At 43.6% G+C, this 71464-nt stretch overlaps 2 protein-coding genes across 3 annotated transcripts; both read left to right on the top strand.

The window, feature by feature from the left end:
• The first annotated feature begins 20095 nt into the window (after positions 1-20095).
• On the top strand, positions 20096-34459 carry SLC25A48 (solute carrier family 25 member 48). Its single transcript, XM_059860317.1, has 8 exons — positions 20096-20229; positions 22113-22156; positions 25854-25925; positions 26582-26834; positions 28004-28252; positions 29455-29588; positions 31918-32047; positions 32628-34459. The coding sequence occupies exons 1-7, from the start codon at positions 20184-20186 to the stop codon at positions 32038-32040; spliced, it is 921 nt and encodes a 306-aa protein (XP_059716300.1). The 5' UTR covers positions 20096-20183; the 3' UTR covers positions 32041-32047; positions 32628-34459.
• Positions 34460-59756: 25297 nt separating this feature from the next.
• On the top strand, positions 59757-71078 carry LOC132334162 (F-box/LRR-repeat protein 21-like). 2 transcript variants are annotated; one of them, XM_059860000.1, is made up of 7 exons: positions 59757-59883; positions 63116-63237; positions 64659-64799; positions 67291-67740; positions 68441-68563; positions 69047-69218; positions 70356-71078. In XM_059860000.1, exons 4-7 carry the CDS (start codon positions 67369-67371, stop codon positions 70997-70999), a joined length of 1311 nt encoding a protein of 436 aa, XP_059715983.1. In that variant the 5' UTR covers positions 59757-59883; positions 63116-63237; positions 64659-64799; positions 67291-67368; the 3' UTR covers positions 71000-71078. The 2 variants fall into 2 exon arrangements, with proteins under 2 accessions (XP_059715983.1, XP_059715984.1); XM_059860001.1 differs by having other exon boundaries at positions 59764-59883; positions 63142-63237.
• The last annotated feature ends 386 nt before the right edge of the window (positions 71079-71464 follow it).

Genomic DNA, 71464 nt, shown 5'->3' with positions numbered 1-71464 from the left:
TAATGAATTTCAATGATGGTGGGGTTTTGGGTGCCTGAGCACTTCATCAGCTGCTGGTATATCAGACTGTTGCAGCTGAGAAATCACATTATAATAAACCACTTTTTACTGCAGGCACCAACCAGGATAATATATGGGATGAATAATAATAGTCCATTCAAAATCATTCCTGTGCTTTAGAGCTTTGGATTTTCAGTAAATAGATCAAATACTATGCAGAAATGAATCTTATTCAGAATTTCTCCATTACCCAGCTATTTATGAGCATTTTTTAATGTATTGTCAGAGAAGTTGCTCCACTCTATTACACTTGCCAGCTAAGCTCTGAAATACATACATGTTGATGCAGTAATAAGAAAAATAATCTCTAATGTAGCAAAATGTATTTTAAGTTTAAATGGAAGAAAAAACACGATAACTATTTCGGTGTGAAATATCATCAAGTCTTTCTCTTTCTTTTTATTTACAGCAAAAATTCTTCTTTTAAAGTATGGAGATACATCACTTAGAAATACCTTAACAGCCACAATTGAGGCATTCTCATGCTTTCTTTTATGTTCATAAACCAGAAATGCATTATTATGAGGGCAGATACTGGGAGAGCAGCTTTGTGCACAGGCTAATAGTGATAGGGCAAGGGGAAAAGGTTTTTTAACTAAAAAATGAGAAGGTTAGAAGTTAGGAACAAGTTCTTTACACAGAGGGTGGTGAGATCCTGGCACAGGCTGCCCAGAGAAACTGGCTGCCTTATCCCTGGGAATGTTCACAACCAGTTTGGATGGGGCTTGGAGTGACCTGGGATAGTGGGAGGTGTCCCTGCCCATGGCAGGGAGTTGGAAGATGAGAGTTAAGGTCCCTTTGAACCAAAACCATTCTGTGATTCTGTGCTAATGTTGCAATAGAATGGAATGTTACTGACCACTGTCTTGACAATAATTAGCATGACAATGAAAAAACCCCTGCATTAATCTGAAGCTATTTCTATTACAATTTATCCTTTTGAATATGTCACTTTGGCTTCTGGTCACATGGTTGGAAGTCCATCAAACATTCTCTCCTACACCAGAGAAGAAGGAGGTGAAGGAAGGTGAAGGAAGGTGATGTCTGCTTTACCAGGGCTTGTCTCAGGAGCTCATTACCTCACTGGCAGAGATAAAAGCAACTGATGCCTCTCTAGAAAGTATCCAGGCCATCTGCAAGCATCCCAGCAAAGCCAGGATGCCCACAGCACTGTGCTGGGGAGGAGGAGGAAAGGAACCCCTCTGCCAGCAGGGAGCTGGTCTGGGTGGGGTGCTCTCCCTCTATGATGCTCCCCTGGAACCCCATCACCATGACAGCCAGAGATGCAGGATGAAGATTCTCTCCCTGCTGGCTTTCCCCTTCCTGGACTCTTCTTGAGCACGTGGTAGCCATAAAAATATCCTTTGTGTCACCCTGGTGAACAGGTTCTTGGCAGTTACATTACCCAGTGGGTAGGTCAGGCCCGTTTCAATGAGATATTTTTAAAGTATCCTTAAAGTGCAATAAACCTTGGAGACAGGGCTTTAGGAAAAAAAAGGCAAGAGAAAGTCAGTGTGGATGGGGAAATAACAGCACCAGAGTAGCAAATAGCCAAGAAGCAGACAAATTTTCTAGTGCAAAAATATTTGTCTGTGTTTACCTGTAACAGCAAGATGACCATTTTTTCCCCCCCAGTAAAATAGTGCCTTATATAGCAATGATATGTTAATTTATCTTTCCAAATAAAGACAGAGATAGAAGAAGAATTTATTTGAAACTTCAAGTTCAAACTCTTTTGAAGACCTGAATTGCAAATGCCCATTTTGGTTGTACAGAAAACTCTAAAAGAATATATCTGGAGGAGAGGAGGATTCTACAATATTTTTTTTCAGGCTCTACCCAAATTTCAATGTTCTTCCATTTTCAGAATGCTCATAATCTCTGCTGATCTACAAAGATTTTCAGGAGACCATAAATCACCCTAAATAGTCTAAGGCTGTGGGAGTTTTTTTCTTTGGCTTGGAATCTTCCAAAGCAGCTCACGAAATCTGAAGTTTAACCTCAAACGAGGCAAAAGCACTCTCTCTGCTAAGGTTCCACACAGTGCTGAACAGCAGCCTGTGAAAAATCAGGTAGTGAGACTGGGGGTTGTTTTTTGAGTTTTGTTATTGCTGTTCTTAATTAACAAGGAGAAAACATCAAATCACATTTTTTTCCTGTGTGAGCTACTAAAGACTGATTGAGAGCATAGGAACTAACTTGGTATTTAGATTTAATTGAAAACCCTACATGAGAAAACATTTCAAGACTCAAGAAGAAAGAGCTGAAAGACGATGTGAAATCCTTACAATCCTTGGTCTTTAACTGGTGCCGTGGCCTGGGATCAACATCAGGGACTTTGCTTGTGGCCCTTGCCCACTGGTGGCACAAATTCATCATGTTCAATCAATTATAACTTTATTTCAGGATGTGGAGACAGAACAACACCACAGCCCTGTCATCCTGCTCAGGAGGCTTGGAAAACATCCTGCTGACCAGAGACAGTCCTGAAGACTTCAGTCCCAACCTCCTACTTTGCAATGAGCAGCCTGGCCCAGATTCCCGGGTGCTGGACCTTGAGTACCTGCCCTACTTCAGAACATCCCACATCTGTGTCTGCCCAGCACCTCACATCTGCACAGAAAGAGAGAAATGCTCCAATGAAGGCAAGGCTCACACTAAGCAGGATAAGAAAGTGAGTTATTCAGCCACTCCACAGGATATCTTCCATGATGTGGGACATCTGAAGAGCTTCTTGGACAACCACTCATACAGATAACATATATGGTTAAATTGGGTTAAATAACTGCAAATTAGGTTCAGGTGAACTCACCTTGAATGTTTCTAAAAGGGGTAGGAAGGGAATAAGAGAGGCAGGCCCATCTGACATCAAAGTGTTACTCAAAATTTGCCCCTTAGGAACAAGATGATGACTTGTGCCCTGAAAACACAAAGCAGGAGCAGAGCTATCTGCAAGGATGAGATACAGCAGCCCTTGCAAGGTCCCTCTCCCTTGAAACAGCCTGTAGACCCAGACTGCTGCTGTGTGGGGCATTGCTGGCTCTGGGTGGGACCTGTCCCCCTGCTGCAGGGGCCTGTGTTTGCTGTGTTCCCAAAGGCAGCGTTGTTCCCAACACCCCTTCATCTGACACCTCAGCTCTTGGTCCTGTACGTGTTTTTTTCAGAGCATCCCGCCAAGTTTGGAGCTGAGCAAGAGGACAATTTCTCCTACAAGCAAGGAAGAGCCCCCAGCCCAGGAGCTCCTGGGAGCCAGCAGCTCTGCACTCTGCCTGCCCATGCCCTCCTTCCCCAGTGGGCTCCCACTCCTGAACCAGCTCCCTCCCTGCAGTGGGTACTTCCCCTACTACAGGACTGAGGCAGGGATTTGCACTGGCCCACTTGAAAGAACAGAGTCCTTCACCAGGATAGAAATTCTGGAGACCAAAGAAGGAGGACAACGGGCAGGATCAAGTGTTTGGAATCTCCGTGGCAGCTGCTTGGTGTCCTGAGAAGAAAGAAGGGGTTTTGTGGATGTAGATGTGAAGGAGAAACTCTTGAAACCTATGGCAACATGAAAATCTGCATGAATTTGAATAAAATGAAAATATTCCTTCTCTCAAAAAAAACCCCAACAAGTGATATCCCAGACTGTGTAATGGAAGCAGAAAGAAGAAGAGCAGGAGCTTGGGAAATCCAATAAAATTTCTCTAGATGTGAGGAAGAGAACTGTGTGTCTCTGTAGCTAATCCCAAAGGCAAGCTGCTCACTCAAGGGATGTACAGCTATGGGAAATGGCCAATGGGAAAAAATTAAGAATTATTTAAATCTAAGTTGCTTGGAGGAATTAAAAAGAGACATAATTTCCAGTTGGGATTGGGAAATACATTTCCTTTCCCCCTCACTACAATCCTTCCATTGTATTACTGGCATCTGTTAGACCTGTGCACAACAGCCATACACAGGAGAAAAAACCCATTTTTATTTAAATTCTTTGTCAATATGATTTTTTGAACACATTTCCATTATGTCTGTCTTCATTTCACTTGCACAGTCAGTAATGAAAATACTCTTGATTACTTTAATATGTGGAACTAGGAGCTTCTATGAACATCAGTTTTGATGCTGGAAAACTGGGAAACAGCATCCAGAAACATTTTGGCATTGGTGAATCTTGACTGATTTACTCCAGATGAGAATCTAACCAAAAAAGGTTAGCTCAGTATTTTCTTTGCAGTTGTGAAATCTTGCAACATCCTCTCCTTTCTGCCAACTATGTCACCTCCTCGAGACACCACACGAGGTGATGAAACACGGCTATTTCCCATCCCTGCACTGTGCACAGACAGAACTTCTGCTCAAAATAGGTGAGTTCACTCCAACCAGTTAGTGAAGCTGCAAGTGTTTCTGTAATGATTGCACACTGCTATAACAGTGTATTCACAGGCTGTGTCTAAATGTACCAATGTTACCTATTTTAAGGCTCGAAGAAGAAAAGCACATCACATTTCACTATTCACATCTCTATAGGTAAACCAGTTTTCCCTGTGCTAAGTGTGGCTCTGAGACCAGCCATGCAAGGCACATGATGGTTTTAATAATAATTTCTGCTTACACTGCACTTCAGGGGTTTTTGACCAGTTGGGAAGGGGTTTTGGTTAGGTGATGGAAACCAGCAGAGCTCCCAGACAGGAGCTTTGATCCCAGTCTTTCTTCTAGGCACTGCTCAGGATAAAGTGGTGCCTCACCCCCAGGTTTTTAAAAAATGTTGAAAAACCTAGTGTCATCCAGACTGGTGAAAATTCATCCCAGTGTCCTCACACAGGTGCCCCAGCTGGAATCAGGAATGCAGCTAGAGCACCAAGCATGCCTTCTGCACCTCTGCATTCCCAGGGGCACCCAGTGCCACCTTCCTGCTGAAAAACAAGATAAATCAGATTCCAGATGAACTAAGTCAGAGTGAAACAGCTTCTGGTTTTAAGCACAAAGAAGGCTGATGTCTTGGGAGCCTTGAAAGAAAGCCATACGAAATAGAGTGAGATTATCCAACTCGAGGGATCAGGCAGAGGAGGGAGGAATTCTGTCTGAAAAGCAGGTGTGCGTTGTTCTGCGAATATTAAATTCAGCATTTCCATAAATTTGGCATATTAAAATACTTTGAATGATGTAGTATCAAATCCACAAATCTGCCTGATTTTTACAAGACAGAAATTAGCTGCTTTCTATTGGCTGTACTTGATAATTAATGGGAGGAGTGAACATCAAAAATCAAGGATTTGGGAGATGAGAATATTACAAGCTTTATGCTCATGGGTCAGAGAATCCTAATTTTAATCAAAAGCTGGCAAATATCATATCATATGTTGCCATCTTGAACTGGAAGCTGAGCAAAACTCATGATTTTAATGTATTTTCCATACAATCTTGCTCAGAGGTAAAAAGGAAAGGATGGAGGGCAGTGCTGGAAGTGTCTGTGTTTCTCTCTAAGGTTTATGCTACTTTATTAGTTTTCCACACAGTTAACATCCTGTACACAGGCAGCAAACCATTTTTCTCAAACTGCTCCATGGATCAGATGCCTGCCTTGGTGAGGACTTCATGTGCCTTCACCCCAAAGTGGACCTACTCACACAGTGTGGGTCATCCTTGTGTACTGATAATGTATTTCCTTTCATCTCTCTAGTTGAAAAATTCATAATTACTGCCCTAAACCTTCAGTTCTTCAACACTAGCAATCCTCTGAAGTTTGAAAAACAATCTGTAATTACTTTGATGCATGCTGTGCAGATTTCATTAATCCCGTTTAAGCTTTTAATCTCATGAATTCATAAAGTTAATTCATAAAACAAACCAAACAAACCACGACAAAGTATGCCCTTTAATAGCAAAAGTGGTGATCATTATAGATGTCTTTGGGGATTTCTGATAATGCAGGTTCTTCTTTCTCAACAGTTGATGTCAGATTTCATTTGGAAAGAGGGGACAAGACTCTAGCCACAGTATTTGTTAGTCTCTGTACTCCTTGGGAAAAACCTACTTCAAAGTCAATAAAAAGACTCACAGAGACATGTCAGGTCATGGAATTTGTCTCTGAAGTCAGGTACAAGAGACTTGTTTTAGTAAAACACTTCAGGCCTCAAGATCTAGACCCAAAGATTCCTAAAATCAATGAACTTCATCAGCCTCAGCAAGGTGGAGCTTGGGCCTCCAGTCTCCCCATGTGGAACAGAACAGCACATTCCTTATATAAACCTGAACCCCACTCAATGTTGTTTAAGCAGAAAATTAGCTCCCCAACATTTAAATGTATTGGTGTGCCCCCTGCCCCAGGGACTGGCATTAGCAGAGCTCCCCTTTCTCTCCCAAATCTAGATGGTGTCAATGGATATGATTTAATAACTTTATTTTGAACTCTGCTAGAAAGGAAGATTTGGCAAGTAGCATTTATCACAGAAGAGCAGAACTCAGCATGCAACAAAGAAGCTTAAACAGGTCCCTGCCCAGCAACACGATGGGAAGGAATGGAAGTGAGTCATTAATAGGAAACAACTTGGCTTCCTTTCAGAGCTGTATTTATGGTGAGTGACTAGAGAATACCTTGAATATACACCTCCATGCAAATACCAGAACATGCACATCACTGGGCAAGCCCAGGGCTGGGGGAACAGCACAGCTCTCCTGCTGGGACAGCCTAATCCACGATTCGGTGCTTTGCCAATGCAATTTAGGAACCACATCAGAGATGAGGAGGAACTGTGCTCTGCAGGAAGGTTGAAGGCAGTGCCTGAGGGCTGTGCTGAATGCTGATCAGCAGCAGGAACACGTGGAAACATGAAGGAATGAAGAAGCAAGGGTTGCAAGGTCTGGTTATCCACAGGGAAGCTGATGCAACAGGAGGGGAAGCAGCTGTGCTTCTGTCACACCTGGACCTGGAATAGATCCCATGTCTGTCCTGACACACAGTCATGTTTCTGTTCATACCTAGAGCTATATCCTAAATCTCACCAGATCAAACGTGTTTGGACCCAAGTGAGGTACTGCTCAAAATAAAACCGTTCCTTAAAATATGAAAAGGTGGGCTGGGGTGAAGGCACAGGCTAGCCCAGCCTGTAACCCTTTCTCAGTTAATGATGCAGGTGGGAAGGGATGGTGAAAAAACAAACAGCCTGCTGACCTACATAATCCCCCATAAATCTACCTGTCCCTACCCCAGTGCCACCAGCTCCCATTCACTCCTCCCAGGCTCCTGGGGGCACTTTTGCCTTTCCCAGGAACACAAGCTGATGGGATTTGCAGGCGTTGGGCAATGCAGAAATGCCAGCACCTGATCCAAATTATGTAGTCCTTGGCTTCGGCAGCAATCATTAGAGTTTCACAGGTGGAAAAATGCATGTGCTATGTATTTCAGTTTGCAGCCTTTTCTCAAGGCTGGTGTCCTTGGGCTAATTTTTGCTACTGGCAAATATAAATGGAGAAATGCATCCCCAAGGACAGCTGAACATCAGGATCACCTGAGCTGTGGATTCCTCCAAACTCGTGTTTGAAATATATCCACTGTGCAGGAGAATGTGCTCTGCTCTTCTGAGCACCCACTTCTGCACTGGGAGGATGACTGAGCACTGGGACAGAGAGGCTCTGGAGCCTCCTTCCCTGGAGATACCAAAAGCCATCTGGACACAACGCTGAGTAACGTGGTCTAGGGGATCCTGCTTGAGCAGGGAGGTTGGACTAGATGAGTTCCAGTTGTCCCTTCAATGTGAACCCCTCCCTGACTCCTGTGCATCCGTAACTGGATGGGGCACAGCCACCTGCCTGTTTGAGGAGAGACTGGGCCAACTTCTCATGTTTTCAGCTGAAAAAAAAAATAATGCCAAAGCCTAGAGGTGGCACAGAGCTCCTTCTGTTGCAATTACACCAAAGAGTAAGTATACTCCATGGTGGCTTGTACTGAGCAAAATTATCAAAGGCAAACAGAAAAATTGGAAATTCTTGCAGGAGCAAGACCTGAAGGAAACCGGCAACACAAGAAATGCAATGGGAGTGTGGTGGAGAGTGAGGGGTTAATCTTGCCTGGCTGGCCAGAGCTGTGAAAATCGATACCAACCTGCCTGGGAGGAGGCAGTGAACTCATTCCAACTCCAAAGCTCTGCAATGGCTGAGACATCAAAACCCCAACACAATGTAAAGCTAACAATAGGGTCTGACAGCTGCACAGTGTTTGAACAACGCCTCGGATGGGGAAGCTTGTGAAATCTTCTGCATCCCACCAGAGCATGGGAGCTGCAGCTTTTCCTGGCTTCTCTGGCTGTAGTTTCCCTTAAACCAGAGACTGTACCCCTGGTCTCACCACATCCTTTCAGGGACCCAACTCACACCCACAGCCACCAAACTTTGGATTTACTCCCTAAATGCATTTCCTGTGGCAGCAGAGTGCTGATCCCTTCCTTTGAAGGGCTCACTCTCTTATGGCATCCTCATGAATGGGTGCTCTGGGTAAACTTGAGGGCTTCTCACCCCAAGCAGCTGCCCTGTTAGCATCTGATGATGGCTAATAATATTGATTAATGAATCTTAATCTTCTTGCCACAATCCTCTTTCATTAATATTTATATTGGGCAGATGTACCCCCAAGGGATAACTTGAGCTGCTAAGTATTATTCTGCTATGTACAGCTGGTATTTTCTCCAGAAACTTTGAGGACATTCTTTGAAAGAGCATATTATGTGCAATTTTATTTTCAATTGTTAATGTCACCTGTCAGCATAGAGAAGAATGTTTATTTTAGGTCTCCTCATCTGATGAAGTAAAAGAACTCCCTTAGATACCAATATTTTCATGAAAATAAAGGATCTGATGTGTCACCAACATGTTTTAGGAAAAATCCTTTCCTTAGGATATTTCCCTCCTGAGAAGCTGAGAGGCCTCAGGAACAAACTGTAAACAATTCTTATCTGCTGCTGTGGAATGCAACAGGGGGAATCTGTGATTGGTCTCATCTGGTTGTTTGGAATTAACGCCCAATCACAGTTCACCTGTCCAGACTGTCTCCGTCCGAGACAAACCTTTGTTATTCATTCCTTTTCTATTCTTAGCTTAGCCTTCTGATGAAATCCCTTCTTCTGTTCTTTTAGTATAGTTTTAATATGTTTTCTATGATAAAATAATAAACCTAGCTTGCTGATACATGGAGTCAACTTTCTCGTCTCTTCCCTCATCCTGGGACCCTTGTGGACAATACTACACTGATGTAAAGGAATGATTACACACTTAAACAACTGGCATTATCACAGAGGTCAAGCTCAGTTATGGATACACCACTAAGCCTCCTAATTACAACAGGGTGTAATTTAAGGCATCTTAGCTGTCAGTGATTAAATGTGTGCCATTTTCCAGTTAGATGTATGTGTTCAGCTTCTAAAAAAAGTCTTGTGAAGCCTTTTTGGAAGCATAAACATTCAATTAAATGATCTAGTTGAGTCCTCATAATTGGGCTGAAGTCTGTTTATAACTAATTCATGACACAACATAATTCACCAAAATGATTAATTGGTAATTATTCTACGAAAACAAATTAATCATTGTGTTTCCCAAATCAAGATCCTCTCTCTACACCACTGCAAGACACTTGGCTCTGGTCTGTGGCTGTCTTGATTTATTTCTAGTTATCCATCTATGTCCTGGCTACAAAATTTGGAGGAATCTCCTCCCGGCTCTCAGCAATGCACTCACAGCTGTAGCAACAGGCAGCATCAAAAAAATTTTCCATTTTTTTAGCATTTTATTACCCTCCCCAGACATGCCTGAACCTGCTGGCTGGATATTGTTTTTCTTTGATGGTGCTCTCACTTGAAAGTAGGAAGGATAATCTTGCAATTATGTTCATATAAAGACAAAGAAAATGAGCAGATGAGGATGTGAAATACAGTCAGCCTTTGTATCTGAAACACTCCTCAGCCCACAAGGCCTTCAACCTTACAGTTTCCAAAATGAATTGTTAAACCATGTTGGCACAAGGAAAGCACCAACAGGTTGTATAGAAAACAAAAAGCTGCTGGCACAGTTGTGAGTTTTCTCCAGGAACTGTTGGGAATGCTCTAGCCTTTGGGAAATGTGGCTCACCATGTCCAACACAGGGAGGGACAGCTGAGCTCACCCATCAGTGGGGTCTGGGGACAGCAATGGGCATGAAGGAGCTTCACAGTCAGAACAGCCTCAAAATAGTCACAGAGCAATTTAGGTTGGAAAGCCCTCTGAGATTGAGTCCAACCATTCACCCAGCACTGCCAAGTCCACCACTAACCCATGTTTCTAAGTGCCACATCCACATGACTTCTAAATCCCTGCAGGGATGATGACCCCATCACTTCCCTAGGAATCCTATTCCAATACTTGGCAACCCTTCTGGTGAAGAAATCTTCCTTAGCAGCCAACCTAAACCTCCCCTGTGCAACCTGAGGCTGTTTCCTCTTGTCCTAGAAGATTACAAAAATGGAAAAATAAATCTTTAAGTGGCTGATAAACACTTTATCTTTGTTTGTTCTCAGAAAGAAAAGGAAAATCTGGAATGCTTTAAGAGGAGGGACACTGGCAGAAAGGGAAGGTGAGCTCTCAGGGAATGTGCTGGTCATCTGGAGAGAGAAGACACCATCCTTTAGCAGCAAGCACAAAAATTCTAAAACAGACCAAAATTGAAGGTTGTTCAGAATTTCCTGAGGAAAGATTTCAAAGGACATGCTTAAACAAGCAGGGCAGGCAGATGGGATGTAAAACCACCCATGGGAGGTGGTTGGATTAGTGACTCGAGTGTGATGGAGCCGTATCCTGCTGGTCCCACACCAAGCTGGCAGCCCCTGCAAGGCTCTGTGCTGACTTCAGATGTACAGCCAAGGTTAACCACAAAGTCCCTGCTGTCTGATGGGCCACTTGCCAAATAGTCCCTGAGTAACCAAAATCAGATCTACCTGAAGCCCCTTGAGAAGAAGTCAGACTTCCAGTCTCAGCTTGTTCCAGCTTTTCAGGAGCTATGGAGTGAAGCTGATTTCTGTAGCAGCCAGAAATTGGGTATGGTGGTGGCTGGGTGGTGACTCCATGACAGAACTCCACCAAGTAATCTGTATATAAAGGAAGCTGGCATTGCTAGGTGACATAGAAGCATGAGCTTCTTCATGCTCCAGGTATGATTCATAGCAGTTTGAGTGTTTTAGCAGGGTAAGTAGCTTCAGTGATGTACTAGAAATGAGGGTTGAGCTGTTTTTCTGCTCGGGTGCCCCAGGGACCCTGTGCCGATTGCCAGATTGCTTCCTGGATGAGAGAGTAACCCAGCCATCAAACATTTTTTTACCCTTTGCATTCAGCTTTATGTACCCAAAGCTGTTCCTAATGGGGTGCAGATGTTTCTCAGATTGAGCTGTTACACAGAATGGGCAGGGGAAGGAACTACTGAAAACTTCAGAAGACATGAAGTGAAATCACGGCACTCGTGAATCACCAGCAATGAAAGAGTTGGGGAGAAAAAACACAAAAAACCTTTTTTGTTTTTTCACCAATCATTGCTGCTGTCTCATGAGGGAAAAATGGGAGAGACAAGGACAATTGGAACTCTAAAAGCTCATAAACATAAAAACTCACAGAAGGAAAAGAAAAGGAGAAAGCAGAGGCTGTGAGTCTGTGCTGCGGTGAGCTGCAGTGACAGCAGTAGCTTGGGTAGCTCAATCCTGGCCCCAGCACTGCTAATTGCATTAATTGCACTGACTGTGTGACTTTGGGGATAGCAGCACACAGCCTCAGCACTACCTGCTGCAGTTATTTCCCTATTTCCCTGGGATCTGCTGCTGAAGAACAGGATACCTGAGAAAGGACAGGGATGAAGTCACAGCACATCCAGGCAGGGTGCCCACAGCTTTGAGATTTGGTTCACACCAACTGAAGAAAAATCCATGCAGAAGCAAACAGCTGTGGGGTAATAAAACAAGCTGGAAGTTTCTGCTTGCCTTCATGTACAGCAGGTCTGGACTAGTTTTATTTATGTGACTTTTCCACTGAGCAGCAGCAAAGATGGATGGAATGGAATAATCTTGGGATAATTTGAGAACAAGTCTCCTGATGCTTCTTCTAGTCCGTCACTGAGAACATTTTTCTCCCTTCTGTCTTTCTTTTTTCTGTCTTTTTGCAAGCAAAATGCTGTGGTTTGAGAGGCAGGGCTGATGGGCTGGATTCCACATGCCCTGTTGAGGGGGATGCTGAGGCTGGGAACAGGAGCTTTCTGCCTGCTCCCTGCACAGTCCCAGCCTGTCCCTGGGAGGACCCTCAGTGACCAGTGCCTACTCCTCACCACATGCTCACACAGCAGTAGTAACAAAAATTCAACCAGCTTTGGACTGACTCTGACATTACTTCTCCTGATAGGGATAGGCAGAAAGCTAGAAAAATGATGTTGAAACTATAATTTAAAAAAAAAAAGTCACAAATAAAAACAAACCGAGAAAACCTGAGCAGATAAAAATATTCCATCTGTAAAAATGTCACAGCCACCACTTGAAAGGTCACCATTACCTTTGGCCCATTCAGACCACTCTGTTGGCTGCATCTGTTAGCTGGCACCAGTGTGTACCCTCTGAATAGAAAATAATTGCATAGGTGATGAGCCAAATGCTGAAAATCATGGTGCTCAAGGTGGTCTGGGGGAGTGGGGGGGCTGCAGCTGCCTTTGCTAGAGAGGCAGGATTAGAGGAAACCCAAGGGCAACCAGGAGCAAAACCATGGCAGGAATTTTAAGGGATGAAAACAGATTTCTAAACCATTGGGTAGTTGATGATGAGAAAGGCAAATGCATTTAATGCTGAAATGAAATGAATTTAAAAGCCATCATGAAAAAATTATCCCAGCTGCTGAGTCCTGTAAAAGCTCCTCAGGATGTCCCATGGTTGGAGAAGGCTCGTGGTCCCCACCAGCACCTGCCACCTGCACCTGTGTCCTCATCCCTGCCCCATCCCCGTGTCCCTTGCAAGCACCACAGTGAAACCTGTGCCATGCTCCTCTGAAACAGAGAAAATCAAACAAAAGGGCAGAAAGCAGCATTTGGTAGTAAAAGCACAGCCTGGTTTTATCATTACTGAGGGCAAGAAGCTGTCTTTGGAAAGAGAAGATGAGGTTTTCAGTGATACCAAAGGAGTGAATTACTGACTCCTGACAGGTGATGCTGCAAGAGAGTTCCAGCTCTGAGCCCCAGGGGTGGGACTGACAGCCCAGCTGTGCCTGGACCATTCCTCAGGAGCAAATGGAACATTTTCAGGTTGGTAAAACAAATAACAGCTCGTGCCAAATTCTGGGAAGAGACAAAGATCCTTAAGACTGTGACAAAAGACTATTTTTATACTTCATCAGTGCAGGGAGGCCAAGTTGTGGTTTCCTCATCATCAGATTAAAAAGAAATAGGGATATAGATCCTTCCCCCACAGCAAGGAAAACACAGCTTGTGCAAAGCTCATTGATCCTCCCTGCTCTGCTCCAAGTGATGAGCCTGGCCTCACTGAACCCCCTTCTCTGGCTTTTCCCCCTCATCCACACCAGTCTGGGGACACCTGGGGTGTGCTGAGACCCAGCAGGAGCTACAAGATCCTGCTATGCCTCATATCCAAACAGTGTTTCATCCAAGGTGCCAAATCAAGGCAGGGTGGGATGTGCTTTTCTCTGTCGTATTCAATCCAAGTGCTCAGATGCAGCTGTAGCATCCAGGTCTGTGCAGAGCCTGAAGTGACATCCAGCAGGAAACTCCTGAACATCCCCCTGGATGCCAGGGCTGTGTCCTGCTGTGCAGAGTCCACCTCGGCACTGGTGTGTGAACAGCACCCTCTGCAGCCACCCCGGCTGCCAGAGCAGGTAAAACCAGCCTCGCAGAACCATTTGAATCCGTCTTCCTCTGTAAATGGAGACCGCGAATTCTCGTTAAATTACTATAAACTTGTAATTGTGACTCCAGCTTAACATAAAGCCTATCAGATAGGCTTACTTTAGCAAAGTCAGCTACAGCAATGGATGCTTTAAAGATCTGGGCAAACTCTAATAGGTTGGTTTAATTTCTTGTCATTGTGCCTGCTTGGAAACAAAATAATAAAATTGTTTCAGTTAGCCACAAGCAAATACAATATTTTGCAGGATATGAGGAATATGTTTTCCAAAACAAAGAAAAAAATTTATCCGTGTGCTGAAATTTAGAAGTCAAGCAATTTTATATGATTTTATAGAGCTGGAAATATCTTCAGCTGCTAAAAAGAGACTCTCCCGGCTAAACCAACAATTTTCCTTCCGCGGTGCCTCAAGAGGGCTGTGAGTGTTTCCTACAGAGACGGAGGAAGGGGTAAAGCAGATATCTGGAGGGAGGGCAGTCGGGGAAACTGCTCCAAAAACACCGTCAGGAGGCATTTCTAGGGCGGGTAATTTATCCCATTTCCTTTTGGTGGCACTGTCGGCCCGAATATTATCAAACATCAACCATCAAGGTCCAGGTCCTTGGGGTCTGGCGCTCTCGAGGTTCCAAAGTCTGGCTCTTGGTGCTCTGGGAAGTGCATTGCAGCAATTTGTTTCTGTTGCTTTCACAGGTTTTGGAGGCAAAGTGTTGATACATGCAACAAGGTAATTACTCAGCATTGCATCTGTGACAAACACCTGAAGTATTTCAGCATAAATTCCTTTTGGTAGTGATGTAGACACTGCTGGTGTCTCTGGAATGACAGCAAGGATGTACAGGAATGAGCCACGGGGAAAATAACACATTTTGAAGAATAAACATTTCCTTGAGCTTTGGACAGACCACAAGAAGACAACTCAGACCAGATCTGGGCTCTGATCCACAGACTTCCAGAATGAAAAGCTCTAGAATTTGCACACCAGGACCCAGCTCCTGTAAAGCCCAGCAGCCTGAGCTGTGTGGAGCCCAGTGTGGGGATGTGGGTGCTGAGACATCCCCGTGTCCCATGGCAGCACCAAAACCAGTGGGAGATGCTGCAGGGAAGTGACCCTTCACAGCACCCAGGCTGGGAGACCCAGCTGCCTGGATGGCAAGGGGACCATGGGGGATTAGCAACTGCTTTTGCCAGGAATTCACTGGCTCTGTTTTTTTCCTTTGCAATGTTTGTCACAGCCTCCCTCTGCTAAAGCCCAGCAGAAGGCCTGGCTCTTTGCTCTAGAGTATTTGCTTTCCCTGTGTGCCCAGGAGATGGGCAACTCTTCACCACACAAGCTCCCAGTGAGCTCCAGGGCAGGTCACACACCTCCTGTCCCAGGGAAAGGAGCCACGAGCAGGCATTTGTTCTTGAGGCTTTCCTCATCTTCAGCAGCTCCTGGAGCCAAAATGCACAAGGACACATCCAGCTCCAGCTGAAGGTGCAGCACTCTTCCCTGCTTTACTGGACTTCAAGAAGCCACCAGAGGGACCTTCCTGTAATTGCCATGGAGAGATTTGCAAAGGGTGAACAGGATTTCTCCAGCAGACCCAAGGCTCTGCTCCCCATTTTCCCATCTTCATTCTGCTGATTTTTCCTACCCAAGCACTTCTCAGCTTGATGCTGTCTTTTCCTTTCTCAGCTTGATGCTGATTTTTCCTTTCACTGCAGTGATGCTGCAAGGCCTTCCAGAAAGGATGAACACAAATTCTTCCTATAGACTGCACAGTGAAATTAATGGGGCTTAAACAGGACTTTGTGAGCAGGGAATCAGCAAGACTGAACACAAAGAAAGGATGCTTCTCCATTAACACAAATGAGAAATTGTCTCACTGTGCCCATTCAATCAAAGCATTGTCCACAAAGCAGTGGTGTTTGCTTCTCTCATGTAAATTTTCCTGCAGCTTTCAAGCACCAGGATTGGTATTTGCAACTTTGAAATCTCTGGTTAACTGTGTTTGCAATTCCTCTCCCTGGTGGTATTGATCGCAGAGATGAAGAAAAGGTGTTGGATGGTGTTTAGAGCTGCTCATGGGATGTCTGCTCTGACTGTTGGCTGGTGCTCAGCCAGGCTGGGATCTGGGGGGATATGTTAGATGTGTTAGATATTTTAGATATGTTAGATGTGTTAGATGTGTTAGATCCTGGTGCTGGAGGCTGAGGGCAGTTAGTCCCAGCTCTCTGCAGCTCCATGGAACTGCATCAGCTGGGTCCTGCCTGTAGGTCTGGAGAGAGATCTTCTCATGGGATAGCAGCTACTTCAGGCACTCATCAGAAGAGTTCCCTAAATAAAAATAAATAGATAGAGAAATTATGGACATGATATGATTGATATGATATGATATCATACCATATCATATCATATCATATCATATCATATCATATCGATACAGATGATGAAAATACCAGAGGATTCCCTTCACTGCCTAGTTCTTCCTGAATGCTTCTCCTCCAGTAAACCCTACCCAGGTCCTGGGAAAGGAAGGGCAGGGAAGAGCTTTTCAGCTGTTCACAGTGGGGCCCTCCATGCCTGTTCTGGTGTATTTGTAGCCTCTAATTCATCTGCCATGCACATTCCTGCAGAGCAAGCACTCATGTTTTGCTGCCTACAGAAACAGGCTTGTTTGATAGCTCCTGGAGGGAAAAACTATTTCTGCTATGTGCCCCCTGACATGTCTTCCCACAGCCTGGATCTGTCTGGTTGCTCTAACCATGAAGTTGTCCTCCTATCACCACTTACACATTGCTTCAGACTGTTTATACATTGCTTTTTTTAATTTACTGGGCTCTGCTCGTTCAACTCAGCCCCTCAAAGAGACACCAAGCATTAGAATGTGGGACCAGTGACTCTGGCTGCAGAAGTAAGGTTTAATGTAATTTCATTTGTACCTTGTCCAGCAGCTTAAGCCATTATTTGTTACTAACAGGTTAATATTTTAAAGGAATTTAAGATGAATATTTAAAGGGAATTTGAAAGTGAATTTACAGTGAAATGCATCCTAGCCCAGAAATCATTTACAGACGGATATGAAATTAATATCTCCTTTCTATCTCTAACATACTCTGTCCCTGCTGAGTTAATTATTTAATTCCCAGAGCAGTTAAGTGTGAATCTACCACAAGTTCCTGAGTCTGTTCCAGTTCCTTCACTGCAATGCTCTTCCAGAGAAAATACACAGTTCCAGGTAAAACAGTGGGAAATTCCTTCCTTTTTATTGGTAGCATTATAAACCTGCTGTGGAAACAGTAAACTGGTCAAAAGAGAATGGTACTCTAAAAAAAAAAAAAAGGGGGGGGGAGGTTGTGGTTGAGAAGGAGGCAGAATCCAGAGTGCTCAGAATGACACAATCTCCCTGCTTCCCTCTTGGCAGGGGGAAGAGAATTCCTCATCCCTAATCAAAACCACACTTATCTCCCTCTGACCAGCACTTGTGAGTGGCTACAAGCCAGGCTGGGACTCAGAGCAGAAGAAAGGATGGGTCCCTTCCCAGCTCTCCGTATGTCACTGCTGCCTGTTACCAGCAAAACGAGATGCCCTGCCAGCTGGGAGATGGAGGTGTGTGCACAGCTCTCCACAAACAGAGCTGTATTTGACAGCAGCAGGTGGAGATAAGAGCCCCAAGCCTCTGGATATGGCGGCGTGCTGGAAAGGACTCCTGAGAGCAAAGATGTCCCTGTCCAAAAGCAGCTTTGTTTTAGTGGTCCCAGTTCAGTCCACTTGGGTAAAAATCACAGAAGCATTGAATCCTAGAACAGTTTGGGTTGGATGGGAACATTAAAACTCATCAGTTCCAACCTGCCTGCCAGGCAGGGGCACCTTCCACAAGGCCAGGCTGCTCAAAGCAGCAGAAGGAGCTGCAGCACAGGCTCACCTGTGCAGAACCAGAGAGGTGCCTCAGCCTGTCTGGGAGTGACTCACCTGCTCCCAGTCCATAGCTGGCACTAAGGATCAACTTTCCACCATGCTTCAGGGACAAACACCCCTCACCAAACACAGAGGAGCAGGACACTGAGGGGCTGAGCAAACATTGACTGTCCTGCACACAGGTCCCTGCCCACACAGGGATCATCCACAGGTTTGTGGGCACTGCTGTCAGCAGGAGCATCCTGCACCCTTGGGTGTGCCCACAGGGACAGCTGCAAGGGCATCTCTCTCCAGCCTGCCCCAGCCCCTCTGCCTCCTCCTCTAGGCCAGGAGTTGTTTAGAATAAACTCTCCATAACACATGGTTTCAGCTCCAGGTTCAGTGCTGCACAAAGACCATGTCCAGTATTTTCCCTGAGTTAGCAGATGTTCTGAATTTGTCACAGAAATGTGTTACTCCCAGTTAAAGAGAATTCATATGATTAATGGTTAATGTGCTATCTGAATAATTACCTCATTCAGCCAGCTTTTCTTCTGGTTGTACAAGAAAACGTGCATGAAAAATGAGGACAAACCCCTTTTTCTGTGTTAGTGTACATGTGGAAAAATATTTCTTCTAAAAAGAAGAAACCAAGTTTAAGAAAACAAATAACTGACAAGTTTCCACAGTGCTTGTGCACACATGTTCTGTCCAACATTTATCCAGGACCACAGTCCCCCTCAAAATTCTTTAGAGATGTGGTGCTTCAGGAAAACCTTCCTCAGGAAGAATGAGCATTATATGCATTGAAAAATCTAAAGTTTCAGGTGTAGATTATCTGAGCTGATAACCATGCACACCATATTAAATTTCTATAAGCAATTTCTAGACAAAAGCCCCCTTCAGCCAACTTGGTGATAAGGTTTCCTGTGTATATGTGCATGCACATAAGGGAACATTGTTTTAAGGCCTTTTTGTGGAATATATAATTTAGCAATGGAAACACCAATTTTTTAAGGAAAAAATTTAAATATTTATATTTTCAGCCAGAATTTTGGCATTCAGGATTTCTTGCTCATGAGCTACCAACATTATCTATAGTTACCAGAACATGTAGACAAAATATATTTCCAGAAAATCCAACCTTGCATTTAAGGAAGGCAATGTAGCAAACCTGGGGCCAGTCTTGTAAGAAAGACTCCAAAACTGACCCAAGGAACTGCCACCTACAGAAATCTAGCCTAGACAGAATAAAATTTGCTTTGGGCTGTAGTATAAACCTCAGCCAGATGTATGTGTACAGTGGCCAAGGGCCAAGCCATCTTTTCTGGAGCAGTCATGGCCCTGAAGTCCAAGAGGACATTTCTGGTGGAGTTGGTGAGCACAAGGAGAGCTGGTTGAGGATGGTGAGGAGGTCCTGTGCTGAGTGACCAGGTGCTGTTCAGGTGTAAAACATTAGATTTACTATTTGAAAATGCCACAGAGGAGGCACAGCAGCCAGGCTGGGCTCAAGATCAGGTATTTGTGATTCAAGAGAGGGAGTCCAGCCTTCAGTCCCAATCAGAAAGGCATGTTAGGAATCCCCAGAAAAGAGGTTGAGATCAAAACAGAAAATATTCTGCTGAGTGGTTCTTTCATATCACTTGGGGCTCTGGCTGTACAGTTGAAAGAATTTAAACAAAAATTATTGAGGAGGGTGAAAAGGAACATCTTGCAAGACAGCAGAATACACCAGATCTGGAATCTTGGCTCTGGGAAAGACAGGACAGAGGGAGAAGCATGTAATCAATGTATAAGAAAATTGTGAATACTATGTAGAAGGAATCATCCAGGGGGGCAATAGTTCATTGCTCCCCAAAATACAGAAATATGAGTTGTCTTCTGGAAAGATTATAAAGAAATTGGAGTTATCTCCTGGAAAAAATCATACAAAAATTAGGGGTAGCTCCTCAAAGGATGACCCAGTCATTTCAATGGAGGGAACGGAGATACTTTTCAACTGATTAAGGGTGCAACACTGTTTATCTCTGTACATCCATCTTCAATTCGCGAGTGTACATGACCTTCCCACATCCCTACCTTTCCCCCCGTTCACTCTGAGCCCCTTCCCCGCTGCCCGCCCAGGCAGCGATGCTGCTCCTCCGCTCCTCGGTGCCCCCGCCCCAGGGTTATGTGCAGCCCTCTGTGGCCCATCCCGGCCGGACGGTGTCAGCGGCCCCGCGGCGCCTTTAAGCCGCCGTGCGTGATGTCACAGCGCTTGGAAGCCGCGGAACGCGGAGCGCTCGGAGCCCGCACGGCTCCCGCGCTGCCCGCGGGGATCTCCTGCCCGCCGGGAGCCCGGGACTCGGCCCCGCGGGACGGGCATGGGGAGCGTCCAGCTGCAGGACTTCGTGGCGGGCTTGGTGGGCGGTGAGTGATGCCGAGAGCGCGGCTGGGGAGGAGGCGAAGGGCGCACGGCGGGGGTACCCGGAGAGAAAACCCTCCGGAGATAAAGCCCTCCGGTGATAAAACCCTCCGCTCCGGGGATAAAACCCTCCGCTCCGGTGATAAACCCCTCCGGGGATAAAACTCCCCGGGATAAAACCCTCCGGGTCACCCACGGTCTGTGCCTCCGCCCGGCGTCTCCCACGGTTTGCTTTGCTTCGGTACACAAGTGCGGTTTAATCCCATTTCCATGGGCAGGATAGTTAAAATTCAAGTTTAGAACTTGTGATGCTGCTGTGCGTGGCCGGTTTCCAGAGGCCCCCGCACGCCCCCAGCTCCCGCCGGCTCTGCCGTCCTTGCCCCCGTGTCTTGAAGGGGGCTGGCAGCTCAGCTCCCCGTGTCCCCATCCCGGAGGAGGCACTGCCGGGTCCTCACCCCGCCACAGGGCTAATGGCCACGGCAGGGATTGATCCTGTCTGCCGGGAATTCCGACGGCAAACAGCGGGAAACAGATAACAGAAAGAAAAGGAAGGCAAACGACGCGTAGAGGCGTCAGTAACGGGACAAGGTTGGCGGAACTGAGAGATGCCAGCTGAGAGGGCGACCAGCTCTGCTGCCCCCAGGGCTGCAGCAGGACACAGTCACCGCAGAGCAAACCTCTGCTCTGGTGACCCTACAGACCCGACACAGGAGCAGGGTGTGAGGTGGATCACAGGCGTCCTGCCAGACGAGGTTAATAAATTAGCAGACTAAAAAACCCAAAACCTCTGCCAAAAGTTTGTGTGAGCAGCTGATTTTTGGATCTCTGTAGGCTGTGGTTTCTCTCTCTGCCCCACTGCCCTGTGCTGTAGCTGCATGCCTCTGGCAATGGGACAGGATATTCTGGAGGTGAACCAGTGCTCTGCAGCAGTGACATCTGGGAGTTTTCATTCATAGCACTAGACCATGGGTGGTCCCAGGGCTGGGAGGAGAGGGGACATTTTTTAACACGTTTTTAGAAAAGGCATAATGTGTTGGCTACAGACATGATGCTCTTTTCAGTACTAACCCACTATGAGTGAGAAATTACATGCCCAAAGCACCTCTGGGCACAGGTTTGCACAGAGATTTGCTGGTGAGAAAGCACCACTATTTACCCACTCTTCACAAACCCTAAAACCTGCCAATGTTGTTTGCAACAAAGACACAAAACCATATCCTGGCCATGGCACACAGGCGTTCCATTCTCCTGGAGAAGAGGGAAACTAAACTATCCTCTGTGCTGCCACAAGAGCTCCTGGTAGTGAGTGGTGTGAGTAGGTGTGTGAAAGGTAAGAGATTATGGGCCAGTTTCTCCCCAGAGAACCATGGGGAGGAAGGCAGGATGGCACTGGACAGTTCTGTGCAGAGCAGGATCCTCAGTATCTAAATCCTCTCTGGTAGGTATCTCTATAAACTGCTCTTAAAGCAGCAAAGGATGAGGAATTTGCAAGACCCATTAGCAGTCAGCTAATGGGACCAGGACATCACTCTGAGCCAGGAGAAAGCACTGCCTTGTGTTAAACAGGAATCTCACCATTCTGAGGCTAAAAATTTGTGTGAGTGTTCAGGAGTGCAAAAGGGGTTGGTCCTGGACAAGACATACAAACATGAGTTCTCCTTCTCTGGTGCTTTTGAGATGTAAAGCTGAAGGAGTCCAGGAGGGTGTACACAGAAAAGTGTTTAAGCTCAGCTTTTAGCTGTTGTCAGGGAAGGGGCATCCTGCTGGTCATTGCTCTGGCTAGGCCCCTTACAACTGTTCCTGTGGAAATCTCTTCTCTAAACCCATTGCATCCTCTCCTGCCACAAAAGCTTCAGTGTTGTGCATAATACTTTGCTTTCACCCCCAGGAATTGCCAGTGTGGTTGCGGGCCATCCCCTGGACACGGTCAAGGTAAAACACTTTGAACTGCATTCACATGTCACCACCCAAACCCCCACCAATTCAGACCTTTTCTCTAGCTGATGCCTCAAGGGACCTTCATTTATCCCAAAGGGGAATTTTGAACATTTTCACAGACTTTCTTCCTCTCCAATGCTCATTTTGAATGAGAAACTAAAAGAACTGACTGATAACGTGCAAGTTCCTGTGTGAAGAATTAATGCTGAAATTTAACCTGGCCTTATGGAATGTGTGGTTCACTGAACAGTTCTGGCAATGTTTTATTGAACTTTGCCACGGACTAGTATTCAAAGGGCAGTGAGGGCACTCTATTTGTTTTGCTGCAGACACATTTTTATGTTTTCCCAGTGCTGGTAATGCTGGAAGGGCAGAGTTCTGAAATTGTTATCCCGGGGCTGTGACACACAGTGTTTATGATTCCTTCACGATAATTATTCCTCCAACAGAAGGATTTAGAGAAGTAAGAAGGTATTTGTCAGCATGATGCAGACAAGCCCATGCACATAGCAGTGCATCCTGACTCAACCAAGCTGACCATCCCTACTGCTGCAGAGACAGGGAAGAGGATCCTGTTCCTTTCTTTATTTGCCCAGGCATTTCTGGGCAGCCTTCATCACTTTAGCTTCTCTGCCCTTGTTGGGGTTGTTCAGCCTGAAGAATAGAAGGCTACAAAGAAATTTTATTGTGGCCTTCTTGTACTTGAAGGGTGCCTGAAATAAAACCAGAATTTTTAGCAGGGCCCATTGCAATAGGACAAGGGATGCTGGTTTTAAACAGAAAGAGGGGTTTAGATTAGATATAAGGAAGTCTTATACAAAAAAGGTGGTAAAACACAGGCACGGGTGGGCAGAGAGGTGGGGAGATGCCCATCCCTGGAAACATTCAAGGGCAGGATGGATGGGCCTCTGAGCAACCTGGTCTAGTTGGAGATGTCCCTGCTCACTGCAGGGAGGTTGAACAAGATGGCCTTAAAAGATCCGTTTCAACTCAAAATTATCAGCAATTCTGTGACTCTGTGCTCCCTGCTCTGGTTGAAGCCTGGCTCTGACACCAGGCAGAGCTGGCAGCTGGCAAACCCAAAAGCCACTGGTCATGTTTGCACCATCCACCCTTTGGAGGATGATGCCAAGGAGGCAGGCCCCAGCATGGCCCACACCACATCCCTTCCCCAGCCATCCCAGCCATCCCCTTGCACACACCACGCTCTCCTGGATCAGGAGGTACCCAGCCAGCCCCATTCTTTCTGATCTGCTAAAGTGATACCCCAAGGGCATCCCTGTGCAAAGGTGGGTGCCGACCCCATGCAGGAGGAGCCACAAGACTGCCCACACCACCCAGCCATGGGCAGGGCACAGGCAGCAAAGGGAGGCTCTGCCCAGCGTGGCCAAGGCAATCTCCATCTCAGGCTGGTGGCCATGGCATCACTGCCTGGCCTGGGAGAGTTTGCCCATGAGAATCCTGCTCAGAAACTTCAAGTTTGGATGCCAAGAAAGAGCAAGTCCATCCTTCAGTGGTTATAAAGACAACTGTCAGGCTGCCCCCTCTTGCTCTTGGCTTTGGGCAAGGCTTTGCCTCGGGAATACCAAGTAGGCAGACTTGTTATGTTCCAAATTCAGGAGCAGGAAAGGGGAAAAGAGAGTTTTTACACAGCAGGAAAGAGGAAAAGAGAGTTTTTACACAGCACTAGGCCAGCAAAGGGGCTGCTCAGCAGAATCTGCAGCCTCCAGGGGATCAGGTGTCCCATCAAACCCCAGCAGCTGTTTTTTCCTACATCTTTGCAAAACTCTAAAACTTGTGCCTTTACTCACTTTTCATCCTATCCACTGCATTCATTTTCCCAGAACTTTCTTCAGCTTCTGGGTGTCACCCAAAAGCCCTATCTAATCAAAACATAACAAAAAGGAGAACTTTGCAGAGGTATGTCCATACTGGTAGTAGCGGACTTTGTCACAGATGCCAGCAGGGATTTCAGTGCTGGATGTTAACAGATTAGCTAAGGGACATGTGTGAGAACCAGATTGTGAGAACACTCAGTTGCCCCCAGTTACTCAAAAAATATATTAACTTGAACCTCTAAATACCTGGTTACTGAGTAAAAGGAAAAAAAATCGAAACAACAAAACAAGCCCATGGAGGCAAAGTGGAAATGTCTCGGTTAAGATGAACCCAGGACTGAGCACTTGGGTCACCTTGTCCTGGGTCACTCTGGGTGTGAGTGACCTTCCCCTGGTCCCCCCAGCCCTGTTATCCCCAGTGTGAGTCACAGTGTGCCCAGTCTGCACCCGTGGCCTGAGCCTGCCCACGTTGCACAACGTGTGCTGCTGAGCCATGGCAGCAGCTTCATGTACCAGCTTGTTCTGAGTGCTCAGGAGATATTTTGCTTTGGCTGCTGCTTCTCTGTGGCTTCTGGCCAGGCCTGGAGTGGAGCAGGGATGCTCCATGTGTGCAAAGAGCTGCATGGAGCCACCCCGGGCTGAGGGGTGAGCCTGGACTGAGGGGTGAACACAGACTTTGGTCCCTCCTGCCCCTGCCAGGGTCCCATGGCAGTACTGGCAGCCTCTTGCAGGGCTCTGGGCCAAGTGATTGTACCATCCAACGTGCTGTTTGCCATCCAAAAGCTCCCACCAGCCATGAACTCTGGCAGACACACATTCCTTTAGGTGTTAAATTCCCAAATAATTTTCTGCTTCACTCTGGTTGAGCTCAGAGCTGAGCCAGTGGATGGGATTGGACACCATCCCTCCAGCACAGGTTGGCAGTGTCCCTTCAGCCTTCATTGCTAGCAGCAGTGCTGATAAATACAGTCAGAAATGTCCCCATTTCCTAAAAACATTTCGGAGGAGCATGTGTGTCCTTCTATAACAAATTAGCTTTGGCCTCAGCGAAGATGAAGCCTGAGGTGCTGTGAAATGAGCAGTGTTTCCACGTCCTTGCACACCTCTAAGCCCAAAAAAGGCATCCCTTGTTAGGATGTTTCTAGTGCAACCTTGTGAGCAGCTTGAATGAAAGATGATCTAAATATGTACATATGAGAAGGGGAAATGCCTAATCCTGTAGGCTTTGTTGTGACCTACGTGCCATTTCTTACATCTCCTGGAAGATGTATAACCAATTTGTTTTCCAGAAATAAAATGTCTTTATTTGAAATTATATGAAACTGTTTTTGAGTGAAGCATGGAGAATTTCTGAAATGGTGCTGAATTGTTTTAGCTCCAATTAGTATTTCTGTGTCTTAAAATCTACCTTAGAGCAGAAGGGACCCAGAAGTCTCCCAGGGGAGCTCACCTCTCCTCTCTTTGCAACACATCCCAGCCTCCCTTGAGAGTCTCCAAATGAAGACCACACCACTCTCCAATTTCCACATAAATCAGGCCCTTGCCAATGACAGCACTGCACACCAGCAGCCTGCTGTGCTGGGTCAGGGTGGCTAGTCCAGGCTGTAGAGCAATTTGACAGTCATTGATTCCAGATGCTGCAGAGAGCTTCAGGCTGTGAGATCCTGCTTAGCCTTGGTTCTGGCAAAGTTCAAGAGGGTGGATGCCCATATATCTTATTTTATTGCTCAGTTCTCTTTACGACTAAGGAAGGACTTGCTCTCAAAGCAAAGTACACATTGTTTACATAGCATGAGCCTCCATTGGGCTGGAAACATAGGATTTTAATCACATTTAACAAATGTCTTTTGCAGACTCGTTTGCAAGCTGGACAAGGATATGGAAATACACTCAAGTGCGTTCTCACTGTGTACAGAAATGAGTCTGTAAGTACTTCATCATACATCAAATGTGCTGGTAGAAAGTGCAAGTCAATAAATAGATAAATAAAGCAATTGTACAAAATGCTGTTGACACCAGCAGTTATATAAAGACCAATAAAGTTTATGCAATTGAGCCTGCAAATCCCTACAGCCTTCTCTTGCTTAACTCTAAGGTCAAGTCACCACTTGGTGACTCCTATAGAGAAAAGGGAGATCCCTGGCATGGAATGATCAGTGTTTCCACATGGGTTGCATCCACAATGACTCTTTTGCCTGATCCCACTGGCAGAGGTCTCCTAGAAGGATTTTGCTGACTTTTTGTGAAGACAGAACAAACACTGTCTACATGAGGCACTTCTACATGGGTTCCTGTGCTTTCAGCCACATCCCGTATTCTGCACAATCTTTATAAGCCTTTAGCAGCATGAACCAATTTCCTTTGCTCAGCATGTGCAAACAGTTGGTTCCAGGAGACATCTGCTACTTGGATTTGCATTTCATCCCTGACTATGGCAGGGGATTGGAACAAGACAACTTTCCAAGTCCTTTCCAACCCAAACCATTGTGTGCCTCTGTGATTTCTAACCCGATAGACAAGTTGGGGTTTACACTGCTCAGTCCTGCTCAGCCTCCTAAGCCCTGCTCCCTTTCCTGGGTAGCTGACCGGCTTCTTCAAGGGCATGTCCTTCCCACTGGCCAGCACTGGCATCTACAGCTCGGTGGTGTTCGGGGTCTTCAGCAACACGCAGCGGTTCCTGAGCCAGCTCCGCCACGGGGACCCGGCGGCCGCGCCCTCACTCAGCGACATGACCCTGGCCAGCCTCGTGGCTGGGGTCATCTCTGTGGGCATTGGCACTCCCGTGGAACTAGTCAAGATAAGGCTACAGATGCAAACACAGCCCTACACCAAAGGTAGGAAGCAAGAGTTTTGTCTTCCTGTCTCTGGTAATCTTTGGTACTTACGCAGAGCTTTACAGCTTTGGTCAAGGTTGGGCTTTCTGCTGACTTGTGCTGCTGCAGTTGGGCTAAAAATTCTCCCTTTTGCCTGAGGATGGACGCCATCCTGTTCAGCTCAAGGGAAGGGTTTTTATCAGTGGTGTTTCCAGACAGCTGGGATCTCTAAGGAACATGAGGCAGGTCTGCTCAAGACCAGAAGCTGCAGAAATTGTGAGTCCCTGGGCTGTGGGGTCCCCTGGAGATCCCAGCAGCAGCACCATGGCTGCCAGTGGCAATGCCAGCTCCCCATCTCTCTCTGCACACTCTCAGTCCCACATATATTTACCCATAAACCTCTGTTATTCCACCCTTCTCTGTTCAAAAGCAGACGTTTCCCATTTACATTTAAAAACCGACTTATTTCACACAGGGTGCCAGATAGTGTGAGCAGAATGGGTCACGAGGGGACACCAGCAGGATGGCAGTGGGTGGCTGTTCCCTGTCCACAAGGCAGAAGGAGCTGCTTCAGCTTTAGACAGCAGCTGAATTCCATTGCAGACTGCCAGCATGGAGCAAACCCCACCAGAGCACATGCACAGCCAAATGAAGACATGGAGCAGCTTCAGAGCTGAACAGCTTGGATTTGAGCATTTCAATTTTCTCACAATTACAGTAATGGCACTTAACTGTGAAATGCTGGCATTCTTCTGTTGCTTTGATAAAACAATATTATGTCCATTTTTAAAGTCTCAATGCAGTTTAGAAACCTAATGCCTTTTACAAAAACATTTTGGTCTACACGGGAAGGGCCAGACTCTGAAGATGTTAAGGCTTTCAGAGATGTGACCTGGCATAAGTTGAAGTTGAAATCCATGAAAATTGGGCACATTGCCTTAAACTTATTTGGAAGTCTCCCTGGGCACATACTACTGGGAGGTATGCCATGCATCTAAGAAAAATCTGTCTGAAGGGTCTAGATGTTTTCTGAAAATGGACCTAAAACATTTTTCCCACATTATCTGCCGACCCCAGCAGAAGAAACTGGATGTCAGCGACTTCTAATCAATGGCAGTGGGCTTTGGAGAGGAGTTCTGTGGCAATATATCTATTCCAACAGTTGTATCTTTTTTTTTTCTTTTTTGTAGGAAACGTTAAACTAAATTCCACAGCTCCTGGATCTCCTGTGTACCGAGGCCCAATTCACTGTTTAAGGACAATCCTCCAGAAAGAGGGGATTGCAGGAATATACCGAGGCAATGTAGCAATGCTCCTGAGGGACGTTCCCGGGTACTGCGCCTATTTCATCCCGTATGCAATGTTCTGTGACTGGATAACTCCTCATGGAACCATTGCTCCTAATCCCTTCTCTATCTGGGTGGCAGGGGGTGTCGCAGGTAAGCACCTTTACTTCCTCACAGCATTGGAAAAACAAGAACAGGAAGGTTCTCGGGGCAGATTACGAGGGTGACTCAAGGGCCACTGCATCCTCCTGAGCACCAGCAGAGGACATGGGACTGAACCTTCCTTCCCCAAGGCTGGGTTCCCTGTCACCACAGCTGCACTTTATGACTTGACAAACTTTATGGAAGTGATGTTATCAGAACTTGCTTGGGCTCATTGTCAGTGAAGAGGAGAACAGACAGTGCCTTCGTCTCCCTGGATGCCTCAGGGCAGCCTGCCAATCCCATTGCCAGGGATACGCAGAAGCCAAGATGCCTCCAGAAGAGGACTTCAACCTGTTGGCTGCCCACCTGGAGGGTGTGCACCTACCCACACCCAGCAGAAGCTCAGTTGACTGTTACTGATCTTCTTCTTTTTTCCACATGTACCCTTGCCAGTAAAACTGGCATGTGTGCCCCCCATAATGTGAAAGGTCACCCCTACTCCCACTCCCCACTTCTTGGCCATTTCTAAATTGCAGATCCATAAAGGCAAGTCAATCCTTAGCTCAGGTAATGATAACAAATGCCTTCTCAAATAAAGAGGCCCCTGGTGCCTCTGGATGGTTTTTCTAGTGTGCCCCAACACTCACATAGGTCCAGACAAACTCTTGTCTGTCCAGCTGGGCCATGGATTGCAGTCATGTACTGATCTTTCCAAAGGCAAACCATCCCACTCAGCTGCAGGCTAATCAATGGAAACAGGCATTTCTTTAAAGGAATAACAGGGTATCTCACTGTGTGGAGCCTCATCCTGGCAGCCTGAAATGCACCAACCTGTTATTTGTATCCTCAGCTCACACTTTGCTCTTATCAGAGGACTCAGTTTTTTCTGAAATTGCCCCAAGCAGCAGCTCAGGCTCTTCCCATGGCATGTCCATGTTCCACCTGGAGCACAGCAAAAAATGTATTTGCACCTGGAGAAGCCCCTCTTGGGTTGCCTGCATCTGATCAGCAACATAACCTCCAAAGTCTGAACACCTTCCAGAAACAGGGAACTTTCTCCCAGAAGTACTGTTTCTGTGCCTGAGCAGGGTGAATGCCCTGAATAAAAACTGCATGAATATGATGTGATAGATGTGAATTTCTGAGTTCACTGACCTGCAGGCAAGGAAGTACAGAGAAGGAATTATTCAAACACTTCTGCATTTTTCCAGGAGCTGTTTCCTGGGCAGTATGTACTCCAATGGATGTTGTGAAAAGTCGACTTCAGGCAGATGGAGTTTATTTAAACCAGTACAAAGGGACCATTGACTGCATGTTGCAGAGCTACCAGAACGAGGGCTTAAAAGTAAGTGACATTTGAAGTTAAATCTGGTTATTAGGTATTTAATTGTCAATTGAAAAATACAGTGACTGTTAAAACCTATCTGCAGTGTTGAGAGGTTTTTTAGCTGTTGAGAGACAGCTAAAGCCAGTTAGTGCTAAATTATTATTATGGCAGTAGGTAATTATCATGTAGATTTCTTCTAAATCAAAATAGTGAGAGTTATAATACATATTACATAATGAAAAAATGAATGACTTGGGGGGTCACACACTGCTGGTGTAATTAACTTCAAACAACATTTCATCTTAGTACACTTAATCATGGATATGATTTGACTTATCATAAATCAGAGGTAGAAAGTCTTACCTGTGTGATTCTTCTGCAGAATGCAGAGGTCAAACGTTTCCCATTGACTTTGGTGTCAATAAACTGATTCCAGTGGGACTGTCCTGGCATTCTGGGTGTGTCTGGTCACCCTGGGCAATGATTTGGTGGAATTAATGCTGCTTTTGCACTGCTTGCCCTCCTTTTGCACCAAGGTAGAGCTGAATGTCAGCGTACTTATATCAGAATTGCTTTCGTTTCGAACATGAAGAAGGGCTGCGTGCCAAACAACTTATCTGCCTTTTCTGACTTTGTCTGTTAGTGTAATAAAAGATATTTTTTCTACCTGCAAACTTTGCCTCAGTTAAATGTGAATGGCAGAGAATAAGGGTTTGCAGCTTTATTGTGTTGCCAAGGCATGGTTGTGGAAGCAATGTCTTCTGATATTGAAATAAATCTGTATTTATCATTGGAACAGCGCGTGGTCTCTTAGCTCCAAAGTGTTAATTTTCACATTTTGAGAGAAATGTAACAAGTTACAAACAGGAAAATATCCTGCAAAATCACAATTCAGTGTGATTTCAATATTTGCCAACGTGCCACTATGTTATGCCAGCTGTCTCAGGAGCCTGTAGTCTTGCCACTGAGCGAAGAAAGTCACACTCATGTGAAGCACAAGCACCTGGAGAGATGCTGAGGACAGTCAGCATGGGGGACAGGGTGCCCAGACTCTATGGTACCTGCCTTGCGCATTCCACTTGGTGTGCACTTTTACAGCAGGGTGGCAGAAATGGGAATTTCCGTGGGTTTTCCTTTCTCTCTCCATCCTCATCCTAATACTCTGCCCTCCTTGTCCTGCCTGAACTAACAACTAAAAGAGTTTTCTGGTAGAGTTCTGTACTTCTTGTAGTTTTTCTGCCGCCCCATCTGACACCTGCCCCACAGCCATCAGTAGGATTGAGTAATTAGTTGATAGCAAGACTGGATTCTGCTCTCATAAGGAAAATCTTTTTGAATATTGGGAGACTCACAACTGACAAATGGCAAACCCAGGGCTGGATGTTTTCATTCTGAGACAAAGGAACAGCATTCTCAGTGCTGGCAATAACTGCCTGGTGTACACAAAGAAACACAACTATACCCTTGTCCTTCTCCACAGCCAGGTGTGTTCACTCAGATAAGAAAGATTTATGCCTCTGGGCTTTTCATCCTAAACCTTCATTATGATTTAACTTGGGTCTCTCTTGTTACTTCATGGAGAATGCAAAAACATTGAATTTCCTCTCAGAAACGTCTCTTTCCTAACAAAATAAAACATCCCAATAAATCAAATAATATCCTAAATGTCCCAATACTGTAATTTCACATTGCAAGCTTTATCTAAACTACATGAACATATTTTGATTCTGTCTCCAAGAAATCAGCACTATGCTTAGGATTTGTTGGACACAAGATATGATGGCGTTTAGTAGAGTTCAGTAATTTCAGGGCAAAAATTGGTTATATGCTTAAATCTAAGGGCTTCTGATCTTGGGGCCAAGATTTTTCATGGTTTTTTACAGGAGCTGTGGGAACTTTGCTGTTGTAAAGCCTAGAAAGAGGTTTGATTGCTGATCTTCCTTTTCACATCTATTCTGAACTTGTGGTGTTTAGATTAGTGACTTGTGGTGATGAGCCTTGGTGGTTAATTGGAATGATTTTGTGAGAAATAAGCCAGCAGAAATCCCTCCTGGAACCATCATATTGTGAGCAGAGCCACCCCAAAGCAAACTGTGCACACTCTCACACACACCAGGGTGTGGTGTTTGCAGTGAGGAGCACAATGATGCCAAACCAGTGATTCTGCCACTGTGCTCCCTTCCTCAGTGCAGACCTCAGCAAAGACCAGCAGTGGGAGCATATCTTCCAAGCAAACCCAAAAGATTTGGTTCTTCAGAATCCCCCTATGACTTCATTTATTGGTTTTTTTCTCTTCTTAAAATAGTCCATATATTCCCATGGTCTAACCTTGCTCCATTCCCAACAGGTCTTTTTTAGGGGCCTCCTGGTCAATACAATAAGAGGATTCCCATCAAGTGCAGCCATGTTTCTTGGCTATGAACTTTCTCTCAAAGCAATGAAAAGATGCCAAAGTGAGACCAATCCCTAACTTCCAGGTCAGCACATAAAAGACCCTCTAGCTTTATTAAAATTACAGAATTAATCTTTGAATCAAATAGAGTTGCAATTACATAGATCCTCTGCAAGTTGCACCTTTTACATGGGTACCCACTCCTGAACAGCCAAACACAATTTGGGTCTGTGGGATTCAGAGCAGACTGCAAATGTGCCAATGGATTTTAGTTTCAGTCCACATCTTCTGGAGCTTCACTGTAATCTGTTCTGATTGTTGTGAATATTTTAATTCAAATCAATCAGAAGTAAAAATTTGAAAGGAGATTATTCTCTAATATTTTATAAGTTTTGAAATACCATTTTTACAATAGTCCCTGCACAATATTCTTTCCTCACTTGTCCCAGCCCCAAAGATAAAAAATTAAGCTCTTTCAAAGTGCCTTGACTATCAAGTCACTGTTTCACTCTTTCCCTCAGTAACTTGGAGTTGCATAAAGGAGCAGCATTAAAAATATCTGATTAAAGAAACTTTTTTAGCAGCTAGATACTCAAGATTTTTCTAGGCCATCTTTGCTGTTTTCTGCAGTACTACATAAATCTCCTTCTTTCTTATTTCAAAAGTGTTGCCAAGAAGACCAGAAAGTCTCCTGCCTTCCTGAGCCAGATCAGCAGTGTGGTGCTGGTGAGGGCTCAGCTGCTCTGAAGACTCCCCTCCTGCACCTACAGCATCTACTGTGGACACGGGGTCCCATGGAGCACTCTGAAAACTGCACCAGCTCAATCAAACACAAAGACTATTTCATTATCAAATCTTTCACTGTTGACTAAGAGCACCCTAGTAATTCTGGTGGTGGTGGTGGGCTTCTTCACCAATGGCATTTTTTGTATTGAACCAGGAAGAGAACTTCCCTTTCCCAAGTGATGCACCCAAACCCAGCCCACCTCAAACCACCAAGGGAGCGTCTTTTGTACAACACGGTGTTATAACATTCATCTTCTTTGGTGAACAAGGAAAGGAGGAAATGGTTGGTATTCAGGTGCTTTTTCTTGTTCCCACCAAATCCTAGCTTGCTTTCAGGTTCAAAGAAGTGGGTGACTCCTCCCATACAAACATGTGTGTTCTACAACACAGTTTGGCACAATTTAACACATTATCATGAAAAATGTAAAGGCTTTAACAACTTCAGTCTGTTATCCAAGGTATAAATTAAATTGGGAAACAGGAGGATGTTAAATTCAGAGACTAAGGTGCTTTTTTTTTTCAACAGAAAACAATTAAACAAGTTTGCATTTCATATCTAAGGCTGCCTATTAATTTACACAGCTTGCCTGGTGCAGCCCTCCAGGGACTGGCTTGAGGTATCTCATCAGACCCTCCGAGCACCCTGACATGACTTCCCTGCAGACATCTCTTTGTAGCCATGAGCAGAACATCACCAAAAGAAGTCTCTTTAGGACACAGCATGCTTGAGACCTCCAGCTCTTTCCTGGAATCTCACTGAGACCACTGGCGCAGGCCCAGTCTCTCTTTGGTCTACCTCAGCATTTCAATTATTCCATGATCGTTTACATAATGAATTTTTCTCTTTATGATGTTAAATATCCTTATGATTTATTTTCTAAGCATAGAGCTTTTGATGCCAAAGCCCAAGAAGAACCAGCTTTGCTGTGACAAGAGGACTCTGGTGGCACTGGTGGGAGACTCTAAGGGGGCTCACATGCAGAGGGACACAAGACATGGGGGAATAATCCAGGACAACACTTCATCTGGGAAATGTTCTAGAGGACCAGCTCTTCCTCTGGAGAAGAGCTCTGGTGGAAAAGCCCAGTGATTACAGTTTCAGCAGATGCCTTTAAAACAAGGTTTCTGAAGACAATGTGGAGCAGCTGTCCAGCTTTCCTCCATAAAATGAGGAGAAGGAGAGAGAAACTCCTATGTCCTCTTCCCTGGATAAATGGGAGAATTCGTCACAACACTTGAAAGATCACAGCAGAAAGTGCCTAAAACTTTGGGTCTGGAGCAGTACTTGGAAATGGGGTCACCTTCTTTGGGCTCCTCATCATTGGAGCCCTGCTTAAAAACAAAAGTGTGGGTGCTTCCAGAACTGGCCTTAAAATGGGGAAGAAACAGCTGGTGTTGCTTCATCTCAAAAGGCTCACAGTGCCTTTGATCTTCTTTAGGATACATGGAACAGTTTTTAATAAATAATATGGAAAAAATTGATGATCCTTCACACAAGTATTTGTTGCTGGCTGCATTTAAAGATTCATCCTTTTCATGTTGCCTATTTTACTGCATGTATGTAAAACATGTTTTTTAAATGGATAATAACATGTGTCTCCAAGGATAATACTTGGGCAGACTACTTTTTAATGCAAACAAATGGTGTGTTCATCTGCCTGCATAATGTAAAATGGATCATGAATGAATTAAACTGATGAGTTCACAAACAGCTGTGTATCTGCATGATCCTGCCCTCATGATGCCCATTTGATCTGTTCAGTGCTCTCTGGGTGTAAAGCCCTGAGACCCACGTTGGAGTTGCACAGTGATATTTCATTATATTATTCATCCAATTAAACCAATTTTGAGATTGGAGCCTAGTATCTGCCTGGACAAAACTCTTGTGTAGCACACACCTGCCAGAAGGAGCTGTCAGGGAGAGCCATGGGCAACTTTGTGTGGAAAGGGAGCAGAGGGCAGAAAGTTACTCTAAATAATATAAATACATATGATATAAATATAAATATAAAATTATGAAGATCAAGTGGGAAGTGAATACAAAGCTTTGGCCACTTGATGGCATCCTCATCCCTGGCAGGGCATGTGTTGCTCACTGGAGCTGCCAAGCAACCCCTCTGTGTCTTGTCCATTCTGCTGCCCGACTAACACATGGCCCCATGGGCAGCCCCACACTGCACAGCCTCTGGATGATTTTGGGGTGACCCTGCCCTGCCAAAGGCTGCCCTGGTCTGGCAGCAGTAGAGGCAAGCCCTGGACACACTGGTTAATCAGTGCATCATGCCATTAGCATTCACAAACCAAAAAAGAGGCAAAGCAACTCTGGGCTAGAGCACGAGTGTTTCAAAGGTGACAGCAGCACAGGCCACTGTGAAGGAGATTCAGCTGCCTCTGGGCCACTGCTGGTGACCAAGGACACCTTAGGGTTGGGACAAGCAGCTTTTGAGGCACAGCACTGTGTGATACCCCTCGCTGTGACCGATCACACCCCTGGGAAGTGCTCAAGGCCCTGGTTTAGGGGAAGGTGTCCCTGCCTATGGTTAGTGGGCTGGAAGGAGATGAGCTTTTAGGTTCTTTCCAAATCAAACCCTTCTATAGGTCTAGGATCCCTGCACATGGAGACTAATAAACTGTTTAGTCTTGCTTTTGCAGTAGTGAGTGTGGCTGTGCCACCAGTGAAAGAGGTCCAGGGGTGCTGGAGTTGTGTGACACCACAGGGGGCCAGCCCTATGTCCCAAAGATGAGGGTGGCAATTAAAATTTAAGCACACAGAGACCTGACGAGTCTGTGTCTTGTGAATAATCTTCTGTTTGATATATTAAATGCATTTCCTTTTGGAAATAAAATCACTATCATTATCCATGGATAGAAATTAGGATCTCCAAAGAATTTTTCAGGGACCTGGTGATGGGAGTTTAAAACAGCCTTTCCTGGAAGGCAGACAGACAGACACACAGCTGATTCAGTGAGGCACTTATTACATATATTGGCAATTTTTTCTCTGAATTACAAGAAAGAAAACCCTTGAGTCAACAGCATTCAGAACATGGACCCAGATCCTTTGTCAGTGCTGTGTCTGTACTGACCTGCCATCAGTGCCCTGTTCCCCACATATCCTGGAGTGGTAGGAGCCATCTCCTTGGTAGGTTGTTCAAGGTGTTTACAGAGCCCCTCATTTCTAAAATAAATGCAGTAAACCCTGAAATGGCCGAAAAATGAGAAGGGAGACCAGAAGAACCAGGGATACATACTTCTATATGTTTGTTGCCAGGATTATGAAAGCATATTCAGACCTGTCATCCCTCAAATAAGTCTGTAATTGCCCAACTTTCATGTCTCTGGTGGCATTCCAGCTCTTACAAAAGCCTGTATTACTTAATGAGATGCAGGCTGTTTTTCACACTTCATAAACTATTTAGTGATATGAAAGGAAAAAGTGGTAACAGCAGCTTATTTCCCTCATTTAAAAAAAACCCCAATCAAGCAGGAACCAATTTCCCAGTGAAAATCCATTTTTCTAGAAAACAGCCCTGACCTGGATGAAGGCCTTTGGGGCTGGGAGAAGCTTCGTGATGTCTACAGTGCCTAGAGCAGGAAGAGGCTTCCCAGCAGCTTTAGCATCTACTGAAACCCTGCCTCCCAGCAGCTTTAGCATCTACTGAAACCCTGCCTGTAAAGGTCTTTTCCAACCTAAATGATTTCATGATGGCTCCAGGCCAGGCTGAGATTTTCTCATGCCTCGGAGTCCCTGCCTGGTGCTTCCCCACCACAGGGGAAGGCAAGATCACAGTCCACATCTCAGTTTCTCTTTTTCTGAGACAGAGGAGTAGGTGACGTCTTTGCAGGCATTAAGATATATCTCTTTGGTTTATCTGAAGTTCTTTGTTTTGTCATAGAAGTTGTTATAGTAGAGATTCTTCTCCTAGGCGTGGTATTCATGTCAGCCAAGAAGGCCAATACCTGTCTTGTACTTGCTAAGAAAAACATTAAAGCGTAGAGCCAGAAAAATTATGAGATCCAAGGAGACAAGTGGGGAGAAGTTCAAGTGCTAAACTGAATGTAAACTGCACAAGAAAAGCTCCCTCTCTCTAAAGCCATTTTCTTCCTGTATATGCTCCTTCAGTATTGCACAGACTGATCACTGCCAGCTTAGATAAGCACTAAGTAGAGTATCCTTCCAGAGACAGGCTCCAAAAAGAATGAAGCCATGAAGTGAGGGGAAATTTAAGTAGTCATAATAATTTTCAAGGCATTTTTCCTAAACTGCAAATCCTGTGACAGCTCCAGAATCAGACACAAATGGAACAACCAACCTATTAGAAGCCACTCGTGCAGCAGAAGTGTATTTCTTATGGGGTTTTAGAGGTCCCATGTGCAGTTTCACTGTAAGATGTAAAGTGTTGGACACATCAAGAAATCCTTGCTTAGTAAGGATGAAATTCCAAGGCTACTGGGCTGCACAACACCCAGTCTCTGAAGAGAATACAAAGGTCCTCTTTGAGTGATGGAGAAAGCAATGGATAACCTTGAGTCACAAGGAGAAAAATTTGGAGAAACCAGAACATTGCAAGTGGGAAAAAACACATTAAGGTGCCCTGCCACCAACACCAGCTGCATCAAACTGGCACCTGCACGGCCTCACCTCTGTGAAAGCACCAGGACTTAGCTCATCTTCATGGACTGCTCCATTCTCCCATGTTTCAAAACATTTTATCATTAATGTAGCCTACTTCACACAGAGTATAGAGACACATGGTATAGAAATCCTGCCAATTCTCATGGATAAGGGCCAGCTTGTTTTTACTTATGCAACCAGGTGGGAACCAATATCTGTCCCTGCTTCGCTGTCAAATTACTGTTGCTGTGGTTCCATCAGGCAGCCTGCAGGTGCATTTTCAATGCTGCCAGCATGAAAAGTGAGCTGCGGTGTGGGGCTGGCTGGTGAAGAGCCCTAACACAGCCATGGAGTGAATGCCTTGTGCTGTGTGTGTGTCCTGCATGTTCAGCCTCCCTCTGCATGCTGTGCTGAGTGGGGAATCCAGCACACAGGGTCATCGTACAGTGGGACAAGCAAGGAAGGGTGAGTGGACTTCTGATGTGAGAGCCCTCAATGTTTCCCTTTCCTGGTATGAAAGGCCACAAAAGAAGACACTGGAATAGGACACTAGGAAAAGTCTTAAAATACTGGTGACCTCTCTGATCAATTCCTGCTGCCTTCTGCCTGCTTTTAGAGATGGTTGGTTGTGGGAAGCATGTTCAATATGCATGACACACATCATGCCTGGCCTATTGCTGTCAGGGCTTTTTTCTTTTAGATGTCTTGGCTCTTGCTAAATATCATTGCAACATGGAAATCTTAGCTTAACCCAGGCCAGCTCTGGTGACTCTACTATTGCATGAAGCAAGGAGGACTTGCAGGTCCTGAAGGTCCCTCTCTTGTCTCTCCCCTCTCACAGCTCCTCAGTGCCACTAGTGTTTGTTAATAAGCTTAAATGGTTTCAAATTAATTAAAACTCTTCTGAAAGTAATGAGAGCTCCATTACCTACAGAAGATAATGTGAGTCCTGAGGACATCCTGTGGTCCACCTGCTAGGGCAGATCACAGCATGTAGCTCCCAGGGGGTGCACTACCCTCTTGGATTGGATTGACTCTGAAATGTTCCTCAGGATTTGATGCCTTTCTGTTATAACTAATCTTGCTATTACTATGCTATGGTTTACCCTTTCACAAAGGGATTAGAATGCCCCTATTTTCCTTGATTTCTACATTAGCATATGTCATCTTTATCTAAGAGAAAGGGAAAAATATACTCCAAGACACCTTATCTCTGGAAAATGAAACTATGAATGATCTCTTCATTTGCGGTCTTTGCATCTCTTCTATCTTGATCAGTACACACAGCAAACGTAAAACAAACTGCTTTGTTACCTGGGTGTTTTTCCTCTGCAGGGAATTGTTTATTTTCTACGTTAGAAAACCCAAAATGTGTAGATTCTTAGAAACTCTACACTGGGATGCAAATTCTCTCATGAGAACTCATAAACTCTGGAGGTTTATGCAAATCAGATTAAAATACTGATCTGGAAATTGGATGTTTTGTGCAGCATTTCTGACCATTCAACCTAGCACCAAAACAAAGGCATTATAAGAAAATAGATATCCCAAAGTATTTACACATAAACCAAAAATGTCCAGGACATTAGAGTCTCCAAAGGAACCAGAACAAACTGCCTGTAAGATACCACAGAAATACATTGGAGAGTTTTATATATTCACCTTTTCAAAAAAATCTGTTCAGGGTTGGAATCTTAATATCCCATCACTTGAAAGTGGATGGGCTGTCCTGGTGCTGGCAGTACCTGTGGTGATGGAGTTCTCTACCCCCTCCTTACTCTGCTCCTCCACTGCTCCCTGCCCACTGCATCCCTCAGTGTGTAGGGAAGTGGCAGGACATGGGGACACTCCATCTGCTGCTGTGTGGCTCTGCCCCAGACTGACCACAGAGAGTTTCCCTACTCAGGTGTCCCCATGGTAACACAGGGGATGTTTCTATGGGCTACTGCTCTCAGTACCTTTAAGGCTGGTGATCTTTATTTCATTTTCTTGAGCAAAGGATGAAAACTTTTATTTCCTATCCTCCACATTTTGGTCTGTGTTGCTGAAAGAGAGATTGAGCGAGAAGAGTGGATGATCAGCTACCTAGACATGAGGACAGAAAATTAACTGGCAAATGGCAGCCTATTTGTGAAAATATGTTGCTGCAGCTTGTCATCATAATGAATATTTTTAAAATATCAAAGCTAAATGTTTGACGATTCTTTTAAAAAGTTAGTCTTTTTGCTGGGATGGCATCAGATATTAATTTCTACAGCCTTGGATCAGCCTCTAAATGCCAGAAAAGAATCTAAACTCTCTTAAGAGAAGCTGCAACTGGTGCCACTCGCTCTGCACCCCATTCACCTGGGCTCTAACCAATACATGGAAAGATCTTTCAGTACCAGTTTGACTTCTGGTGATTTCTCTTTTACTGTAAATTGAATGCAGCTTCTCTGACTACTCATTTAGCCTGGAGCAACAACAGTGTGAGACAGATCTCACTAAGCAATCAAATAGAAAAGCTAAGATGTAGAGATAGTGCTGGCACTGCTGGCAGAGAGTGACTGTGGGCAAGGAGGAACCACGTGCATGGGAGCAGCTCAGAAGCAGCTCTGGAAGCTCTGTGATTCTCATTTGCACTTAGGAACAAAAACACAGACCTTGCCTTTTGGGCTGTAGGCCTGGGAAGAAGTTCAGCTCGCTGCCCAATGTCCATAGTTACACTCTGTGTATGGAAAGGTGTTAATTATGGGCTCTGTACACCTTCCACACTGAATCACCTAAGGCAGGAAGCATCCAGCCCAGGCCAGAGGAGGTGCTGTGTGCAGGCAGGAAGGCAGGGGCAGAAGCAGCAGGCAGGTCCTCCCCTTGCTGGTAGTGGAGCCACACTCAGCCAGGTGAACCCACTGCTGGTTGGCAAAATGCCAGAGAAAAACCAGGTAATTGTAGCTCAGTGTTTTCTCTTTCCAGGACAGTTTCCAGAGGGATCACACTTATCCTTCAGCCAGACTGACCTAAAGAAGTCTCAAGCTTTTGGAGGAGACCTTTAAGACATAATGAGACTCATGGCAAACAGAAGGGATGCTTAGAAGTCAACCCTGGGGATTTAAAAGAAATCTGAAGGGCTACCACTTGCTCTGCCAAGGTGTGCAACTTGCAAAAAGGAAACTTCTGTGACCAGGGAGGGCTTTCACCAACACTCAGCTATATTTGGAGAGGCCATCAAATTTCCAAGAGAATTTCCAAGTTAATACCATTTGGGTTCCCTAGGACTACTTTTGCATCCAGTTGTTCCAGTTCAAAAGGTAATGGTGGGATGCAAGCCTGTTTGCACACTGAGGGCCCCACGCTCAGCCACACACTGCTGCACCTGCACTCAGCAGAGGTGAGATCATGGGCAAGGACTATAGGATGGCTCTCTGGATGCAACAGCTGTAACTCAGTGTGAAAACTTCTCCAGGCAGTGCTCCACGACTTCATCCATCCATCTGTCTGCTCCATTGACCCCTGCAGTGTCACCAGCTTTCTTTGAGCAAGATCCTGCTCTGAATCTGGGGGAAGCCACCCTGCAGCACATCTCAGGAACTTTGGCAATGCTGAAATGTTATAATCTCTTTGCTTTCATGTAACTATAATTTACATAAGTGCAGGAGGCAAACCCCACATTTGAAAAAAAAAAAAGCTTTCATAGATTTTTTAACCATTGTTTCCTGCTGGGCTGTGATATCATAATGTTCAAATTAATCACTTCTGAGGAGCATTTGTAAATTTCCACAGTACTAAAGTCACTGAAGTAGGTGACTCAATTCCATGTTTGATTTCTTTAAAATGCTGTCCAAGCTATGGGAAAAAATAGTGGGCACCCGGTATCGGTTTTATAATTGGGTTTTTCCATATTAGAATGGGAATTTTGTGAAGACTCAATTAAAAGGAGCGTCCTCCTGTTCTTCTGTCACCCATCAGACTGAGCTGACATGAATGCCAGCATGCTGTCATACATACTCTTCTCTTGTCTGCTGCTCTCTGTGCAAGCAGAGTATTGTGGTGTCCGGGAAATTATCCGCTATACACAGCGCCTACTTGTAAGTGGCTGTTCAGCACCTTAATTCTGAAAAATGCATGCCTGTGCAGGAGATGATAGTAAATACTGACTTCTCACTTGCTCTTCTTCCAGGATGAAAGTTCTGTGAGTTGCCCATGTAGGCAGACAGCTACCAGTGTGAGTACATGGCTTTTGAGAATATAATGGGACTGAAAAAATCTGTTCTTGTACATTGGATGCTGGATGTTAACACTCATTCTTTTTTTGTTTTCAGTCATGTTCCTGTCTCCCCATTCCCGAAGTAAGTATATTTCTGTTAAAGTTCTTGTAGATGTTAAAGAAGTTTGGTATTAACTGGGTTTAAGTTTGTCCACTTTGCTCCTTATGTAACTTCTGCTTTCAGTTATCAAGACGATATTAATACAGCAATAGCAGCAAAACTGAACTTGATGAATAGTTGTGGGGAGGGAAACAGAAGCCTTCCCGCTACAGAGCAATCAGAATCAAGCCCAGATTCAGGCAAAAGTCCTCTCTAGGCTTGACTTGCATATCAAGAAATACAGGCTCTTGCTTTGAAAATCTCTGCAAGGCTTTGTTTTATGGCTGGGTGCCTAAATACCTAGTGAACCTGGAGTCAGGCCTCTGACTTAGCTCTAGGTGTATCCAGCAAGATTTCATTGTTTTAAAACTCCTCAGATGTGGTGAAGCCCCAGCATTAGCTGAAACTATGCCCCAAAGAGGTAACTTTTACAGTTTGAGGTTTTCTGAGAGATGGGACAGTCATTTCCTATGGCATACATGAGAATTCAGTGTTTTACAGTCCCCTCAAAGGTCTTCTATCAGTTTTCAATATATTGCAAAATCCGTTGCATTTGACTGTGACATGCTGCCACATTTAGGAATACAAATTTCTTCCTTCTGTGGATAAACACAGAATGCATTCTGGGTTTTTCTAATGCTTTCTTTGTTGAACAGCGTGGCCATGAACTGGCATGCTTTGCAAATGGAACCAAACACCTGATGGAAAACACATCTTCCAATCCAGTAATTACAAGGCTTTACTGGACCTTCCAGGCTCTACTGGATAGAAGCCTCTGTAAAGTAAGACTTTCTTACTTTTCTACAGATTTCTTTTATCTTTTACAAAAGAAAGTATTTTTAAAATAATTTAAACATTTGCAGATAAGTGTTTAATTAATTTGAGATTTGTTTTAAATATTCATATTGTGGAATATGAGCCAGATAAAGCTGCAACATGTGTGAGGCAGTGAAAAGCTTTTTAAGTTGGCAGAGGAAGAAGGGGGATAAGCTCTGCCCTACTGTGCCCTTTCTCTTCTCCAAACCCTTTGAACATAGATCTCTGGGAGAGGAGCTTTATTTAGATTGCTTTTCTATTCTCCTTTCTCAAAATGTGTTTTGGCATTAAATAATAATGTCCTAACACTGGGGCCTGGATGTGCAGGAGCTGCATGGCTGGAGCCAGGTGGGCAGAACATCCTTCTCCTCTGCAGCTTTAATTACACCTAAGCAGCAGTGTCTTCCCTGGTTCTCAGCTGTGAAATACAGCTGTGACCCACAGCATCTTGCAGCTTATGATGATGCTCAGGAAGGCTCTTGGGTCCTCCCTCAGGTGCCTTTGCTGAGGCAGTGAAACATCCTTTACTTACAGACTGAGCAAAGCTCCTGTGTGATTCAGTGAGACACAGAGGATGCTGACACTGCAGTGTCTCCAGCTCCTTAAAGCTGCCTTCAAACTTGCAAGGAGGAATATTTTGGGTTGCCTTGAGACACTGACCCCTTGTCCCAGTCTTACCCAGTTCCTCATGGTATCCACACTGTTCTCTGGGTTGAAACAGCCTAGTTTAAATGACTTCACCTATAACTGAATATATGAACTGAATATACAGAATTACATGACAATCCACCCTCCACCTTCTTAGTCACCATGAAAAGCCACTGTTACACTCACTGCTCAAGGAACAATTCTCTGGGTAATTATTTTGAAATCCTTGTGTAGCTCCAAATAATGTATATTTTCACTGGTTCATCTACATTCTTTATTTAGCTTTAAAATCTTTGCTAACCCAATCTTGGTTCTTTCTTTCACAGAGACTGGCACATAGTGATCAATGTCAGTATGAGACCAAGGGAAATGTGAAGGAATTTCTGAAAAAAATCCTGACAACCTATCAAGAAATTGATAAATTCGATGCTTAATGGTTTTTTAAAAGATTTTTAAAAATCCAAAGTCTTTGAAAAGAACAGGGAACAGAAGAGTTATTTATTGTATTTATTGTCCACCTGGAATATAGAAGGTAGAAATAATCAATAATAAACCAATAAAATTAGAATTTACCTGACCACAAAATTTATTTGAGTCTTCATTTTATGTTCTGTACTTGGTGAAATGTTGGAACATCCTGTTATCATACCTGTAGGTGTCAAAATGCTTCTGCAAAGCTCCAGTCCAACAATTTCACCAACAGGAGATGCTCCAGCAAAATTCACCCTCTGCCCACTGTATAGCACAAGAAATATTTTAGGGCTTGAGATGGAAACAAAACATCTGTGTTTTGTTTCTGCATCACTTATTTTTTGATAATATCTACACACCATGAACAAGTCACTTAACTTCTTCCTTGCAAGGCTGCAGGTTTTCCTGCCTAGTGCCACTTTTTTTTCTTCTAAATATTCAGTAGTAGACAACTCATGAACATAACTTACAAAAACAAGACCAAACTCAGGGTTAATTACAAGCTCTTAATGGGGTTGTGCATTTGGAATGTGTTGCGAACAATGGTTTCTTTCTCAGTATTTAATGCTGAGAAACAGCCATGAGCTCAGCAGTGCTTCTCTATCACTTCTCTACTCAGCTCAACAGAAGAGTCAAAAATGGAGCTCTCTTACACAGCCAATGTGTAAGAGAAGATGCTTATCTCAGCCACCTATTCCAGCCTTAACACCATCTTACTTAGACCTCTTCACAGTAGGGAAAATCCCAAATTTCATCTCTGCTGTGGCTCAGAGAGAAGCAAAAGCATTGTAACAGGGCCTTTGAGATGAAATATCTTAAATATCTCCAAGGACTCATGTCTTCACCACCTCCAGTGCAGTGAGGTGGATTTTTCAAAACCTCCAGAAAGAGAAAAAAAAGCACATAATTTCCTTTCTTTATTTCATTGACGGGATGGACATGTTTCTGGGATCAAAAGCATGATGGAAATGCCCATGTACACTGCTGTTCTTAAGCCTCCCATTTGTATGGACTTCAGGAAAAGACAGAACTGGGTTAGAGAAAATGCATCTGATACACCTATATGAAAGGAGTTAAACTTATGTAACAGATCAGAAGCATTTTCTCATGTGTTTCTGCTGCCTGTTTCAAATATGATAAAGAAATAACAAATGCTAAAATAGAAAAGACTATTCTCTGTTAACACCTACAAAGATGAAATCAAGAAATAAAACAACTATTTCATCTTTCTCACATTTTCATATCTTCCTACATTTTCTATACAATTCTGCTCAGGCAGCTCTCCCCTAAATAACCAATTGGGGGATTTTGGGTTTTTTTGTGGTTTTGTTTTGGTTTGGTTTTGTTTTGTTTTGGTTTTTTTTGCATTCTAGTGCAAAGAAAAATCATCCATGATTGAATCAGCACAATGATTCAATCCCAAAATATCCATCTGACAGATCAGCACAATGTTTATGTCTGCTCCTGGCCCTAAGTAGAAGAAAAAAGTGCATTAACATCCACATTGAATCTATGATGCTGGATCCCAAAATTCTAAGTATCATCTCCACCAAACTGATATTCAGTCTTGTTAAAATTTCCCAAGTGCAAATCCAAGCTATTCCAATCTTCCTGTTTTGCTGATGTTTTGCTTTGTGTGTGCAGCTCACCTGCACTGTGTCTAGACATATTATGTAGCAAAAGGAAAATCTGAAAGAAGTTGATTCATTTTTATAGATGAGCAAAAGACTTCCCAAGTCATAGGACTGCAAGGAAAAACACAACTCTTTGTCTAATACTTTTCATTCCCAAATTTACTTCATTAAATTTATGAAATACAGGAATGGTGAAATCATGACACAAGCAAAAGATACATAATAAATTTAGCTTTGTCCAGCATAAGCTGGCAAGAGTGGAATATAGTCAGTCAACTTCCAGTCAAGAGACAGTAACAGGAAACTCTTGCCAAGAATTTGAAAAAAAAAACCCAACTTTTAAACTGCAGGAGATACATCTGCAAAATATCTATTATCTGATGCCTCAGTTTGCTCTTGCGTGAGAGGAGTGATCACTGTGTGCATAACCATTGAGTGCAGGATTGTGCAACCTGAAATAAGAGCTCCACTGCCGGCTGCCATGGAATCCACTGAGCTGCTGCAAAGTGTTTGCTTGCACTGGTGACCTCTCCAAGCTCCTGTGAGTCCAGGAATGGGGCAGTCCTTCATCCTCAAATACTTTCACTGTCTGCCCCCGCAACAGGCATATTCAGCTCTTCTCCCCAGGACTCTTACACCCTGCAAGATTTTGCAAGCCCCAGGGCAGGCTGTGGGCAGGGCTGAATGTCTCTCGGCAGACCAGAACATTCCTTCAGCTGACCCTGGGCTGGCTCCTGGCAGATCTGGGACCCAGTGGATGCCCACGGACCTCCTCTCACTCTCGCGTTTGACACTCAACAGGATTGGAAACTGACAGATGAAAACAAAAGGCAACTAATCCATTGAGTTACTTAATTACCGTAACAAGTACCTTCTTCTGTTATCTCAATTATCTGTCTGTTGCAGCTCTCTAGAGGGATGTGTCATTTCATGCTCTGATAGAGAGGATGTGGCCCAGGGCAGGGGGGACAGGGGAGGTGAAGAAGGTCAGACATTCCATGTGCAAGGTAACTTGTCTGCACAAGTCAATTATATTGTGGAAAAGATTGACAGTTATTAATTGATAATCAACAGTGACTTCGGGAAAGAGCCCCTATTCCAGCACTTCAAACCTGCCCAGGAGCCCAAGGCAGGGTGAATGCTTGTTTTCAAGTGTGCACAGCTCCACACTTGCCTTGTTTCTACACCTCACATCAGATACAGGAAACTCGGAGACAAGCTGGACAATTTACTTTATGATTTCACAGATAGAAGCACTTGGTAACTGAGGATGCAGGATAGGAGTGGCTATTTTCTGCAAACTGGGAAGTAACACCATTATCTATGTACCAAGCACCTCCTTCTTCAGGAATGCCTGCTCAGGAGAGCTCAGTGTTGGGCAGGCACAGATCAGTTCCATACCATGTACCACCACAACTATAGTATTTTCCTCTTTAGCATGAAGTAATGCAAAATTGTATGCTAAGAGTGACCCAAAGGCATTTGAGAAGCTATTTTGCTCTTCATCCAAGAGGAATTCTCCCAGTGCTGCTGCAGCACCCTGCACACAACTCTTTCTTTGAAGGGTTTTGTTGCTGTCAACAGTCAGCCAGAAACCCATTCACAAAATCTGCAGTTCCACAGTAGAATTTTCTTAGTCTGGGCATCCACATAGCAGCATGGATATTGCAAAACTTGTAATGTTGTCTTCAGAAACCCAGCTAGGACAGCGTTATGTATTGGAGTCTCTGCCAGGACACTTACCAGGGCAGAAGTACAGCAGCAGAGCCAAAGCTCTTGTGCTGCAGTCTGTTATCCCTGATTTTACCTAACTCCATGACCTACTGCAGGACAAGCCCAAGCCCTGAGCAGTGCCAATGGTCTAATATGAATCTGTCTCCAATGACAAACAAATGAAAACTGTTTTTGAAGATATTTCTGGAGGCAATAGAACTGCACCAATGCATCTGACTTGTTGTTGTTCTTCCCTTAATCTCCTGCACCCCTGTAAGAACAAGTCTGGCATATGCCATGCTATGGGAAGGAGAGGCACAGGCTGCTGTTGAAATGCTCCCAGCCACAAATCACACCTGGTATATAAGAGCAGCTTTGCATACTCATAAAAGAAAGCTGATCTTATCTGGGCTATCCTCACGACACCCTCTTGAGGCATGTGGACAAGCCTCACTCTTCTTTCTTTTTCACAGAAAAGTAAGGAAAATAGTTTGTTAAGATGGAGAACTCATCTCTCTGCATTTCGCAATATTCTGAAGACAGGCAGTGTTTGCTTGTTAAACCCTGGCAACACATGCCAGGGTTTAACATTGTCAAGACTCAATAATATCACATAAAGTTATATCATACTAACAATATCAGGTGGTACTGGGAAGACTAAAGCCAAAGAAATTGCACTTCCCGGTCCCAGATAAACCTCTACCTGCTCATAGGTACTTGCAGCTCCCTTCCTATCTCCTCTATTGGCCTCCCACTTTCGATTCAATCAACTGAAAAATCTCCAATAGTGAGCACTAAAGATTCTTCAGGACCTTTAGGGGCATCTGCCATGGAAGCAACCACAGTAATCTATAAATTGCAGCATCTTCATGGACACACTCCATAGCACAAATTGCACATGTTCAAAGAAAAATCTTTTGTCATCTTCCATGAACATCTGTAAAAATCCTGAATTTTTACACCACTGTTATGAGATACAAGATAAAGGCTGTCTTTTTCCTATTGGGATACAGATATAGTTCAGGTAACAAAGGAGTGGAAGAGCTGAAAAGAGAAAGCAAAAAGCTTCAGTAACACAATGTCATGATTGCAATATTTCCTTTTTATTTTGTGAATCACACAAAAAAAAATCGATGATGCTTATGAATGAGCAACATGTCTAAGTTGCTTCTGCTATCTTAAATCTTGCAGAGAAGTTACACATTATACAATCCTAAGCTTATATCAGGTTATAATATTAAAAAAATCAGTAAGTACAAAACTACCTTAAAGATAATTTTCTGTGTATAACACCAGTGATATTTCTTTTTACTCATGTTAGAACCGGCATCATCAAGATACTTCACAAGAAAACAGATGCCCTTGATTTTTTCATTGTGTTCATATTGCTTATTTTTAATTTGATAAATTTCAGACTAAGTAAGTATTTCCCAATAAGTCAACAAAAAGCCCAGGAGTGAGGGGAGTTCCCCCTGACTCCCCACAAACTGGAATTGTAAAAGAGCAAAAGAAGAGGGAAATCATGACTTAAGAGATGAAGATAGTGATCTGCATAGTTCTGACTTTGCAAGCAGCCTGTGGGAGAGAAGAGACATATTTTGTCTAACATTGACTTCAGGCAGGATATAAATCAGTCACTGATAAGATTGTTCCACAGTGACACAAAGTTTCTCACTCTCATTTTGCCATACTTCCATATGCCTGACATCATGCAATTAAGTAAAACGGAATAGAAAGGAAAGCACGAAACTGAAGATCCCTACTGACCACAAGGGATTTTCAGCAATATAGAGCACATAGAAAGAGAGGCTGTGGTATTCAAAGAGATGGAAAAGTGCAAACATTCATTTAGTTGTTGTCATCTACTCAGAAGCAAGTACCCTACAGACCATTTGCTTTAGCACATCCCACAAGGGTTTAAGAGAACAAGCATTTATGGTCCAATAAACCCTTCACTGATGGCTGACAGGCAGCAAAAGTTGTACAACAGTTTTGAGGAACAGGGAAGAGAAATTTATCAGTTTTAAAGTACAGTCTCCCTGTTCATCACACACTCTGATAATGAGGGCAAGATGTGCAAGTGAAGGATAATTTAATTCAGCTTCACCCTTCCAATAATCTTCTTACTGATATTTGTGGAATTAAGAAGAGATCTGAGCATAGCACATATTCTGCATATTTCAATATACTGCCCTGATTAACACAGAGTATAAAGATGAGGAAAAAAAGGAGTGGCAAGAATCAGGGAATCACAGAACTGTTTGGGTTGGTAGGGACCTAGAGCTCATATTGTTCCAACCCCCACCACGGGCAAGGACACCTTCCATGAGTCCAAGTTGCTCAGGTCCCTGTCCAACCTTGCCCTGAACACCTCAGATTCATCAAATCTGTTTGATTTTGATGAATCAAACAGACTTCTTGGGTTCCATGCTGCTGTTGGAATATTGCTGGTTTTGCCACTCTGCCCCTGCTTATCTGTGCCAAACCCTGGGTCAGACTGGAAGGCCAGACCATTCCCATGACTGCTGAAAACTTTCTTCCTTGCTAATTACCTCCTGCAGAGGTCCAGTAGGTAGAAAAAGCCTGGGCACTGGAACAAACTGATTATAGGGATCCAGATCCCCAGGCTCTGAGAATTCCCTTTGCATGAAGGGAAACCCACAAGGGCAGTAGAGCAGTGAGGATGAAGCAGAAGCAAGAGGTGCAGGAATGCTCTGCTGTCAGCCCCATGACTGCTGACAGCAAGGCAATACCAGCTACAGAAATGAACAGAGAATGTTATATTACTCTAATTTTATACTTATTTAACATAAAGAAGAAGAACTATTACCAAGTTCATGAGCAAAACCTCTGTCTGGGTATGCAGATGGGAGATGCATCAGGCACTAGCCATGGAGGCATACAGAAGCCTAGTCTGGTACTGGTTTGATACTAGAGATATTTATCAAATGACAAGTCCTAGGAATGGTCATGCCCTTAAATACCAATAGGTTATGAAGTAATTTAGAATGTACTCAGTCAAAATGAAGACAGAATTCCTGCTATAAACAAAGTGTCTGAAGTTATTGGCAAGTAGGCTGACTATAATATCAAAACAGAAGCTCCAAAAATTCTCCAAGGAAGCAGTGATTAGAAAATACTGACCAGCAGGTGACACCTTTGCTACTACTGACCCCAGGAGGTGATGGGGTGACTACAAAATGCCTGGGACTTTGGAACAAGGTGGCTGCACCTAAACAGTTTTGTATGCAGGAAAGGGGGCTATGTGGGATGGAAAACTGTCCCACCCAAAAACAGTTGTTCATTTTCCATCCGACTCTTCACACAGGAGGGAGAGGGTAAAGAAGAATGAGACTGCACCCTCACTGGGTGCCCTCAGTTAATTAAGTGTATTTTGAAATTAGATATTAGACACATCATTAAATGATACTTGGACAAGTTGTCAGTTTTTCTGATCACAAAGGCCAAGTCCAAGTACATTCACAAAAGGTATCTTTTCAATCAACACCCAGGTAAGTACTTGTGGCAGCAAGTTTTATCCATTCAGATTTATCAGTAATGAAAGGAAATCTGGCAGAGTTATCACTCCTTACAAGTCTTATCTGACACAGTAAACATAATGGATCTATGATGAATCCTTTCATCTTAAATGTCTGTGTCTCAAAACAAAGCTATTTTCAAGCCACACCTATCTGTTCTTACTGGAAAACTCTATTCTTACTGAAAACTTCCAGAAATTTTGTTAATTTCCAGCAACTGAAAACCAAGGAAAAACTCCTATTTTTCAATGAGGTGTTCTGAGATAACCTTGGGAGAAATAATGAAGAGTACAAGCTTTTTGTTCCCATTCAATTTTTCCCCAAAATTTCTTGGAATCAAGCAAACCTGTCATGTGGTTCTACAGCTGGCACTTCTCTGGCTCCATTTTGAAATGAAGCTCAGCTATTGCTGTGCTTTGATTATACTTCACGCTACAAATTTGCAGGCATCCCTACTGAAATTCCCGATCAAGCTGGAAAACCAGTTATTGCAGATTAATCCACAAGGATTAGATTAGCTACAGCCCAGACACAAAAGTAACACACACTCTTTTCCAAGGAGGACTATCCAGGCTTGTAATTTGGCTGTATATATTAGAAAAAGACACACCAGTAAAGGGCATCTAAAAGTATATCAAGACACAAACCAACAGCAGAATCAGCTGCACACAAAAATATAGCCGTTAAAAGATACAGCCATGAGAGGGTCTTTCTTCCCTTTTCTAGCAGTGTTTGTGCCCACATCCAGGTTTTGGTACCACACATGGAATCCCAGAATCATTTAAATTAGAAAAAATCTCTGAAATCACTGGGTCCAACCTGTAACTGAACACTGCCATGTCACCAGACCATGGCACTGAGTGCCATGTTCAGCCTTTCCTTTAACACCTCAGGGATGGTAACTCCCCCGCCTCCCTGGGCAGCCCATTCCAATGTCTAATCACATTTTCTGGGAAGAAATTCTTTCTGATATCCAACCTTAGCCTCCCCTGAAGCAACTTAAGACAATGTCCTCTCATCAGCTGGTTGCCTGGGAAAAGAGGCTGACCCCCACCTGGCTACACCCTCCTTCCAGCAGTTGTACAGAGTGATAAGGTCCCCTCAGAGCCTCCTCCTCTCAAAGGATGTGGTAAGTTCTAACAGCATGAGACATGCTCTTGGCTGCTACACCTGGCTTGAGGTCTAAAATTATTTGTAGTTTTTCTGGACTAATCCCAGTCTTTGAAGACTTTGAAAATTAGATTGTGCAAACTGTTATCCCACAAAATCAAACTAATAGGATAATGGCATGCAGGTGTGGTGCAGTTATATAGGTAATTAGACTGTTTAATAAATCAGATGTAGAGATTATGGATAATGATTACTTATGTATTATCTTCTCTTAGAAGTTTCAGGACCAGGAGCTGTATTATCTATCCAAACTGACAGACATCAACTGTGATTCACAGATCCGTAAGCAAGTTCAGGTTAGGAAAGCTGACTTTTATCCTTAGTGGCTTTCACTGAATAAACAAGAACCAGTTTAATAGAATCAACTCTGGGCTTCTTGAATCCAAACATCTTCTCCCAGATCCCAAAACATGTAGTAGTTCTTCAAGTAATGCCCCTTTGGTGCAGGACACCTCTTTTCTCAAAGGGCCCCAAATCCACTGCAACACATCAGTGACGTGCAGCCCAACACCCCCTGCATCTCCAGCAGTGTCTCCAGCCATGGTGGGGATGCCCTCCACAAGGCTGCAGTTGAAGGGTAGCACTTGAACAGAAATAACACTTGAAGGGAGCTAAGGAACCCACACAGTCACAGGACAAAATGGAAAATGTCCAAAAAGGACATGATGCACCTGACAGACAAACCAAGCAGTTTGCCTGAGTGCTACAAGTGTCACCTGATGGTCTATCCCCTGCTCCAGTGGGACTGCAGTGCTTCACTGCCATGTGATAAGCCAAAGGGCCACTACAATCTGACAGCAGTGCTTAACAAACATGTGTGAGGGACCAGACACACCCCAGGGGTGAGACAAGGGGGTCCATGGTCACAGAGGAAGCTGACTCCTATTCCCAGGAAACCAGCCACCCTGAGCATCTATAGCTCAAACAGCAGCAAACCCAGATCCTCAAGTGCAAGCTGTGCATGGGCTGTGTTCTCCAGGAGCTGGACAGAAGCAGCAGCAAGGTTCAAAGAAAAGCTCCCATACTGTGCTCAGTTTATTAGGGAGATTCAACATGCGCTTTTTTTTGAGGAACCTGCAAATACAATAGCAGGATTCCTGGGCAATTGCTTGATTGGGAACACCAGTGTAGGAAGATGTGGACACCAAGTTCTGAGGACAACATTGGTTGTCAGGTTAGAAAGCTCTGGATTTATAACTTAATCCATTTTAGAAATATGAACCTTGAGCATATTGGATAACAATCCATGACGTTGCCACTGGCACCTAGCAGAAATTGGAAATTTATTAGTATTTGAGTCTTCTCCTTTAGCAAATGCATTTAACAACCAAATTATATTCATATACATTAAATACCACAAATTTTGGAAAAGATCCCAAGTACTGTCAAGTTTTGGCTAGCAAATGACTCTCTGAAGAGGTGAAGAGCAGATAGCTCAAATAAAGGGCTGCTCAAACTTTTTTGGTGAGAAACAATCCCTGCTGGTCAGGCTCTGATGGATAGAGTATGTTCTGCTCCATCCTCATACCATTATTACTGGTTCTGAGATTTACAGAACTGCACAGTGGGAACAGAGATAAGCCACAACCCATGAGCATATATCTAGGAGTGTAAATATATACCCATGAGCATAAAAAAGCTATTTCTGAGCTATTCTAAGGCTCTTTTCTACTGTCATACCTGCCAGGGTTATTGTCCTTTATTTCTATGAGTTTCCCTTCTTTGGTAACTAAAAGGCATGAATATATAAATACAGGCATATCCTAGTATCTCTTTATCAGTCTGCAGAGTCCTCCAAGTTCTAATGTAAAAATAAATCCCAGAGACAGATATGCGAGTTCCCTCTTGTGACCAAGTGATGTTATAGCAACACCTGAAAGAACACAGAATGTGCTTAGAAAAACACATTAAGAGAGAAAGGAAAACATGCAAACTGCAGAGAATCCATCAGTTTTGCATTTTTTTTGTTCACCAGCCATTGCTCAAACAGTAAAAAGAAATAAAAAAACCCCACCATCTATGTATAGTACAGAAAAGAATGAAAAGGAGTATGTCTGTGAAGAAGGCTGACAGTAAAATGAATTAAAAAGCAAGATAAGGATGCTGAAGTGAAAATATTATTTTATCTATGCATGAATCCTAGGCCCCAAAGATAAAATCCAAATAAGGTGGAGGTAAATGGTTGATACCCCTTCTATAACCTTTATTGTTGTTAGAATTTCCCTTCCTGGCACAGGAACTGCAACAAACCCACTTCCTCCTCCTGTCAATTGGGTGAACAGATTTTCTCAAATCTGTGAAAAAAAAAAACCCCAGCACTTGGCAATGGCAGAAAAAGAAGATAAGGACATAAAGATTGCAATATAGGATTGAAGGGTAACTTGCACAGTTGTTGAATCCCTTCCTCTGATCTGAAGCATGGTCTTGTATGTCTGTACCATCCTTGGCCAAAATTTTCTTACCTGCTCTGAGGTCTTCCAAAGAGGGCTCTGGAGGCTTCATAAGCGGCTTTGCCAAGCTGTAACTCAGCTATAAAACTACAAAGCTTTTTCTGGTATTAAAGCTCAAAATGTTTGCTGCATCAGGTGCTGACTTATTAAGTATTTTATCAGCTATTTTTCTGATCAGATCTTCAGCTACCTGCTACGGACAGTCTTAGTTCTCTAAGGCCTGTGTTTGTTCAGTGTGAAGGGCACCTACCAATAAAGAGGGTAATCAGAACCAAAAGTATTAAAGATGGCATCTTAAAGACAATTTTTTGTGTGCTCAACTCAAAAACATTTATCAGAACCTCAGTGGATATGACCATTTCAGAGGATTTCATTACTCAGGCCAGACACTGTGATCTCTACACCAACACCAAAAAACAGAAGCTGAATTATCTGGCAGGTTATTTTTAACTCTGCTTAGACAATATTGAGTCAGAGGATCAAATAACCTGTGCTTTACAGATTAGTGGGCAGTTACTCATTGAAAGTGTCACAGCACTAATACATTAATAACCTCATAGGCACCAACAGCCCTGAGCAGCCCAGGCCTCACCCCCAGACTTGCCCCAGGGCCCCAGGTGCCCATTTAAGCTCAGCCCTGGCTCATCAATCCCTCCCTGAGCAAAGCAGGAGGCACTGCCACCCCTTAGCCTGGCCAGGAATCCTGACCTGGCTTGACCATGGACCTGCCACACCTGCAGGGACCTGCTCCATGATGTGGCTGAACCTGGCTGTCATCTGTGGACCTGCCTTGCTGAGCTGGGTGGTGACCCCTGCCCAGCTGGATGCCAGAACCTGGCTCTCAGCCAGCCCTCGTCTTACTGGAACCTTCTTCAAAAAGTTAATGATTGAAAAACTGGAGTTTTTGCTAGACAGAGATTATAAATATGTATATATATATATATATATTTAAAATAAAGAATAAAACACAGTGGCCCAATGGGGTTTGAACAGCATGCCTATAGTACACCACAAGAATACAGCAGTTTCTCCACACAGTTTATTTTCAGACAAATTATAAACTATTAATACACCTTTGTGCTGGCTCTTTCCACAGAAAGGACAAACAGCACCTCTATCAAGAATTTTCCTGTTTTGCTGTGCAGTTTGATGGGCACTGTTAACTGTACCTATTAACAATTTTGTCTAAAATGTCTGTCTAGCATATATATATATACATATATATATATATATATATATATATATATGAACCGTAATATAACACCTTATAGAATCACATAATTAAACAATGGGATTGGACTGGATTGCAACACACCTAGAGTTAACTCCCTTCAGTGAGTCATTCTTATTTCTGGAGAGACAATATTAAACTGTTATTGCATTTCTAAAAGTGCATCTCATGAAGATTTGCTCATATAAACCCATGTTTTACCTCATAATTATAAAGGAAGGCTTTTGCAAAGAGGCATATAGATAAGCCATTGTTTTCCTAATTGTATTTCAGGTTCAGTGTGTACACTAGAAACTTTCACAAAATAACTTGGGTGATTTCTATTCCCAAGACAGGCTGTTTCTTGCTGCCCACCTGTGCAGCAGCTGGTGTCTAGCAGAGCAGCTCATGAGCCTCCAGCAAACACAACATACTAACCCACTTTCTGGGCATGAGTCTCATTCACTGCACCGGTCTGCAGTGTTAGGTTTAAATTGATAAAACTGCTGAGTTTGATAACAAAGCTTAAGTCATTTGGGTTTTAAATTAAGAATGATATTTAAACTTTTAAAAGGAATGGGTACAACATAGGACTTATTTGGCTCAGTACACTGATACAAAGGCAACTGCTTTCAGAGCCAAGCTAAGACTGACCCTGAATACCCTTCAGCATGGAAATGATGGGGCTTGTGTGAATTCCAGCCAAAGATAGCACCATGGCCTCCTCTGCAATCTTCCAAGAGTTGAAGACAGCACTCAACCAAGAGTTGTGTCCTTTGGTTATGTGGATTTGTCAGAATCATGATCACAGTGAAAATGAAGCAGAGCTTGCATTAAAATGTGTAAGTTCTGCAATGAAGTTCAGCTATGCCAAAGTAAGGGTATTCTTCAAAAGTATTTTTTTCTTTTTGAGACCTCTCTGTATGAACTGGATTTGTACAGCACAATGTACTGTATGGCTTCCTGCCTGATTTTACAATAAACATCCTAATTTCCTTTTTTTTTTTCTGAACTCTCTCCTCTCACTTTTGCAGTCTGTCTGTTAAAAAATAGTTAAGAAATGGTCAATAATTTCTAGACTTTTCACACAGTCCTTGCAAAGCTTTCAAGTTCACGGCATACTGATTCTGAATTGACACATTATTCAGTCTTTGGTCTCAGGGAAATTTTGATTTCCAGAATCCTTTCTTACACTAATTAACTCGTGGCTTTATTCAAACCGTTTTTTTTTGATTACTACTTCAAAGCCTGGTGATAAAAAATTTGAATATCATTCTTGATCAAAGTGCAGAAAGAGTATGTATTATGAAACCTGTGTGAATTACTACGCGAAGCATTCCTGTAAACACTATAAACATGAGAGATGTATCTTTCTGTAAATCTGGTTTGAGGAGAGGCAACCACAGGAGGAAGGCTAAGCCTGACTGTGAGTGGCTTTGACGTGGGCAGCAGGGCTTAGGAGAGGAAAGCCTGTGTGCAGTGTACCTGTGTCAGGTACTGAGCTTCTATGATCCAGTGATGCAGCTTCCCTTCATCTTTGCATCTTGTGTATGACATGAAGGATTTGGAGATGCCAAGCTCCGTGTCAGGCCCCTGGGGTATGAGTAGAAGACAGAATCTCCTGGGTGGGCCCATGTTTGTGCCTATTTCCTTCCAGTACTGTCAAATCCATAGCTGATTTTTTTTTTTAATTTGAATACACCTGTAAGCATTTGAGCAGTAATGACTACAGCTATAGAATACATAGAATTCTTCTATACTATTTTATACTTGTCCATTTTAAGTTAGGTATAAAATGTGTTTCTGCTAGACCAGATCAAAACAGGAAACTCTTCTATACAGAAAGCCTCAGAGATTAACCTATATGAATCTGTCTAAGATGCATTTGAACCTGTTCCTGCACAGCAGCCCAAAGGTTACTGGCAATGCACCAGAGAAACCCATGACTGGTGGATTTAGATAGTAGCTGCAAATCTGCACTAATCTCTGTTTACAATCTATCCTCTACTACTGTCTACAGAGAGTAACTGGTAAGCTGAAGATGGCTTTCATAGCAGTATATACTGAAAAAATCAGTTTTAAATCATCTACTAGGGACAAAATACTTGAAAAATATACCTGGAACCTAATCTCCTTCTTCCTGTAAACTCTGAATAAAGCAGTCAAGAACCATACAGGTAAGAGTAATTTTGGAAGATTTTCCAAACTATATTGATTTTAAGAGTGCGGTGCATTTTGTCTCTCTGTTTGAGGAAACTGAATACGACTTGAGGAACTGAGGAATTTGAAGATGTCACAGTGACTGGATGACAAATATTCCTTTCAGGTTGTTTCATGAGCCTTTCAACATGCTAATTTTCTAGGCTTTTAGATGTGTGGGAATAAAATGTATTTTGAGGTCACACGAACAGTCAGTTAACTTTTGCCAGCTTTGGTTTTACGTAGGGCAGATATAATCTACGATGGAAATGCTGCACATGTTTAGCATTACCTCTTCATAAAAAAATTATTTGAAGGCTTATTATTGGTAAATAATTGCTATATGCAAGAGCCAGGAAATCCGTGGCTGCAAGTGTTTTGCAGTTGATAATAAAAGCTCCATTGTTCAGATACAGTAAGATATAACGACAAGAATAAAGCAGCACTGATTAGTGATGCACTGTTATGCAGTGTGTCTGCATAGATTAAATCTGCAAGGTTTTTTTTAAATTATGCTTTAGGTAACAAATTAAAAGGCATACTTTGGCCATCTGCAGTTTGGGCATGATGCAGTGCTCAGCCCTCTCTCAGTGGGGTGCTTTGGAGAGGCCCCAGAGAGGATACACACAGCAAGCAGGGAAAGCCTTGCTGTTCAGGATAGGGCCCTTTTTGGCCAAAAGATTGCTAGGAAATCAGTAATATCTGCTCGTACACCATCCTTCTTTGAGTCTCTGATTCTATGCCAAGCTCCCACGGGAAGGGCAGGGGATGGCTCTGCCTGGAGGGAGCAGCCCCTGGAAGAGGCTCATGGGGCAGTTTCCAAGGCCAGGGCTGCCCAGCTCAAGGATGATGAGGGCTTGCAGGCACTTCATGTCAGGAAATGATGGAAAATACACGTGGCAGGAAATGAGTGTGAGCCAGTGTGTGCCCAGGTGGCCAAGAAGGACAATGGGACCTGGTCTGTATAAGCAACAGTGTGGCCATTAGCACCAGAGAAGGGACTGATCCCTGTACTGGGCACTGATGGGCCACACCTCCAGGGCTCTGTCCAGTTCTGGTGCCCTCCCTGCACAAACACTGCAGGGCTGGAGCGGGCCCAGGGAACAGCAATGGAGCTGGGGCAGGGTCTGGAGCACAAATCTGGGCAGGAGCAGCTGAGGCAGCTGTGGGGCTCAGCCTGGGGATAAGGGGACTCCAAGGGCACCTTCTTGCCCTCTACAAGGCCCTGACAGAAGGGTGCAGTGCCTGATGGGTGGGAATCAGTGACCAGGCAACAAGCAACAGGACAAGAGGAAGGACAATGGTCTGAAGCTGTACCAGCGGAGGTTTAGGGCATTAGGAAGAATTTCTTCCCAGAAAATGTCATTAGACATTAGAACAGGCTGCCCAGTGGAGTCACCATTCCTGGAGGTGTTAAAGGAAAAGCTAGACATGACACTCAGTGCTGTACCGAAAATCACACTAGGAAAAGCCAGCCTCCAGGAAGGAGAGAGAAGAGCCCTGAAACTTTATTCCAATAAAGGGAGAGGGGCCACTGGGGCACAGGCCTGCAGGGTCGTCTTTCTCTTGAGCTTTTGAAGGGTGCAGCCTCCTTTTATCCTAAACTCCTGAATGCAAGTTGCCTTCTTCTTTTCCCCATCAGCTGAGGCACTAGGAAGGTACAGCCTTCCCCAACTGCCTACCACATATCCTCCCTTGAAGCTGTAATTTTATCCCAGAGTTCAGAAACTCGGGCTTGTGAGCACCCATTTGCCTGTTTCAGGAGTCAAACCCTCCGGGTTCTGTAACACAAATGTGGCTTGAAGTGGGTAGAAACATTAAGACTTATTTCAAAGATGTTGACACCCATACCCTCACCCATGGGACTGCTTGGAAAAACATGAGCACACATCCTTCCTATCACTGCCACAGTGTGTTCGACAAGTTGGTGTTCGGTCACAGGTTGGACACGATGATCACAGAGACCTTTTCCAACCTAAATGACTCTGAGATGGAGGCCTAGTGAGGGGGAACCAACCGCCTTCTGCTCTGAGGGCCTGGAGCAGACCCCAGCCCTGCGGGGCTGTCGGCGGTCACTGCTGGTCCCGAGCCCACACCTCGCCCCCCCATTTTACCGCGGGCCGAGGGCGGCGGGCGCGAAATGGCGCCGCCGTCACATGCCCGCCGCCCGCGGCCTCGCCCGGCGCCTGCGCTGGGGCGGCGGGGCCGCGGCTCCGCCCTCGGCGTGTCCCGGGCGCTGCGGGCTGAGCGCGGTGCTGGCCCTGCCCTGCCCCTGCTCGGCGCCCCGGCCCGGCCTCACGCTGCGAGGGAGCCGCGCACCGGCGGCGGTGAGCGGCGGGGTGGCCGCGGGGATCGGCCTTTGCGCGGCGGCCGGGGGCGGGGGGGGGGGGGGGGGACGACGACAGGCCGCGGGGGCACCCCGGGTTGCGGAGACTGACGGACGGACGGACGGACAGACAGGCAGGCGCACTCCGCCCCTGGAGACTTAAATTCTCCCTGAGCGCCCAACCTCGTGAGGGGCTCGGTGTGCGGTGCCCTGGGTTTGTGCCATCTCGGGAGCTCTCACCGGGCTGCGGGAGCGCGGTGCCTGGGAACTGATTTTCCCTTGTAAACAGCTTCAGTGCCTGTTAAAGTCGGGTGGGAAGGTTTCAAGAAAACCTATGGAAGTAACGATTGTTTTTCAATCTTGCTGTGGGCGTGTAGGTGAACCCTCAAGAGAGGGTTTTCTAAAGAGCTGTGCAGCTTCGGATGTGTCGTTGAGTAAAACGAGGGGTCCTGGGTGTTGGGCACAGGGCGGTGGCTTCCTTCCAAAAATAATGCATTAGTAGAAGTCCAATATCGAAATTTCACCACCAAAATAGTACTAAATGTGGCAATGCATTTATGTTTTTTCAGTTAAGATTAATGCAAGCATTAAGATGTTCAGCTGAATATGGTTATTTTTAGAACTCTGAGGGTTGTCATAAACGTACTAAAAATGTGGCAAATCCCTTGAGTCAGAGGCTCAGTTTTGAGAAAAATAAGGACTGATTAAAAAAACTAAATAATCCTCTTCAGAAGCAAAAATGCCATCCATTAAAAGTCTGATATGCCCTAGATGAAGAAAAAGCTTAATCTCTTAGTTCATCATCCTGAAGGACTAGATCATCTGAGAATTTGGCTTAAAACTTATTTTTTACCTATGTTTTGCACCATACACAGTGGTTGAATTTGTGGTGGCAGCAGTTTTCCCGGGCTGCCTGCCCTGTGCAGCTCTTACTCCCCAGACAGACTCTGAATTCCGAGTTCCTTGACGTGGAGAGGGGGTGGCCTCGGGTGCTGTCACTGAACTGCAATTTCTTTAAAGACACTGTGATTAATGGGACCGGTATTTCAGCCGTGTAAGGCAGGTCTGTAAACATTAATTTCCAGGTGTTAGAAAGTTAAAGCTTAATTATAAAGATGCCAGCTTTATCCCAGAATGGTTCCAAGCTTGGTTATCTGGAAGGGTTTTTATTTTTTCAGGAACTCAGTTTTTGCTGCATTTATGTTTGGTTGCTACTGTTTCTACTAGAATTTTATGGTGTTTTATTAATTCCTGTTGAGTCCCGGTGTTAAGAACTGGAAGGAAAATATAGAAATCAGAGGAAGCAGTTACTTCTTTGTGACTTGAATCTGTGATAAGTTTGTTTACAGTAATGAAGCCTTTTTCTGAACTTATGTTGTAGCCTGAGTCGTAGTGAACAGCTACTGAAGGCTTGTTTAACAGAGCCATTGCTGACCACTTTTCAAATCCCCCACCAAGCCCCCATGCCACGGGAGAGGTTTTAATGCCCTAGTTTAGCTGAAGTTATCCAGCTGTTGGCAGGATAAGTTGCAGAAACAGTTAATTAACTTGATTTTTTCTGAATCCCGATGGCTTTAGTGCATTTGAGGTAGTTTGAGTAGGATAATGTGCAGCTGTCAAAATACTGGATCACAGGTAGAGCTGTATGGGGGACGTACAGCAATTTTTGATACTTTGCTTATACAAATGAGGATATTAATAGATTTGGTGCACTTCAGCAGTTATCAGAGTGTTTCATTTCAGTGACTCTGTTGCTGCTGTTTATCTTTGATAATCATTTGGATAACTATCTTAGATAACAATTCACTGTTGTTTGCATAACAAGCTTGTATTTGATTCCATCTCTGATAACTGTAATATTATATACATTTCTGCTTACATAAGCTAACATTTTTATTGCTTTGGATGGTTCTTTTGGCCTTAAGACACTCAGATGTACATTGGATGTACACCTGATTATGTTTTTATTGCTAACAGGCACTTCCAGTAACTTTTTTTTTTTAATGCATTGTCTGAAATTCTGCAAGTTCTTATCTGCAGTGTAAAAGTATGAACTTCCTTCTCTCCTGAAGGGTCTTGGGACAGGTCTGTTCAAGAGAAGCGCTCTTCCTCAGGGGTACTCTAGGTTATTTGGCTGTTACAGGTCCCATCTGTGAAATTCAGAAGCCTGCTGAGCATTGTAGATAGTCTTTATTGACTACCTATATTTGATACAATTATTAATATAAAAGGATATTACTGTCCTTTCCTTGATTTTCAGATGTCAGTTTACTGTTAGTAATTACTTTTGGCTGTGGCCATATGAGGGGTGTTGGGAAGAATACTGAAATCTGACTTCAGAACAGGTGGAAGGGTACTCATCCCCCACCCCCGTGATGATGGGGTATGTAAAAGTAATGTAAAGCTTACCACCACAAAGATTTCAGGGTTTTGTTGTGTTTTTATAAAATAATTTTTTTCATGATGTTCATGGGGTAAAAGCTTTGGATGATTACATGTGATGAAAGACTGAAACATAAACGTACCTGTAATGTCATGTTAGAAGGAAATATTGTGGAGGGAGGCGAGAGACTTCTGATCTGAACCCCTTGATGCAGTACCTTGTGATGCACCTTGCCAGGTGGCCCGGGCTGTCACCTGGGTGCCGGGAGCTCATAAACAGGGAGGTGGCTGCGGGCTGGGTGCTCTGTTGTTTTCGGGAGCCGCTCCTGCCGTGTGACTGCAGCCAGACCTGGGAAGGTGCTGGCGAGGGCTGTTCACGTTTGTGGGGGGGAGCTGAGCCATGTGGCCTCTGGGTGTTCATCACAGGCCATTAGGCAGCCTTGCCACAGAAGGGAAGAAGGCAGGAAAAAACATTTGGGTGGGTTTTTTCTCTGTTTTTCATGACTCTTAGTTTACTTTAGTAGCTACAGTGTTGTTTACCAAGATTCAGTAGTAGTGGTAATGATAATGCAAATACTGAATAACTTGCTGTTTACATTGTACTGTTGACCAGTAAATGCAAATGCAGTTGCAACATTTGTTTCCCATCACTTTTGTACTTAATCTGACCTCATGTTTCTTTCACTGATAGTACTTGCATTATTGGATAAGCTACCTTGTGTTAAGATGATCCCCCTCAAGCTCCTTTACCAAAAGCAAGAAAATTTATAAATTTATGTCAGTGTATTTCCCCATCATTTTTGCATTGGATGTAATATGAATTTTTTTTTTTTTTTCCAAAACTAACACAGGTTTTTGTGGCATTTTATCTGGACAGGAGGGGAAAGCAGACAGATGCATGTGAGTGCCCCATGGCTGCAGCTGCCTCAGTTCACTCATTTATTGCCTACTGCAACTTGGAAGAATTCTTTAGGTAAGAAAGTTGCTTCAAAATATGTGGTTTATAAACTTAATACACTTCTCTTTTGAATCTTTAAATTGCATCTCAGTGTTTTGTGCTCTCAGTTATAATGTTATTTAAGCATGCTGTTTATATGTGGCATTATAAACCTTTTATTTGTTAGACACTGACAGTACTTATGAAAATGAATTCTGTGTGCTGTACAGACTCTGCTTACTTCACAGGAGAGGGAACGTGATACTTGCAGACTGTGCAGTACAAGGCCACCATAAATGACAGATTTCTTCAGGTGCCACCCACAAACAGAGTTACTAATGAGTATCAGCTTTCTCTTTATAGACAAGCGTGACTACTCAGCTCTAAATTTTCTGGTGTGTGAGCTGAGCAGCAGCATTACTTGCACAGATTGCAGTACTTGAGTTTGATTTTGTGTGGAAGATGGGGGCTACTTCTCATGTATTCGTAAATAGTGTATACTATACCTTTGTTAAGCTTAGCATTTATAAAGCTGGTATTAACTGGGTAGTTTTTGTAAAGATGATGATATGATCTGGGGGAATCTAAAGTCTTGTCCAATTTTTAAAGAAAAATCGAGAAGTTCAGCATTGGAAGATTTCTGTAGATGTTTTTAACTGGTTGAACACAATACCTGTTAAACATCTTCTGTTTCTACAATCTGTCATGATTTAGTGAGGTGAGTGTTGCTGTTCTTGTAGCTTTCCATTAAAGTATCTTCAGATAATGTAAAATTGGTAACGGGATATGGGGGATTTGGGTCTATTTTCTAACAGTGCACCAAGATACTCTGTCATACTTAGATACAGGTTTGTTCTTTCATTAGTATGTGGGAGGGTATTTGTACATTATTGATATATTTTTTTCCAGATACAGTTTAATTAGCCAAAATTTTTTGTTTATTGTCAAGATTATCATGGTGCAGTAAGCATACTTTCGGAGTAAAAGTGAGTAAAGTTTAATATCAAGAGTCTTTAAATGTCAAAGTATCAGAGGTCCTGTCTTTAAGCATAACTTTTGGTTCACATCATTTTGGTATAGACTGAAAAAATATAGCCTATTTATAGGCTGAATAAAATTAAACATTTTTTGTCAAGGTTTGTAGTTTTCTTTGGGTAATTTATGAGAATTCAGAGGTGTATCTGTGTTGCAACAGAGTGCTTATTTGACTAAAACTGCAGATAATGAAAAGCTATTTTTTTGCCAACAGTTACCCTTCCCCTTAGTTAAATGATATTTTTCAGATAATGTTTGGTAAAACTAATGTGCTTGTTACATTTTGTTGCTCTGCTTCCACATCTGCCGTCAGAGCAGTGGGTTCTGTTTGTCCCAGTCTCTGTTCCAGAATTGATGTCAGTCTTCTCTATGGCTTTCCCAGACACTGCAGAACAATTTTTCTTTGGTTGGTGGCTTCACAGGTCGGTTCATCTTCTGGGACCCGTCCCTGCCTTCTGGTTAAGGAATCCATGCGCACATACAGGATGACTCAACAGTGGGATGGATGTTCAGATACCAGAAAGGTGCTGGTAACTTGACAGGAACCTCCACATTCTTTGGAGGTAGGGTTGTGTGTGTGTGTGTGTGTGTGTGTGTGTGTCTGTCTGTCTGTCTGTCTGTCTGTCTGTGTGTAAACCTCTCATTTGAATGCTGCTTGGGTTACATCACATGGGACTGTCATTTAGCCAACTTCAGTTGTGTTTTCAAATACATGCTGTTCATAAGGATTCAGAATGAAATAAAGATTCTTATTTTTGCAGTAAATATTGGGGCTTCATGTTTGTTAAAAATGTTACAATGCATAACCAATGGAACCTTTTCCTGGTTTTGCATCCCACGCTGAATAATAGGAATTCATTTTGCTAGATATAAAGGACTGTAGTACAGAATTCTAAACATAGAAATTCTGGAGACAGCAGTTTCTAAAGGCTGTAGCAACAAGAACAAGTTCTGGCCAAATTCCAGCAGGCAGAGCATAGTTGCTGTGTATACCAGCAATACCATGCTGCATCTCTTCCTACATCTGGAGTGCTGCGTCGGGTCTGTAGCTTGACCTGTGGTTTAAGGAAATGCCCTTTCTGGTTGTTCTCATATGTCAGAGCTTCCTTGTGGGAGCCAAATCAGCACCCATGAAGTTCAAGTTTGAAGAAAGTTAGGAGAAATTTCCATTTTTGTCAGAAGTCTATCTTTAACCAAGATGTTGCAGATCTACATGAGAATAGCAATAGCAAGGAGAAGCTTCTCAAACAATAGCATGTGTTCAATTTCATTTTTTTGTTCTGGACTTTTGTTGTAGTAAACAGCCAAGTCTGTAATTCCTCTCAAGTAGGGAGGAAGAAAAACAACAGGTGTATTTGACTCAAAAGGTATTTAGCCTTTGCTAAATTTAGCAATCAACTGTAAAGAGAGAGTTTTGTAATGGTTAATTACTACATCCACACTTAATGGTTTGGAATGCCCATTTGTTGAATGACTTAAAGTAGTCTAAAGTCATAAAACATGGTTGTGTAGATGATAACTTGATGGTCTAGTAGCAGAATGTTTATTCACGCTGAGCCTGCATCTTCATTACATCAGTAACACTGTTAGTGTAAGCCATGTATCTACTCAGGGAAGAAAAACTATTATTTAATATGATTTAAAGAGTGTTGCTGGGTTATCTGTCTGCATATGCTGATTCCAGTCACTAATGGAAATTTAAATAGACTGGGTGAATATGTATAGCAACTGCTAAAATAAATTCCTTGGTGATTAAGATGATTTGTCAGGAAGTCAAGCAGTAGTGAAGCTGGTCGTATGAACAGCCCTTACTAAATTGGCTGCATTTTTTTTTTCCAGTTTTTCAAAGAATGCACATGCTTTTTTTTTCATAAAAATGGAATTTATCAGACACTCATGAGCCAGACAGATCAAGTTTTATGGGTTAGGGAAAATGCCAGATAAATTTTTGATAGGGTAGTATGTATTTTGGCAGCCATTTTTGCAATACACAGATTTGTGGGGGTTTTTTTTCCCTTCCTTCCCCCTCCCCCCATAATAAAGATACTATGGAAAATTTTCAGTCCAGAAAAAGCAAGTTGTGGGGGTTGTCATGGAAGTTTGTTCAGTAAAAATAGATAATACGCTCTGTTCTTCCTTGAAAAATGTATGGTTTGAGAATACTCATTTCACACAGGTTGGGAAGAGAGAAGGTCTGGATGACCTAAGTGGGACATTTGAGAAAGGGCTTCAGCCTCTACTAAAATGAAGTGGCAAAACCAGTTGTTGAAAATTGGCTGAACAACAGAGTTCAGTCTAGAATGGACTTGGTTAGGTTGCACTGCTTCAGCCTATGAAAGCAGAGCTTTTTTATTATGCTGCTCTTCTGAGCTCTGGCTCATGGGGCAGATGTCCCTTGCTGAAGCAGATCTGTGCAGTTTGCTGATTTCCAAGGTCACTGTCCTTTTCCTGCTGAAAAACAGCATGTGAACCTCAGTTACTTTGCCCTGCTTTGATAAGTGGCCTCTGAAGTTTTTTACTGTTAGTTATGCAGACACTTTTGTCTGCTTGGGAAAAAAGCAAACTGAGGAAGGTGGGTAAAACTTTTCAGTCTGACTCTTCTGAACATGTCTGTTCTAGGTTTATCTGTGTTTTTAAAAGGAGTTTATGGATTATGTTTTCTAGTTGATAAACCTTTTTTAGAGATCATGAGTAAATTCCATAGTTTGCCAACTGAGTTGAAATTTAAACAATCCATTTTCTACTTGTGAATTAAATTGCTTTTAAATACTTCTCGATCCCTACAAAACACTATGTACTTTATGAAATACTGCTACATGAAACTACACTTGGTAAATTAACAAGTCCAGGTTCTCCAGATTCCATCCAAGTTGTACAAAATAAAAGGTACTGAAGGAGAAGGTCCTTGCCAACATCTGTGCCCTGGATATTGACATTTGGATGTGCTTGTTTTCAAAATAATGTGCTGTATTTAAATGTTATTAACTTGTTATTGCTTACTGTGTTTCCACTGGTCTTTCTCCCTTCCTCCCATAATCTCCTGTGTTTTTCTAGAGACCTGTTGTACGTGAGACCTTTCAGAAACCTGTGTAGTTTGAATACCTTGAATTGTTACATTCTGAAACTTCCACCATGAAGAGAGCTGGGCAGAAGGTGGTGGCTGGAACTGAAGCTCCTGGAACATCACAGACAAGCAAAAAACAGAAAACTAGTTTATATGGCTCAGGGTTTGGGGAATCTGATCCCTGCACCTCAATGGACTGGGGCAGCCTTCCACACCACGTGATCCTGCGTGTTTTTCAGTTCCTGACTTTAGTGGATAGAGCCAGGGCATCTTCTGTTTGTCGAAGGTGGAATGAAGTTTTTCACATCCCAGATCTCTGGAGGAGGTTTGAATTTGAACTTAGCCAGCCAGCCACTTCTTATTTAAAGTCCACACATCCAGATCTCATTCAGCAGATTATCAAGAGGCACGCTGACCATCTGCAGTACGTCAGCTTCAAGGTAAGCTGTGGCTGAGCTTGGGTCAGTGGCACGTCACTGAGCACGAGGGATGCAGCTGTTCTGTGTCAGCTGCCTTAGGGCTTGTACCTGGGAAGTCTTATGTTTAAAAATGCAACTACCGCAAGATTTTATTTCCACATGTTCAGACAGTTTCATTCAGTTTTGTACACTCTAACCCCTGCAGGGTTAAGAAACAGAGGTGGAAGGTGAGGCAAAATAAGAGATTTGTTCACAGTTACTCTCCAGGCTTACAAATTTTGAATAATTTCATAATTTAAGATGCAAAGAAGTTGTCCATATAGATAAAATGGATACGTTTGCTGGAGCAAGGACTTTGTCAAGTCTTTTTTGGGCTCTAAAAATTGGCATTTTAAAAAAGTGCCTACATATCACTGTGTATTGTAGCACCAGCACTGTAACAGTATTGTGGTAACGTGAGGTTATTTGAAGACAAGACTTAGATTTAAGGTATGTGTTCATACTAGAATTACCCAGCAGTCACACTCAAGAAAATTTTCTAATAGTAACTTCCCTGAACTCTTTCAGGTCTTGAAATTTTCAGTCAGTGTTGCACTTTGTGCCCGTGATGATTGCAGTGGGGAGCTGAGTAGATGTGGAACCTGCAGTCAGGGATATCCATGGTGCTGTTTTCTAAATAACACTGCAGAATGACTTCACTATTTTAAAATTGCTTTTATAGGTTGATAGTAGTACTGAGTCAGCAGAAGCAGCCTGTGACATCCTTTCTCAGTTGGTGAACTGTTCTATCAAGACACTAGGTTTGATCTCTACAGCAAAACCAAGCTTCATGAATGTCTCTAAGGTAAAGTTCTACAAACTGTAACTAGCATATTTTAATTCACTCTTAAACCACTTTAGCTTTCTTAATGTTCTGTTCTTAAGTTGATGGCAATTTTATGAAACAGTCTCTAGTTACTTTGCAATAACAAAAGAATTACTTTGTGGAAATTGAAGGCCATTTCTTTTTTTTTCTTCAGAAAAACTCCAGATACTTCAGGCTCATCATTGTATTCAGTTATCCCTGTAGTTATCAATGTATTATACTGAAATGATAAATCAGAGTAGATAAATAATGAGTGTAAGGTTAATTTTGTCATATGCAGCAGCATGCTTTTGAATAAAGATCCCATCTGTTTATCTTGAAATAATTCTTTGTTACATGAAAAAGGGGATCCATGGGAAGTGTTTATTTTTGTACTTTCTGTGTAGAATGTGAGGTCAAAGCACTGAAGTTTTGCTCATCTTTTCATAGGAATTTTTTCCCTCTTTCAATTTCTCTGAATAGGCTCATTTTGCATCAGCACTGACAGTAGTTTTTGTGAACTCCAAGTCGTTATCATCAATCAAGATAGATGACACACCCCTTGATGATCCTTCCTTGAAGGTTCTTGTTGCTAACAACAGTGATACTCTAAAACTACTAAAAATGAGCAGCTGTCCTCATGTTTCACCTGCTGGTGAGTACTGAACGTATGTGAAAAATGTATCGTAATTGACTTAGTCTTGAGTTTGGACAATTGGAAGGTGAAGAAGAAGGTGGTTGTTAGTGAATGAGTTGGGTTGATGAAGGTGGGGTTTCTACTCGCTTGACTTCATCCTCTGGAATCCTGGGGATATTTTTTCATTTTCTCCAGCTGCTTTGCTACCTCTGATGATAGGCCTTGAGGCCTTCAAAATTAGTGCAAGCCTTTCACACATACTCAAAGGATGTGCTGTTCATTGCTTTACTGTGTGAGGGTAATCAAATGGCTCCTTAATGTGTGTGCAGATTTGTAAACTTAACTAACTGGTGTTCTGTGGGAACACCACAGAATCCCTGATCCATGAATCAGCCACTGCTTGGTGGAATAAAGGAGATTATAACAGTTGTCAGTAATTGTTTTGCAAGGTGCTGAGAGTGTGTACAAATTTCAGAAACCTGTGGTGTTAGACCGTGTTTCCAGCTTCCAGAGTGCCCTCATGTGTCCAGATCTGTGAGTGGTGACTTCCTCACTGGTTGGTGAAGGACTCACTCCCTTCAAAATACAGCCTTGCTGAAAGTTCAGAGGGCTTCAGGGTCCCTTCTCACTTTCTTTTCTCCTGAAACCTTAGTGCTGGGAAAAAGGAGTCTGGGTCTGGTCTATTCCTATATTCTTTTCTGGAGTCCACAAAAGATGACTTAATATGAACTGTTCTTCATATTCCAGCAGATTGGAAGGAGTTAACATTATTTAGGTCTTAATTCACAGAAGGTTGTAGCTGTTAAACTGGGTGGTGGTGATTTAAATAGTCAAAAGATGAAGGAATGAGTATTGGGGAAGTGAATGGCAGCAACTTGAGCTTAATCTGTCTTGATTTCAGTCGCTTCTTCAAAGCTGAGGAAATTCTGCATAGGAAGGGGCAAAGAGGAGATATGCAGATCCAAGATGAATGTGGCTTGTGTTTTTACTGTGAAGTGTTAATGGCCAAAACTCTGTAAAAGGTTGTGGATACCTGGAACTTGGGTATTTCATGGGGTTTGGATATAAGCATGAAAACTCAAGCCAACTTTACAGAGAACAATTGTGCTTATACTCACTTTTCATTTCAGAGAGTAATTTTTTTTTGTTCCTCAGGCATTCTTTGTGTGGCTGATCAGTGCCATGGACTTAAGGAGCTGGCTTTGAACTATTACATATTAAGTGATGAACTGCTGCTGGCTCTTTCCAGTGAAAAACACGTTGATCTCGAGCACCTTCGCATTGACGTCGTGAGTGAAAATCCCGGACAAGTTCAATTTCACACCATTAAAAAGCAGAGCTGGGATGCTCTTGTTAAACACTCCCCCAAAGTCAACATTGTCATGTATTTCTTCTTGTATGAAGATGAATTTGATGCTTTCTTCAGAGAGGAAACACCTGTCACACACCTGTACTTCGGTCGTGCAGTCAGCAAGGCCATGCTGGGCCGCATTGGCATGAACTGCCCCAGGCTGATCGAGCTGGTCGTGTGCGCCAATGGACTTCAGCCATTGGATGATGAACTGATCCAGATCGCTGAGCGCTGTAAGAACCTGACGGCCATGGGGCTGGGCGAGTGTGAAGTCACCTGCAGAGGTTTTATTGAATTTGTGAAGATGTGTGGGGGCAGGCTTACTCAGCTTTCCATAATGGAGGAGGTGCTGATTCCAGATAGTGATTACAGCCTAGATCGGCTTCATCTGGAAGTCTCCAAACACCTTGGAAGGATGTGGTTTCCTGATATGATGCCAACGTGGTAAATTCTCTGTGTGGATAAAATGGTGGGATCGGGGTGCTGCTTTCTATGCAAATAAAAAATTTAAAAATCAAATGTGAAAATTTTCTTCCAGATTCGAGTTTTTCTTCCTTGAGAAAACCTCTATTAGACTAATAGCAAAGCACTCTAAAATATTAATTATATATTGGAATAGAAAATAGATTTAAGTGTACTTAATGGTTCTGAAAGTATGTCTGTGGTTTACAGGTGCTTCAAACTTCAGTGAATATGGGCTTCTCTGACCTTCAGTTTAAACATTCCATTTACTTTTAGGTGGGTTTGGGTTTTTGGGGGTTTTTTTATGTCTTTGTTTACTCTTTCTGATCTAGTCAGAAGAGAAGCTATTTTCCTTCAGGAAATCTGTCTGTGGAAAGCTGGATTGAACTTTGAGAATAGTATTATTTGTCATGATGTTTTCTATAGCTATTTTTTTAAATAATTCATGTGT

This window comes from Haemorhous mexicanus, chromosome 15 (assembly GCF_027477595.1).
Source record: "Haemorhous mexicanus isolate bHaeMex1 chromosome 15, bHaeMex1.pri, whole genome shotgun sequence".
Taxonomy (NCBI): Eukaryota; Metazoa; Chordata; class Aves; order Passeriformes; family Fringillidae; genus Haemorhous; species Haemorhous mexicanus.
This window is presented reverse-complemented; position numbering and strand designations above follow the sequence as displayed.

Bases quoted from the DNA above. Each gene is read 5' to 3' on its own strand.
- SLC25A48 (XM_059860317.1), top strand. From the start codon at position 20,184: ATGGGGAGCGTCCAGCTGCAGGACTTCGTGGCGGGCTTGGTGGGCG. The intron at 20,230-22,112 runs GTGAGTGATGCC...TTTCACCCCCAG, and splicing joins CGTGGCGGGCTTGGTGGGCG to GAATTGCCAGTGTGGTTGCG. The intron at 26,835-28,003 runs GTAGGAAGCAAG...TCTTTTTTGTAG, and splicing joins AACACAGCCCTACACCAAAG to GAAACGTTAAACTAAATTCC.
- LOC132334162 (XM_059860000.1), top strand. From the start codon at position 67,369: ATGAAGAGAGCTGGGCAGAAGGTGGTGGCTGGAACTGAAGCTCCTGGA. The intron at 68,564-69,046 runs GTAAAGTTCTAC...TTCTCTGAATAG, and splicing joins GCTTCATGAATGTCTCTAAG to GCTCATTTTGCATCAGCACT. The intron at 69,219-70,355 runs GTGAGTACTGAA...TTTGTTCCTCAG, and splicing joins TCCTCATGTTTCACCTGCTG to GCATTCTTTGTGTGGCTGAT.